This window comes from Quercus robur, chromosome 2 (genome assembly GCF_932294415.1).
Source record: "Quercus robur chromosome 2, dhQueRobu3.1, whole genome shotgun sequence".
In the NCBI taxonomy this organism is placed as follows: domain Eukaryota; kingdom Viridiplantae; phylum Streptophyta; class Magnoliopsida; order Fagales; family Fagaceae; genus Quercus; species Quercus robur.
This window is the reverse complement of record NC_065535.1, coordinates 96,688,863-96,754,861: the sequence shown is the minus strand read 5'-3', so window position 1 is coordinate 96,754,861 and position 65,999 is coordinate 96,688,863. Positions and strand designations below refer to the sequence as shown.

General features: G+C 33.6%; 7 protein-coding genes across 13 annotated transcripts in view; 5 read left to right on the top strand and 2 right to left on the bottom strand.

The window, feature by feature from the left end:
- The window catches only part of LOC126716075 (glycosyltransferase BC10), a 4,586-nt gene extending 2,491 nt beyond the window's left edge, over positions 1–2,095 (top strand). The window contains exon 2 of the mRNA XM_050417035.1: positions 1,180–2,095. Within this exon, the coding sequence (XP_050272992.1) occupies positions 1,180–1,821 (642 nt within the window). The 3' untranslated portion in view covers positions 1,822–2,095. The remainder of the gene's footprint in view (positions 1–1,179) is intronic.
- A 3,499-nt stretch (positions 2,096–5,594) lies between these two features.
- On the bottom strand, positions 5,595–9,458 carry LOC126716074 (pentatricopeptide repeat-containing protein At1g10270). The gene is made up of 2 exons (XM_050417034.1): positions 8,900–9,458; positions 5,595–7,856 (listed from the first exon to the last, which is right to left on the bottom strand). The coding sequence occupies exons 1-2, from the start codon at positions 9,331–9,333 to the stop codon at positions 5,900–5,902; spliced, it is 2,391 nt and encodes a 796-aa protein (XP_050272991.1). The 5' UTR covers positions 9,334–9,458; the 3' UTR covers positions 5,595–5,899.
- An 11,511-nt stretch (positions 9,459–20,969) lies between these two features.
- Positions 20,970–21,737, top strand: LOC126706091 (B3 domain-containing protein At2g33720-like). The gene has a single exon (XM_050405363.1). It carries the CDS (start codon positions 20,970–20,972, stop codon positions 21,735–21,737), a length of 768 nt encoding a protein of 255 aa, XP_050261320.1.
- A 9,566-nt stretch (positions 21,738–31,303) lies between these two features.
- On the top strand, positions 31,304–32,023 carry LOC126706084 (B3 domain-containing protein At2g33720-like). The gene has a single exon (XM_050405350.1). The coding sequence runs from the start codon at positions 31,304–31,306 to the stop codon at positions 32,021–32,023; it is 720 nt and encodes a 239-aa protein (XP_050261307.1).
- A 2,536-nt stretch (positions 32,024–34,559) lies between these two features.
- Positions 34,560–41,899, bottom strand: LOC126716073 (uncharacterized). Of its 5 annotated transcripts, none has more exons than XM_050417028.1 (15): positions 41,678–41,899; positions 39,763–39,882; positions 39,256–39,324; positions 39,040–39,141; positions 38,186–38,269; positions 37,982–38,100; positions 37,768–37,869; positions 37,128–37,244; positions 36,729–36,794; positions 36,568–36,634; positions 35,807–35,860; positions 35,658–35,735; positions 35,439–35,495; positions 35,321–35,359; positions 34,560–35,035 (listed from the first exon to the last, which is right to left on the bottom strand). In XM_050417028.1, exons 1-15 carry the CDS (start codon positions 41,696–41,698, stop codon positions 34,928–34,930), a joined length of 1,203 nt encoding a protein of 400 aa, XP_050272985.1. In that variant the 5' UTR covers positions 41,699–41,899; the 3' UTR covers positions 34,560–34,927. The 5 variants fall into 5 exon arrangements, with proteins under 5 accessions (XP_050272985.1, XP_050272989.1, XP_050272990.1 ...); XM_050417032.1 differs by having other exon boundaries at positions 39,763–39,935; positions 41,678–41,897; XM_050417033.1 differs by lacking the exon at positions 41,678–41,899 and adding an exon at positions 40,006–40,401.
- An 8,985-nt stretch (positions 41,900–50,884) lies between these two features.
- LOC126716072 (protein FAR1-RELATED SEQUENCE 11) lies at positions 50,885–57,152 on the top strand. 3 transcript variants are annotated; one of them, XM_050417025.1, is made up of 4 exons: positions 50,885–51,022; positions 52,954–53,966; positions 54,575–55,018; positions 56,042–57,152. In XM_050417025.1, exons 2-4 carry the CDS (start codon positions 52,989–52,991, stop codon positions 56,678–56,680), a joined length of 2,061 nt encoding a protein of 686 aa, XP_050272982.1. In that variant the 5' UTR covers positions 50,885–51,022; positions 52,954–52,988; the 3' UTR covers positions 56,681–57,152. The 3 variants fall into 3 exon arrangements, with proteins under 3 accessions (XP_050272982.1, XP_050272983.1, XP_050272984.1); XM_050417026.1 differs by having other exon boundaries at positions 50,886–51,022; positions 52,960–53,966; XM_050417027.1 differs by lacking the exon at positions 50,885–51,022 and adding an exon at positions 51,071–52,405.
- A 3,379-nt stretch (positions 57,153–60,531) lies between these two features.
- On the top strand, positions 60,532–63,270 carry LOC126716071 (uncharacterized). The gene is made up of 4 exons (XM_050417024.1): positions 60,532–60,682; positions 61,245–61,339; positions 62,571–62,675; positions 62,764–63,270. The coding sequence occupies exons 2-4, from the start codon at positions 61,295–61,297 to the stop codon at positions 62,869–62,871; spliced, it is 258 nt and encodes an 85-aa protein (XP_050272981.1). The 5' UTR covers positions 60,532–60,682; positions 61,245–61,294; the 3' UTR covers positions 62,872–63,270.
- Positions 63,271–65,999: the final 2,729 nt, after the last annotated feature.

The following is a 65,999-nucleotide window of genomic DNA, read 5'->3' as shown; positions in this document are numbered from 1 at the left end:
GACAGCTTGATTTTAATGTAGCATGAACTAGGGGTGCTAGAAAAAGGTGGTGTCCCATTTTGACCGACCAATATTTACGGTGTTCAGACAAGTTTTATTCCGTGTATATGGTGTTCATACTAGTAGATCACCATTTACCACCACCACTCATGGCATCCAGACCATGAAGAAAAAGAAAAAGAAGGGATGGCCAACATGTGGCAAACATTGGCTCAAATACTTTGTGGATATGACAAGAAATGTTGATTTCCTGCAGTAAAGGATTTAAATTATAAAGAGCAAGATTTCATGAGAGCCTCAGTCTTCATTTAGCTTTCCATTGGACATTCCTTTATATGATACTACTTTGGAAGTCCTTTTTAGATCGCAAGGGTTTAAGTTAGCAAAGAGTACCAAAAGATTTGAAATTATCTACATTCTACTGTGTGTGTGCGTGTGTATCATTATGCGTAGGACTTCACATTTTATTGAGATGCTAATTATCTAGGAATGGCTATTGTTGCTTCATTCATAGACACTCTTCCTTGCAACCTCTCTCTCTCTCTCTCACACACACACATACACACACACTTTTCTTAAACACATAATATGCATGAGTTTTTTATGCACTATTGGAATCATGGATAGTAATAGAAGAGGCCCCTTTGTGTTGTTACAAATTAACCTGTAACATGCATTTTTTATCTAATACTTTTGCTTTGGAATTACAGAACTCAATGGTTTCTTGTAATAGTTCAAAAGAAAGGTCCTTTTGCCAAAATTCATGACAACTGCATGGTACATTTTTATCTATGCATCATAAAACCGTTGATAGGCAGAAGTTTCAGAATTTATATTGTCATCTGTAAAATAAATTGTACGCAGTTTTAATAAATTTTGTGCCTTTGGAGTGAAAACTTAGAAGTGATGTCTACCTATTTTCTCTAGGCAGAAGCATCTCTCTCTGAGAAACACACCCACACCCACATCCACACCAACACACAGGAAATATGATTTTTTTCTACTGCGTGATGAGATAATATATAAGGCCTCTTGTATTTTTGTTTTTGTTTTTTCATATCAGTAAAAAGCAGTTTCCAGATTATTCTCTAATGCAATTTAGAATTTACCTTTACTTTAAAAATTAAGTATTTAATTGCATGTATTATCCACATGAACCGTTTCTTTTTTCTTCTTCAGAGTGTTTCATGGGGATCCGTGAAACTGTCTGATGCTGAGAGGCGCCTTCTAGCCAATGCTCTGCTTGACTTTTCAAATGAGCGATTTGTACTTCTTTCTGAGAGCTGCATCCCAGTCTATAACTTCCGAAAAGTTTACAAATATCTCACTGATTCTACCTACAGTTTTGTTGAGTCATATGATGACCCCTCTCGATATGGACGTGGCCGCTACAGCCGCCATATGCATCCTCATATAAAGCTCTATCATTGGCGGAAAGGGTCCCAGTGGTTTGAAGTTAACCGTGAACTAGCTGTTTATATAGTTGGTGACACCCAGTACTACACCCTCTTCAGGAAATATTGCACGCCTGCTTGCTACCCAGATGAACATTACATTCCAACTTTCCTGAACATGTTCCATGGTTCACAGAATTCAAATCGGACTGTGACTTGGGTTGACTGGTCGCTGGGAGGTCCACACCCGGCAATGTATGGAGAAGCTAATATTACCAAGGATTTTATCCAGTCTATAAGGAATAACCACACACTTTGTCAATATAATTCTGAGATGACATCTGTTTGTTACCTCTTTGCCCGGAAGTTTGCTCCAAGTGCACTGGGGCCTTTGCTTGACCTTAGCTCAACAGTAATGGAATTTTGAAAATTTTGATTCAGCAGAGACGAGATTCTTTTAGAAATTTTGACATTTTTTTTACATTTTGTTAGGACATTATTCTTAGTTTGCCAATTGTAGTACTGTTTGGCTCATTGATTTTTATTCTGGTACAGATGTACAGGTAGTTTTGTTAGAGAAATTGGGTTCTCTACCATTGAGAGATTATTGTTGCACATATTTTGAGAGGAGAATTATCAGGTCCATTTTGGAAAGAAAGCATTAATTTTACAAATTAATGTTAGCATTTATTTATTTTTTATGTTCATTGGGCATGAAATTAGTTTTGTTATTAGCGTGCGTTTGGATTGCAATTAAAATTATAAATTATTTCATTATTTAGTTTATTTTTACTATTATTTATGGGTTCCATTGCACTTTTTGGTACTATTCATGAGTTTCACTGTATTATTTCAACTATTTTTTACCTTTATTTACAGTACTTTTAGTAATAAGTTTTTCAGTTTCAACAAAATAAGTGGTATCTAAACATACCCTTAATTACTAATTATAGGTGAAATTTGTTAGGTGTTAAGGGTATGGTACCTTGCTCAAAAAAGAAAAAAAAAAAAAAAGAAAAAAAGAAAAAGAAAAAAGAGAGGGTATGGTACCCTTATCTGAAGTCCAAACAAGCATTAAATGCTCGAACTTCATGATGTTGTGAGAAGTGGCTTTCAAGTTTATTTTAGCTTTCCATTTCAACTTGCTTGCGCCTTAGTCCACTCTATATTTTATTCTTTGTAGAGGTGGCAACTGGCAAGTAAGCTGGTCGGTTTGGGTGGGCAAAAAATACAGGTTGGGCTAAAAGGCCCCACTTGACCATCACGAAAGCTGACCATTTCTTGGTTAGTTGCTCTGGGCGGACTCGCTAACATAATCTTTTCTTTTTTGGTTAGAGGGAAGTTGCATAACAAAGCTAACTAGCCAAAACAGAGGGCATTGCTGAAGAAAGCCTATGAAAGAACAAAATAGAAGCATCAAAGCTTAAAAAATTAGAGAGATCGACAAAGGGGGTTTCTCAAAAAAAAAAAAAAAACTAGAAGCATCAAAGCTTTAAAAATTAGAGAGAGCATCAAAGAGGAGGAAGAGAAGGGGGTGGGGGGGGGGGGGGGGTGGCTTAAAAAATTACAGTCTTCCTATTAAGCACAACCCCTTTTTGCTAGAACAAAAGATTATGTTAGATGGTATGAACATTGCTTGTCTCCTTGAAAAATGAGAAATTATTCGATGGCCGAGTAAGGTTTAGTAGTCCTCCCATCCAATATAAAATGTCATATTTCAATCTTATGTGCTTTTCTCCCGTCATGACAAATGTTACTAGAGAGACGCATTGCAATGCATTGCAACACATCACAAACTATGATGAGAATGTCGGGGATTTAAGTGAGAAAAGTTGTAGTAACTCAAATTGTTTGGATTTCATTAGATTCTATGAGCGTGTAGTTATTTTTTGCATAAACATTTGTTGAGTCACATGTCGGATATGTGCTTGGTCAAATAAGATTGTGAATCATTACAATAAGCTTTAATTGTAACTTCATTTTTTTTTTTTTTTCCTTTTGAGGTGTAGTACATGACTAGCACTTTTTTTGGGTTGTAACAACCATTGACCGGCCATTGACTTTTTTCAAAATGACATTTTTCTACCCAAACCATTTGCTTTCCCACTTAATTTTTCACCTAACTCCAAATTTGAGGCACTAAATGACTCAAAAAAAAAATCCCTATAAGCCGAACAAAGAATTTTTTGGAGCACATTTTTAGGATAACACACACGCACACTCATTTTTACTTAAACCAATTGCTTTTCCACTTAATCTAAATTAAAGATGTTTTATTTATTTATATATTTGAGGCTTCTAATGGCCAAAAAATGGATTTTCTTTTTAATGATTCATATGCATAATATTTTTAGGGTCGCAACTAAACACAAAAAAAGAGTCAATTTTCTTACACTTCCTAAAACAAGTCATTTTTTAAAAAGTATTTTCCATCGAAACAGCCAAAGCATTAATATTAATATTAATGAGATGTCAATTTTATTTTCAATCTTTATGGAGATATTAATTTTGAACAAAGACCATGAATAAGAATTATGCAGTAGGAGTGTAGGACAAACTCAAGCGCTAAAATGGAGGATTCGAATATAATTGCAAAATTGGAGAGAGAGAGAGAGAGAGAGAGAGAGAGAGTATTGGAAAGGAAACAGTACTTGACTATTTTTCCCTCCCTACTGGCAGCATACTGCTACTAACATCAGAACAAACATAACCACATCAAACAAAGTTACCAAGGCAGTCAAAATCATGTTTTAATTTAGCACATTCTGCGTCGAAAGATCAAACATCAAAACAAATTGACTTCAGGATTCAGACAAACATGCACAAACGTTGAAATTAGGTATAAGCAAAATATCCTCTTCAATGCAGATTTATTGCAATCATGAGTAATGTATCCAAAATTTCACAAGCTTTATGGGATGCATTACAATTATTAGTGGAAACTCATGTCTAGGTATCCTGAACTCTAAGCATTGATACAAAAGTTTCCTGCATATCTTACATAAACCTATATGCATGGATCCAAAGCAAAAAACTAAGAGAATCTAATGAACTAACCTGACATAAAAATAATCCTGACAAACCTAGATTATCCCAAAACAAACCACTGACAGCAGGGCATGATAAAAACTAGCATGCATATGATTCCAAAAGATGTTCCTATTCGTAAAATTATGCCAAAAAGAGAAAAGGCCAGAAGTTATACTCATCTCAGACGTCTATGATGTAGCATCCACACCTCGTGAAAGACTTGTATGAAAACCACACAATAAATACAAACACACACGACCGCTCTTCAAAGTGGTGAGAAGTGTCACAACACCCCCCCCCCCCCCCTCCCCTTTTTTGATAAAATATTTATCCACTGCTGCTACTTTTTTTTTTTGTCCTAGGGTGCACAAATATATTATTTAATTAAAGAAACATAATTAAAATGTATCAAAGCAAAATCTTTTTTCTTTCTTGATTGTTTCCTCACATTTGTGGTGTGCAACACACACAGACACACACAACAACACCTTCATGCAAAAACTGTAAATTTATAAATCTACATAAAGGAAAACCACCTTGTAAAACCGCAAAATAAAATATCAAGTTGATGGTGGGCATGAAAAGCACTTTGATTTTACAATCAAAGGCATGGGGTCCATAGCGCATGGAAATTTTCTAGAAACTGTGTACTTATTCAAGACAAATGCAGCATATATATTGTTAAACCAACAGTCACTTCAGACAGTTTTTTTTTTTGATAGGTAATCAAAAATTTATTGCATAAAAAAAGGACATCATGTTTACAATGGTGAACACTCTAAACTTAAAACGGATACAATTTATAAAAGTCTTTCGTTAAGCTAACATTATAAATCTTCGTGTATCCTTTACACAGTACCACGTTATCAAAACTCAGACTGAGACCTACAAGAAAAAGGTTAGCAAATTCAATAGTAGATATGAGTTCTTTTTAATTTGTTTCTCACTCTTATGTCACCTCCAAGTTGCTTTTGGACCTCTATTATTTTGAACTTATATTGCAGGTAAAGAACCTGCATAATCATACAAAATCTAAAACACCATGCAACCTAAGTAATATATTATATATAATCAATGCTATGTGGCTTCTTTGAAAGCTACTTTTTCCAAAAATATCTGCATCGGATGTGCCCTCTAGATTTTTCACGTAAGTTTCTAACACAAGCAATATGAGCGTCAAGATTATTCAGATTAAAAATGTCTTGAATAAATATGTATATGTCTGAATACAAAATTAATTGGCTCATCATATCAGCTAACACATTGAGGGTAACAACAGTTCCGTATAATATTAAGACACCCCTACCAAAAACTACGTCATTATTATACTCAAGTGAAACTAACCAATACAGAGACTTGTAGCACAAAGAGACACTCAGCGTATAAGAATGAGGTAGCACTCTCCTTGCCCAATTCAAAATCAGAACAAGAGAGAACCAGCATCTCTATCAATGACCTGGTATCAAAGAATCAAACTAACCCGTTGCTACCTGTTCCGTTGTTTGAGGAAGTGCTGAGGGTGAGTTATGTGATTCATTTGTTTGAGATCCTGGTGGTGGGTGCTGCAGCCCTTCTGTTTGAGATGGGCCAGATGGTGGGTGATGGAATCCTGTCATTGGAGGGGGAGATGGTGGTTGCGGTGGTCTGGCCATTTGAGCAAGTCCAGATGGCGTGTGCTGCTGCCATGACATTTGAGAGGATCCAGATGATGGGTAATGTGGTCCAGCAATTTGAGGGGATCCAGATGGTGGGTACTGTGGTCCGGACATTTGAGAGGGTCCAGATGGTGGGTGCTGTTGCCATCCCATTTGTGTGGGCCCCGATGGTGTCTGCTGGGGTCCGGTCATTTGAGACTCTGGGTTGATTCCTGATGGTGGCTGTGGTGGTCTGGCAAATTGAGCAAGTCCAGATGGTGTGTGCTGCTGCCATGCCACTTGAGGGGATCCAGACGGTGGGTAATGTGGTCCAACCATTTGAGGGGATCCAGATGGTGGGTACTGTGGTCCGGACATTTGAGAGGGTCCAGATGGTGGGTACTGCTGCCAACCCATTTGTGTGGGCCCTGATGGTGTCTGCTGGGGTCTGGCCATTTGAGGGTATCCAGATGGTGGGTATTGTGGCCTTACCATTTGAGGGGGTCCGGATGGTGGGTGAGAAGGTCCTGCCATTCGAGGAGGTGGTCTTGATGGCATGTGTGCATATCCCCACCTATTCATGCCCAACAGTCTTTCAATCTCTTCACCCCGACCAGCTTTTGTAAATGCCTCATTTACAGTTTCCTGCAATGCAGGAGTAACACCAACACCATACCTCATCACCTCGCCCATTAGATCCCAGCTCCTGTCCAATGCACCTTCATTGCAAAGTCCCTTAATCACAACCTCATAACAAGTAGGGTCTGGTTTAGGTTCTTTTTCTCCCATTTTAGACAAAATCTGGGCACAGTCTGCTGCCTTGCCATTCTTGATCAATTCATCGAACACCCTATTACCAAAACTAGCAACCACCCTCAAACCAGCATCCACCATTTTGTTCAACACCTTCAATGCATCATCAATCCTGTTCGCTTTCAAAAATGCATCAATCAAAGTCCTATGAGTAGTGACATCAGGGGACAATGACTTTGAGGATAATTCTGTAAACAGCATCTCTGCCTCTGATAACATCTCATTCTCACAAAACCGAGCAATGATATTATTATAACCTGCAACATCCATTTGAAAAGCCTTTGAATTTGATTTTGTCCCAACTTTCTTAAATGTGGGAATTACCTCCTCAAACTTGCCAAGCTTAAAGCATTCATTAACCATTATGTTAAATGTTTCTGAATTCACTGCTTGGAAAGTTGGCGGGGTGTGATTATCCAACATCGAATCAAACAATGCCAAAGCTTCCTTCTTCTTCCCGTGCTTAAGCAATACCTCCAAAAGAACATTGCAAGTCGCAGGCACCATCTTAAACTGGCGATCAAGCAAGGACTTATATGACTCCATTGCCTCCTTATCTTTCCCCTGATTAAAAAACCAGTTCATAAATGTCGCATTCACAACCCCATCATACACCAGACACCGCTCCTTCAGCTCAACAAAAAGCTCATTAGCCTTCTCCAAATTTTCCAAATCTAGAAACCCCTTGATCACATTGTTATAAACCAATGAGTCTGCACCGTGCCCCTTATTCAACATTTCCCTCAAGAGATCCACCGCCTCTTGAATCCGCCCTGCATCAATCAACCCTTTTGTCAAATGCCGGTATGTAACCGACGATGGACTAAATGGTGCACTCGCAATAATATGGCGATACACTTCCAACCCCTGATCAACCCTCCCCTCATCACAATGAGTATTAATCAAATTATTATAAGATACAACATTAGGAACAATATTTGATTGGTTGAAGAAGAAGTGGAAGAGGGCAACAGCATCATTGTACCTGTATCAATCATATCATCAGAAACAAAACAGTGTTTCAAATTTCCCTAAAACTAATTGGGTTATTAAATAAAACTTAAGAATCGGCTAATAGAAAACAGATGTAATTGAATCTAAAACAGTGACTCGTTTTGCAATATGCTGGATTGGTTAAACAAGAATTAGAAGAGAAAAATAGCATCAAAAACCAAACTTTTTCTAAGTTCCAACATTAGGGTGTTCCATTAAAATCTACAAAGAACCAAATTTGGGTCTTTCATCAAAATCTACAATCAGAGCATGTGAGCACACACACACAATCTGTACCTTATCTAATCAAGCTATAGAAAGAAATGATCTTGGATCTTTTGATAACATCTACAATGAACAAGCATGTATGCCCCATCTCTCTCTCTCTCTCTCTCAGACACAACATTAAGAAGGAGAAACCCTCTCTCTCTCTTGCATGTGCACACACGCACTCACTGCACTGTATCCTAGGATGCACGGACATGGGTACAGTACAACATGGTGGCACAAGAAATTTTCCTTAAAAAATAACATAACACAGCAGGTATAACACCTGTATGACACAGGTATGACACCCTAAATAAAGTGTCTATGCTTCCTAGGCCATATCTAATCAAGATACTGTAAGAAACAATCCTGGTCTTTTTGTTAAAATCTACAATCAGAGTGCACGTGTACCCACACACTCTCTCCCTCACACAAAAACTCCAAACTTTAAAATTTACAGTATCCAATTAAGAAACAATCATGGGTCTTTTGTTAGAATCTACAATCAATGTTCCCTCTCTCACACACACACACACACACATTTACCTTAATTAACCAAGCTATTCTAAGAAACCAATATTGGGTATTTCGTTAAAATCTACAATCAGAACACACACACACAAACATTTATGTTTCAAAAAAACATCAAAGTAAACAATATAGTAATCAGCTAAAAAAACCCAGAAGAGCCAGTGGCAGAATCATAAAAACACGAAAACACGAAGGGCAAAAAGGGAAGAAGAAACTGAAAAAAGAGTAAACTTCAACCTCTTGGCACGGTACATGGCGGCGATGATAGCATTGCAAGTGAAGACAGTAGGCCTCGTATTCGAAAACACAGAGTGTCTCGCCACCGCAGAAGCAGCATCGAGGTCACCGGCTCTGATCAGAGACTGCACCCTATTGTGGAGGTTCAGCCTGGGACCCACCAGAGCTGAGGTGGAGTCCGGAAGCCGAGGAGCGTTCGGGTCTCTCTGTGGTGGCGGTTGGGAGGGGTCACGGCGGAGTGCATGGAGAGGCGGCTCGATGCGGAGGCGGCGCTTGCGACGGCGTCGTTCGGCAGCGGCTTCTTCGGCGGAGGAGAAGGCGAAGCCACGGCGGGTGGGTTGGTTGGTTTGGAGGAGGAGGAGTGGGGTTAGAGTTTGGGAGGTGGTGGTGGAAGGGCGGCGGAGAGAACGGAGGAGGAGACGATAGAGAGACATGGTGGTCTCTGTGTGTGAAGCAGAGAGAAATGAAATGTGGGCTTAAACCCTAGTAGACAGGGGATGGGAGGTTTGGGAATTGGGACTTAGGACAACAGCGAAACAAATAGACTTTGAAGAGTGAACTGGCTGAAGTGAACACTCATGAACCTTTTTTTTTTTTTTTTTTTCTTTCTTTGGTCTTGTTTTTTGTTTTTTTATTATTATTTATATTTGGTAGTTTTCTTCTTCTTTTGTTTAACCCAAAAAAAAAAAAAATTTAATATATATATATATGTGTATGGGAAATGTTACCCAGCGCAATGCGGTGTTTGTTAAGATTTCTCTTAATGGGTTGTGTTAATAAAAAGGACAAAAAGTTATTAAAAATGTTACCAAAAAAGATAAAAAAATATTAAAAAATTATCAAAAAGAATAAAAAGCTGTAAAAAGTAAATTAATGCTATAAAAATATGCAAAAGGTTGTTGTTGACAAGCACTTTACCCATTAACACAACCTCTATATATATATATATATATATATAACTGAAGCCTTTAACTTAACTTTTGACCTTTTTTAGAATTCCCACATTTTTACATATCAACATTATTTAAATAAGATTCTAAAAAAAAAAAAAAATTAAAACTAAGTTAGTATAGGACTCGAATTCCCAGATCCTAATAAACTCAAATTTTAAAAAAAAAATATGTAGTAGTAGTAGTATGATAGAACTCTTTTAACCTAAGTCAATATAAATGATTAGTGTGTTCTATGATTCTATCAAAATATTTATTCAATTTGGGTTTGGAGTTTACACTCTTTTTATATATCAAGGTTATGGCTTCTCTTATGTTTGGTAAACAATTTTTAGTTATTTTGATGGTTAACAACTTAACATATATATATATATATATATCTTATTTAAAAAATAATGAAAACATTGGTGGCTAATATATATATATTTCAAGAACCAAGACTAATATTCTTTTTAGGATTTGAAGCATTCGCTCCAACTGGTAAGGTTTTGTTAATGTCAGTCTGTCTTGAATCTTCAAGATGGCTGTGTATAGAGCTGTAAATATGTAATTTTTTTTGTTTGATGGTTATATATATATATATATATACATATATGTATGTATGTATAATTTTTATTTTATTTCAAGCTAGTTGTTAAAGCAAGACTTAGAGGAGTGAATCATCTTCGTTGGTAAGACTAAGTGATGCTTCTTTGAATAATTAGGTCTCAATTTTAGAGTTATTGCATGTGTTGCCAATCTATATTTAAATAGAAAGATTTATTTATTTATTTTTATCTAAACTAAATTGATCTATTTTTCATTATGTAAATTAATGTTTCAAATATTTCATATCAAGGATAGAAAATTATAAGACTGGAATCCTAATATATAATCAAAGAGGAAGAGAAAAAAAAAAAGTTTACATCTTCATACACAATAGCTTTCCCATGCATTGCACGGGTTAGCAACTAGTATATTATTTAATAAAAGTTGGGTAAAAGTTAGGCTTAAAAACTATGGTTATATCAAGTGGCTTCACCAAATTGCAATTTTTTTTTAAATTAAATAAATATATATTTATATATGTAGGGATGAAATTCCCAAAATCAACAAATGGGCCTGTGAACCCACACAAAGCCCAACCATGACCCAACGGGGAATAGGGGCCCGAGCGACTTCCGGCCCAACCCTGTTGAGCCCGGTTTGATCCAAAAGACGTCCGAGGAGGAATGCCTCCTCGGACACGCGAACTTGGGCCCAATGTGTGTCCCCTCAACAATGAAGAACCCATCCAGGTGAACGTGGGTAGGAGGGTGAGCCTCACACAGCAGGAAAGAAGAAAATGTAAGGCATTAGGGGGAAGCCACAACTGCCGCATTAAATGCAAGAAAGCTACTTTTTCAGCCGCATTAATGTGGAGAAGACAGGCGAACAGTATTACATTGGCCAGTGCAATTCATAGAAAGATAAGGAAGGTGTCCGATGGGACAGACACTCAAGTGAAGGTTTGGATAGCTAACAAGTGTAAGACTCTTATCAATTCAAGGAGGCTATATAAGAGAAGAAGATCCCCTTGAAGAGGGGATCGGAGAAAAAAAAAGAGAAAAAGAAAAAGGAAAGGAGAAAGGACTCCGTAGTCTGTAAACAGAGCAAGAAGTGCACTTATACGTCTCTTCAGACCGATATCCTATCAAACGTAAATGGAATATTCTCACGTTTAGCGTGGTGCATGGCATACATCTAACTGACGTTCACTTCGTCTTGTCCTAGCTCTGTAACCCATTCTCTACAAATTCATTGTTTGGGGACTTTTGGGCCAGAACCTCTTACTTGCTGGGCCTGGGCCTCAAAAACCGCCCCTACAATATATAATTGGTTGTGCCAAGTAGTTCCACCCAATTGCAGTAAGTTTTTAGGTAAAAACCAAAAAAAAAAAAAAAAAAAAATGATCTTATCAACTTCTTTAGATAAAGTGACAATTAGTGTTTGTATTAGCTTCTTCTTCTTCTTTTTTAATTTTATAAAGTAACAATTTTACTCTTAGCTTATGTTAGTATTTTTTTTTTTTGGGATAAACATTTATCCTACACCATCTATTTCCCAATAATAAAGTAAAAGTATTATTTTTTCTTCAAAAATAAAAGCTTTTTTTAATATATAAAGTAAAAAAAAAAATAGTTCCCATAAAAAAAATAGTTAATATGTATTAGGACTCTTAGGGCATGTTTGATAGACTGTAATAGACGTTGTAATGTAATAGTTATTCATATGGTTTAATTATTCTTTAGTTTGGTTATGTTTTTATTATAAGGAATAGTCATTTCGTATGAATAGTTATTCTACAAAATGAGGAATAACTATTCCTCTTTAAAAGGTGGTATTAGTTATTCCTTAGTAAGTGCAATAAGTTCAAATTTTAATATATTTCCAAATAAACAAATTTTCCATATACATCTAACAATTATAAAAATAATAAATAATAAATAATAACAAATATCTCTCTTAAATTTAAAAATAACAATTTTTAAGGAGATATAATTATATAAGTAAGATATTTCCTAAAATAAATGTTAAGTTTCATTCTAATGTTATAACTCACAGTCAAACTAATGAATATATTTAGTTACTACATTACAACACACTTTATTACTAGTAATAAAGAGTACAATTCCTATTGTACCAAATGTATCCTTAGTATTTTGTACTCATTAACTCATTTTGTACAAATATTAAATTTAAGTGGACACATAACACAAAATTAGCCCATAATTAAAATCTAATTTGAAAAAGTTTACTATATTTTTGACACAAAGAGAAAAACTCATATCTCGTAAATCTATTCCCCACGTTCTCGCTAATGCCAGCACATGCATAAAATTAGGTACGTTTCCTATATAAAGGATTGGAAACAAGAAAGGTACACATAAAAAATGAGTAAGTGGCTCATTCCAGTAAATGGGTGTTTCCCATGTTAAGAATCATTATAAGAAATAATAAATATTAAATGAAATTTACAAGAGTATAATATGGGTCATCATTATTTAATTGTGGTTGATTTAGATGGTGATGTGAAAATGAAATGACACAAGAGATATGGTTCAGCTAGCCTAAGCAAAGCCACAGTGCCAACGTAAAATTGATATATACATAGACTAGCCTATTCACACACTCGAATGTGCTAAGACTAAGAGTCATTTAAAAAAAAAAAAACATAGGCATCACAAAAAAGTGGCTTCAATTACTCACACATCTACATATTAATATTGTTAGTCCATGATCTTTATCATGTGTAGGCCCATAATTATTGAAATTTCATGAACTAAATATGTAGATTTCAATTAGCTCAATTAATAGTTTCTTCATTGTTTTTCCTCTGATCATCGTCCCATTAAACTGGTTTTTGATCCTAACAGTGAGTCACAAAGGTGGTTTCGACGTCCCTTTCGTTTTGAAGAAATGTGGCTAGCAGATAGGGGCTGTAGTGATACGGTTCTAAGAGCTTGGGAGATTTCACAAGAAGGCAAACTCATGTTTAAAGTGTCCAAAAAACTCAAGAGGTGTAAAAAGATGCTTAGGTCTTAGAGCAAAGATCATTTTGGTAACGTTAAGAAACAAATTGCTAATAAAAAGGAGAGGCTGTGGAAAGCTAAAGAGGAAGCAGCCAAGGGTGGGAGTTATGGGATGGTTGTTCAGTTGCGAAGGGAACTTAATGTCTTGCTGGATAGAGAAAGCAAAATGTGGAGGCAGAGAGCCAGAACACAGTGGGTGGCGAAGGGTGACAAAAATACAAGATATTTTCATGGGGTGGCTACTCAAAGGAAGAGGAAAAATTTTATTAAGGGTATCAAAGATGGTGAAGGAGTCTGGCAGAGAGATGAGGAAGTGGTTTCAGCAATCTTTGTGGAGTACTATACCAGATTGTTTACTCAATCACATTTCCATGATCTTGACCGAGTCCTTGAAGGTGTTAAAAGGGTAGTCACAGCAGATATGAATGCAGAATTGGTGAAACCATATAGTATGGAGGAAGTTGATATTGCTATCAAACAAATGGCTCCTTTGAAGGCACCAGGACCTGATGGAATGCCACCCCTATTTTACCAATCCTTTTGGCAACACATTGGCCCAGAAGTTACAGAAGCGGTGCTATCTTGCCTAAATTCTGGTACTCTCCTCAAATCCATCAATCACACTTTCATTACTTTGATTCCAAAAGTTAATAATCCTGAATTTGTTTCGGAATTTAGACCCATCAGTTTATGCAACGTGATTTATAAAATTATTAGCAAAGTTATTGCTAATCGGTTAAAACCCTTCCTGAATTCTATAGTTTCAGAAGCTCAAAGTGCTTTCATTGCTGATAGACTTATTACAGATAATATCTTGATTGCCTTTGAATCCTTGCATTATATGAAAACTCAAAGCTCGGGAAGGGAAGGTTCTATGGCTTTGAAATTAGATATGAGCAAGGCCTATGATAGAGTGGAGTGGAGTTTTCTAGAAAAAATCATGTTAAAGATGGGGTTTCAGGATTCATGGGTGGCTATGATTATGCAGTGTGTTTCTACAGTGACTTATTCCATACTCTTAAATGGTGAACCAAGAGGGTTTATACAACCATCCAGAGGGTTGAGGCAAGGTGACCCCCTTTCCCTCTTTCTCTTCTTGTTTTGTGCGGAAGGTCTAAATGCTCTTCTTAACAAAGCAGTGGACAATGGGGAGATAAGGGGTTTATCTCTATGTCGGCAAGGGCCAAAGATTACTCATCTCTTTTTTGCAGATGATTGCCTTTTGTTTTGCAGGGCCAACAAAAATGAATGTCAAAAAATCCAGCAACTACTTCATTGGTATGAAGGTGCATCTGGCCAATTGGTGAATAAGGACAAAACAACCCTTTTCTTTAACAGAAACACATCGGAGGAGGTTCAACAAGAAATCAAGGTATTGCTAGGGGTGCCAGCTATCAAGCACTATGAGAAATACTTGGGCTTGCCGTCATTTGTGGGGAGACAAAAAAAAAGCTTGCTTCATTCAGATCAAGGAACGGATTTGGGCAAAAATGCAAGGGTGGAAGGAAAAGTTACTCTCTCAAGCAGGAAAGGAAGTCATGATAAAGGCGGTTATTCAATCTATTCCCACTTATTCGATGAGTGTGTTTCGGTTACCAATTGGTTTAATCAAGGATATTGAGACGATGATCCGAAAATTTTGGTGGGGAAATCAAGATAATACAAGAAGAATGCAGTGGGTGAAGTGGAGTACTTTATGCTCTCCAAAGTCTCTTGGGGGTATGGGATTTCGTGATCTTTGACAATTTAATGATGCACTTCTTAGTAAACAGGTTTGGAGACTTTACCATGAGAAGGATACGTTACTGTATAAAGTCTTTAAACCGAAATATTTTCCAGTGGGGAGTATCTTGGATGCTGATTTCAACCCACGAAGTTCCTTTGCTTGGAAAAGTATTTTACAGGCTAGGGAGGTTATCTGCAAGGGAGCACGGTGGAGAATAGGAGATGGTTCAGGGATCAACATATGGAAGCACCGTTGGCTGGAGTCTTCAGGGGGAGGCCAGATTGTATCTCCTCAACTTGACCCTTCTCTGATCACAGTAAAGGATCTCTTCATCCCTGACACAAGAGTTTGGAACAGGGAGATCATTGAACAAAATTTCTTATCGTGGGAAGCCGAGAGCATTCAAGGAATTCCTGTCAGTCATTATCCGATGGAGGACTTGCTTATATGGCCACACACCACGGATGGAAGCTACACTGTTAGAAGTGCTTATCAGTTGATGGCCGCTGATACCAGAGCTGCTTTGCCCAGTCCGTCCGCTACAGGGGGTTGCAAATCCTTTTGGAATAGAATTTGGGATATGCAAGTTCTAAATAAAGTTAAGCACTTTATATGGAGAGCCTCAAATGAGTCTTTACCCACCAAGCTCAATCTATTTACACGGCACATTCTCCTTGAGAACATTTGCAGCCTCTGTGAAGAACACACCGAAGATACTATTCACTGTCTTTGGCTGTGTGATCGGGTTAAATGTATTTGGCTTTCGGAGCCATCTTTCTATCCATTCCGACCAAAGATTTTTAGAAATTTTGGTGATCTTGTTTCAGCGGTTTTAGCTAATGCAAGCCCAGCCATAGCTGCTCTATTTTCGATGGTTGCTTGGAGCATTTGGATGAGGCGGAATAAACTGAGGGAGAAGCAAAGTGTTTGGGGAGTAGGGGAGACGGTGCAGCGAGCTCGTGAGCTGTTACAGGAATTTTGGGACGTTCAGGATCGGCCATTTCGGTCTAGGGTGTCTCGCATAAGACCGCCATGGACGCCGCTAAGTGCTGGTTTTTATAAGCTGAATTTCGACGGTGCCGTCTTTGAGAGTTCTGGTAGAGCAGGTCTGGGGGTGGTAGTTAGGGATGTGGAAGGAATGATAATCGTAGCTCTAAGTCAGAATATTCCGCTCCCCAGCTCTGTAGAATCGGTGGAAGCCATGGCTGCCCGACGTGCTATCCTCTTAGCGCAGGAGATAAGTCTCACACAAGTGGTAGTGGAGGGTGACTCACTGAAGGTTATTGAAGCCATCAATAGAAGATATTAAAATAGCTAGTCTTTATTTGCAAGCTTGTAGTTTCTGCCATGTTAGTAGGGGGGGGCAACAATTTAGCCCTCCCTGGCAAGAAGAGCAGTTTTAACTGCTGATACTGATGTGTGGTTAGAAGAACTACCACAAGATTTGGATGATGTTTTCCAGTCTGATTTGCCGAAATAAAATTGACTTACCTTATTCTAAAAAAAAAAAAAAAAAAAAAATAGTTTCTCAAAAAAAAAAAAATCAACTATTAAGTAGTAAAGTCTCTTACTCTTTTGTCATTTCACCACAAATTAATTAGTATCTTTATCTGATGATAAAGAGTAATCATCATGGAGTCTGTGGACGCCACATGTTTAAATTCTATTGTATCTATCAAAAAAATAAACTATATTTAATATTTCATAAACAAAATGTAAATTATATTTTTCACACGTCTAGCTAATTTATGCAAGAAATAATTGTATTCCAACTAAGAGCTTAAACACAGATATTCATGTAAAAAAATAACAAAAGACTTATATTGTTCTTGAAAGCAAACCAAATAAATCCAAAATATAAAGTACTTGGTGTCTTCTCTAATCCTTATTTAATAACATGGTAAAATCTAATGAGAAACTTTACATAAATTTTTATTGTTTAGATTAATTTAATTATTATTAGGTAAAAAAGTAAAAGTGGAAAGAAAAATGTGTTCATTGGAAAATTGAAGTGTTTAGTTTAATAACGAAGAAATTTTTCAAAAACCCTACTCAAATATGTTACAAAAACATGAAATTGTGTAATATTTTAATGTAGGGATGAGTTTTGCAAATACACCAACAGATCATATCAATCATCAATGAGAGAGAACACCGACAAAAACAACATGGGCTGTATGCGCAACTTAGAAGAGAAAGAGAAGGAAATGATCAGAAAGAAGAACGCTTGGCAAGACATCGTGCCAATTATGCAAGACAAAGACAAAAAATTGAGCAAGGCAAAAATATTTTAGTGGGAAATCAAGCAAATTTAAATGAATATACTTTGCATTCTAATGCTACAACAAAACATGCCCATTACTAATGCAACCAAATGGCGAGGTTCATCATTTGGCTCGAAATACGTCAATTAAGCAAAAGGCTATACAACATAGTAATGGTGAGAATATAGTTTCATATCTTTAACTAGTCTTCATTGGTTGGAATTTTATTGAATCAAAAAATTTTGTTTGTATCATTTGAATCCATTTAAAACATGTTTGGAAAAACAAAAACATATTCACATTTATTCTGGACAAAATGGACTTTTGCCCTTTTCGGGCAAATTAATTAGCTTTATACCCCATTTCCCAAACTAAGTAGGGAAATGCGCCTCTTTTAAAACTCGATTTATGATAAATCGAGTTAGAAAAAAAAAATTCCTGAAGCCCTATAGTGGCGTTTTAATGAGCCTATAATGACGTTTTTAAGACCTATTGTGACGTTTTTTAACTCGACTTCAATGAAATCGAGTTATAGGCAATTTTTTTACCTATAACTCGATTTCATTGAGGTTGAGTTAAAAAACATCACTATAAATCTTAAAAAATGTCACTATAGGTTCCTTAAAATGCCACTATAGGGCCTAATTCGATTTATCATAAATTGAGTTTTAAAAGAGGGGCATTTTCCTACTTAGTTTAGGAAAGGGGGTATAAAACTAATTAATTTGCCCGAAAAGGGCAAAGCCCATTTTGTCCCATTTATTCCAAATTTTAACTGTTACAAATCACATTGACAGGTGAATCGACTGAATCAATTAACATTGAGGTAGCATCAAGACTTTGACTAACCAATATCCGTCGAATTGCCAGAAATATTTTGTCTTCAAACAATGTAATGGGACAATTTATTGGTATACTAATATATTAAACCATCCATCATCTTTATGCTACATAGCAATTTTGTTCATGCTTTCTTCTAACTTTTTCAAATATAATGTTAAAAAATATTGTGAGGCATGTGATATAAATCATGACACTAATGACAATAAGTTATATACAATAACATATTTCTAAATGCTCAACATCATGTTTTGTTATAAAACAAATAGAAATATTTTATCCAATTCCATTATTGCAGTCAAACAAAGAAGACAAAGAGTTGAAAACACAAATGATGTTGAAGCAAGGGGATGATCATAATCAACAAGGTTTGTTACTCAATATCATTTTGTTTGTTTGTGTTCATTTTTAAACCATATAATTTAATTACTTTGTGCAAACTCTTATTTTGCATGCATGTATTTAGTCATTCCTCCAAATTATTGTTAGATTTCAATCATTTCACATTATCATATTTTTTCGGAAATTGTTAAAATTTTTTGTACTATTATTTACACCATCTGTCACAAATACAACAACAATATCAATAAAACCTTATACTCTGTTTGGTTGAAGAATAGAAAAGTGGAAGGATGGAAATTGGTGGGATAAAAATAAAATATACTATATTTATTTTTCCTTCATGTGTGTTTGGTTTGGAGAATGAATGGAAAACTTTTTTATTTAGTTGAGAAGAAAAATTGAAAAATATAATATATAATTTATATAAATTTACTTTCATACTCTTATTAAATAAAACAAAATTTTAAATAGTTTATAAGAAGAAATTTTTAAAAATTATTATAAACTTACATACTGTAGGGGTATTGGGCCCAGGAGCTCATTATCAGTGTTTATATTGGGTCTGAGGCCCAAGCCGAGGATAAGGGGTCGTCCGAGTAGGGGTAAACATTGTCAAGAAAGCTGGTGCTAGTAAATGAAGAAATTAGTTTTGATCATAATGGCCCAGGAGGTTGGGTTAAGGATGAATGCCTCCTCAGCCAACCAAAGCTGAGGGTAGTAGAGGTGGTCTGCTGTCTGAGGGAATGTCCTAAGAAGTTTTGTTGGCATGGATAAGTATTGCAGAAACAAAGGACAGAGGGGAGTCCTAAAATATCTAACGAGAAAGCTGCTACCATCACATTAAACGTTCTATAGCTAACTCTCTGGCCGCATTAATGTGAAAGTGATACCTGAACAGTAGTTTTCAGCCTTACAGTTACTACCTAAAGACTTTAGGAAGGTACTGATAAAACAAGTATCAAGCACTAACCATTTGGTCTGCACGTGGAAGGTAAGGATGAAAGAGGAAGAGAGTATAAAAGGGGAAGTAAGCAGTGAGAGAGAGGTTTCAGAATGAAGAGAAAAATACTGTAGCAATCAAGAAACAAACTTGTAATCAAATTTAAGAGAAATACATAAGAACTGATCTCCTCGGACTGTGCCGAGGACGATTTTGTTTAGTTGAATCAATCTGTCTTATTGTTCTTGTCATTAGAACCCACTTTATTTGTCATCCAACTTGCTCAAGCCTAGTTTTTCAACCCACTCTCTACAAATTCATTGTTTTGGGCTTGAGTCCATATATAATTTGGGCTAAGAGCCGAATCTGGTCCCTACACATACTAATACAACTAATAAAACATGTAAAAAAAAAAAAAAAAAAAAAAAAAAAAAAAAAAAAAAAAAAAAAAAAAACCAACCAACTTACATAGTATATAGTAGGATTGTAAGAAAAAACCATTTAGACCTCACTGGACCAAAAATCTTGTCTTTGTTCTGGTTTTCAAGGGATTCCGTAAGTCTTGGTCCAACACTTCAAAAAACAAAATCCAATTTTTAGTCCTGGTCCCGATTTTTCAAAAAGGAAAAAAAGACAAGACCAGACCAATTTTATAGGTTTTGCTGAGGCCGAAACAATATATCTACAATCATTCAGCCCATCACTAGTGGTCCACCATTGAACTTAGGCCCCGGGTCCGGGCCCGGCCCACAATACTCCCAACCAAGTCTCTTCTTGCCCCAAAACGGCACCGTCCATAGTCCACAACATGCACAGGTGCGTAACGCTGTCGTTTCTATCAGAAAAACGTAATTAGGAGTGCGTTTGGATTGCACTGAAAGTTGCTGAATTTGTGGCTGCGTTTTCCAGTTTTTTTTTTTTTTTTTTTTTTTTTTTTTTTTTCTCTCAGCCGCACTATTTGACCAAGTCCACTGTGAACAGTGCATTCGTGCACTGTTCATGGACCCACAAATTCCACTTTTTATCAACTTTTTCATTAAAAATGGGTCCCACGATATTATTTACACATTTAAAAATTATTTTACTACAGTGTTTTCAGTTTCAGTTTTCAGTTTCAGCAAAAATAAGCTCAATCCAAACGGACCCTAGGTGTTAAGAAGAGAAAGTTGAGGTTGCGTTTTCCTTAGCAATTCGGACTACTTTCTCAAACAAGATTTACGTAAAAACAAAATAAAAAGAAAACCGAGTCCGACGAGGTTTAGAAATTCTATTTTTTCTATATATACAATCTTTCCCTTTCTTTTCTTTTTTCGCACTACACCAATTAAAGAGTGCTCTTTGTTTTCTGTTTTAAGATTTTCTTCTATCTCTATCGTCTTTTTATTCATTCATTGATTTTTTTTTTCTCTAAACCCAAGACCGCACGACCACTAGCAGAAGAAGAAGAAGAAGCAGCCATGATACCCATCACTCAGAATCTGCTGCAAACTCTGGAAAACCAGAACACTCAGAATTCCACCGACTTAACGCTTTCTTCTGAGCTTCACACCGAACTCAACGCCAACAAGTGCAACGAAGAAGAAGAAGCCATGATACCTGACGACGACGGCACTCAGAATCTGCTACAAACTCTCGAAAACCAAAACACCCAAACGCTCTCTTGTGAGTTTCGCACCAAACGAGAACAAAAAGAGGTTTCGACGGCACTGACGCTGTTTGATAAATCATGGGTTTCTTCCAATAATAAGAGGAAAAGCACGCAAAAAGACGAATACGCTACTGCTACTGCTACTTCCGTTTCTCACAATTCCATGGTGGCCTCCAACGCACAAGAAGAGGAGGGTACGTCGTCCATGATGACGCTGAGCGCTGTTTCTCCCTGGAAAATCACGAAGACGCTCACGAAGAGTGATATTGGTAGTTCCAGCCGGCTCTTGCTGCATCAAAGTCTTGTCCACACCCATATTATGGCATTCTTTAGTGCAGACTCGGTTAGGAAGATCGAGAGTAACGGATTGAGTGTAACAGTTTTCGATCAAGATTCAAAGTCCGATTACGAGTTGGTTTTCAAGAAGTGGCCTTCATCTAAGAGCTATGTTTTCAATGGAAAGTGGCACGAGGATTTTGTGGCTAGGAGGAAATTGAAGGTAGGAGATATCATTGGGCTTTACTGGGATCCATGCCATTCGAAGTTCAATTTTTGTGTTCTGCAAACTGCACATTAATCTTGCCAGGAAAAAAATATATTTGATTCATCTTTTCTTTCCTTAACTATTGGACGATTTTTTGTTATTCCTATTGTAATATACATCGTTAACTGAAAATATCTTTTGTTTTGTTTTTGTTTTTTTAACACTAGTTTTTTTAAGCAATTAATCTTGTATATATTGTGGTTTGGTCAGGTTTTAGTCTTTGGAATAATCGTTGTTGTTGGCTTGATAAAATTCGATAAGCATTCTTTTCTATACTTGTTAGGGTGCCCCTGTTTATCAATTTTGGCCTTCTTGTTCTGTATGTATTAATGTATTATGGATATTCATTCTTTCTTCAGCAGTAGTTTACGTCCCAATCCTCAAAAGTGAAACTTTCTATAAGAACCTTATCAAAATCCAAGTATGTTTTATAAGAGAACCTTTGGGCGTATTGGCCTCTTGGTACAAACATGTCTTAGAGAATCAACTGCAGAGAAATTCAATAGCTGAACATAATAAATAATTTCCTTTGAAGTATCTATCCAAACCGATATAGATGTCAAAGAGAATTGGGGTACAAAAGGAGACAACTGCAAATTAGAACAAGACCTTGTAACAAAATGGAAGTGAGACCAATTCCATCTATTCCTTAATTAATGCCCTCTGCTGTAGAAGAAGCTGAGAACTCTGGGTCATATATATATCCAGACAAATTATAATTGATTTTGGTTTCTTGAGTAAGATATACAATGCCGTAATTACAGAAATCAATTTGTGGATTATCTCACCGATTGACGACCATCTACATGATAGCCATTAATTTTTTTCTGGGTGTAGTTGTATAGATGATTTGTTTGCATCACATGGATAGTATCACTAGGTAATGAGTTGGTGTTTTTTAAATGACTTTAAAATAAATTTGGGTTCACATTTGTAAACTTACAAAGGTTTGGGAATGATTTTGTATCTTAGATACCTGAATCTAGCCCGCTTATTAATTTAAATTTTAAATGACCAGAATAGCTCCATTTATAATTTTCTTTACACTAAAAAGTAGGGTACCTTTAATAGAAGTAAGTGTGCCTTTGTTTCTCTCTTATAATATAACTTAATTAAGTGGGGGGAAAAAACGGTCGAGTTAATGATATAAATCGAGCTTGGGATTGGAAAGACTTTTTTCTTCCCCAACCTAAACTGTTACCAACTTAGAGCATCTACAAAAGTGGAGCTAAATTTTTAGCTTTTTAACTACACAAAAAATCACTTTATCTATTTTACCTTCTCATATCCTACAGTAGTGGAGCTATTTTAGTTTTTAACACAATAAAATAATATAAACACTATAATAAAATAATATTTTATTCAACCACCAACACACAACTACAACCACCATCAAACCCATTAAAATCATTGCATAGCCACAACCCCACCGTGCCCATCAAAACCAATGAAGAAGAACAAAACAAAAACCCAAAAAAATCAATACAGCCAAACAGAAACCCATGCCCGATACTCTGTCTAATTCGGTACTGGCTGACGAGACTTGCGCCGATCATCGATCAGTGATCATAGACATTGATGATGAGTGCAAAGCGAAAATGAATGCTTTGATTTAAGGTGAGTCGGGTAATGTGGGACCTGATCAGAGCTAAAAACGGAGAGAGAGAGAGAGAGAGAGAGAGAGAGAGAGAGAGAGAGAGAGAGAGAGAGAGAGAGAGAGAGAGAAAACGAGACGTATCGGAAATGACATAGAGAGAGAGAGTGTGTGAGAAAAGGACGAAACAGGGGTCTAAGGCGGATGGCGGCGTGGGTTTGAGGCTAATGGCGGCGTGGGTCTAAGGTTGATTGGCGGCGTGGGTCTAAGGTTGATTGGTGGCTTGGAACGGCTAGTGGGTCGGTGACGTCAAGCTTCGATGGCGGCAACGTTGAGGATGAGTTGGGCCGGTGGCGGTGAAAGAGTGAGCTTGATAGAGTTTTGGGAGATGAGAGCTTCAGATGAGATGAGGGTGACTAAGAGAGAGAGGCACGGTGTGTAAGTGACTGAGAGAGAGAGATGAACCAACTTGTATTATTTTAATTTGGGCTGGGATTAAAAAATTAATTTCTTTTTAGTTCTTAGATACAGTGCACAACCATAGATAACTAGATCCGGATCCTCTCCATTTCCCTTTGAAATGGAGAGGCTCCAGTACACGGTGAGGATTTTCCATGGAAAGCATCAATGGTCAAAAACGTGCCACGTAATTTAAAACCCAAACCACACACTTAACTGCACACTTAACTGGAGTTAGACACTTAACCCATATGAATATTTCAAACTTAACCCATCTGAGACCAAACCTATGTTTAACTCAACCGGACAAATTGTACTGGAAAACAAAAAAAAAAAACCTTTTAAGAGGGAAAACTGAAACAAAGGTTATCCATGCAAGTTCTTCGGAAAACAAAAAAGACCTTTTAGGAGGGAAAAGTGAGACAGAGGTTGCTGAGTTCGTGGCTTCACAGATTTTAACCAAAAAAAGAAAAAAAGGCTTCACAGAAGGTTCCAAGTTCAACTTTAGAGCATCTCTGTTTCTGTCTTGCCAAAACAGAGGTTTATATCTTGCCAAAACAGAGGTTTATATTGTTTATGCTTATCTTATTTGATGTTTGATCATTTTTCTGCATTTATATTGTTGTCTTGGTGAGTTTATATTGCTGTTTTGGTGGCTGGATGCAAGTTAGAGTCTATCTGAATTTTTATTTTTAATTTTTTTAGACAAAGATTGAATCTTTATAAAGATTGGCTCCCTCTCCAGCTTTAGTAATATATCTTGAGGAGGAGATTTTACCTATGGTCTGCAGAAACAGAATGACTCACTTAATATAAGCTCAATAGATTTGATAAAGATAACCCATATTGTAGAAAGGAGAGAAGCAGAACAGAAAAAACACCATACAAGTTGTGAAATCAACCTAGGAAATCCTTTTAACTTACAATACTGTTTCTACAAATGCCCCTTCAACATGGTGCATTTCAGGCACATCATCTAAAGAACCATCTCCCTCAATCCGTAACTTATTGACCTGCCTGTGTGGTGAGCGAGGAACTGAGCGAGGAGCTGAGTTAAAAGCTTGATCAAATCATAGATATCCTCACCGTGACGGCGAGGCAAGAGAGAAGTGGGTTTGAAATATTGAGAAGAGAGTGAGAAAGAGAGTTTGAAATATTGAGATGGGTTTGGTCTCAGATGGGTTAAGTTTGAAATGTCTAACCCCAGTTATAAAAAAAACATACCTTTAGCTCTGCTGTTGTATGCTTTAGTGTTTTGGTAGGGCTAAAATAGCTATATAGCTATTTATCATTCATATTTAAGGCATATGGTATATCCTAACAATAAAGTCCACCTCCATAAATATAAACGTGAGGCAATTTAAGAAGTACCGCTAAACTATTATGTTGTAGCGTTATGGATGAAATTCAATTCCAAATCAACATTAGTAAAATTTCAAATAGAAGCGATCCTAATAAGAAATTGCCTTATTCTATCAAAAAAAAAGAAAAAGAAAAAAAGAAATTGCCTTATCATAATTCTTTTTATTTGTTTATTTCTTATAATCTCATGAGTCAGTAAGATTTGACCTTTTGTTTGTCAAAAAAATATAAAAAAAAGTTGTCTTTTCCTAAATTCATTTAATACGTGAGATTCTCCCTTCAAGCCTTTTAGACAACATATAAGTTGCCAAGTCATTTTGTAAGGCAGTAGTAAAATAAATAGTACTTCTATTATTTTCCATTTAAGCATTATATTCAGTTCATTCTGTTATCTTCCATGTAAGAGTATTAAGAAGGACTTGATCTAGGAGATGAATTCTACCACATTAATCTTAGAAAGAAGCTACCATGCCATAGTTTATCCCACTAATTGGTAACCAACATCTCAACATTCAATATTATTAAGCGGATTATAAATATCTAAGATAATAATTAGTATTTAGATTATAGATTGTGGAGTGATTTATCTTTATTTAGATTGTAAACTGTGGAGTGATTTATTTTTATTATTTTTTTTTGTATGATACTTTACTTTTAAGAAATCAAGTACTAGATATTTTTTTTCATTTTTTTTCTTTTGTAAATTTTATATTATTAAGTGGATTATAAATATTTAAGATAGTAATTAGTATTTAGAGTGTAAACTATGAAGTGATTTATCTTTATCTTCTTTTTTTTTTTTTTCCTTTTTGTATGGTACTTTACTTTCAAGAAATCAAATACAGTGTAATTTTTTTTTACTTTTTTTTTTTTTTGTAAATTTTATATTATTAAGTGGATTATAAATATTTAAGATAGTAATTAGTATTTAGATTGTAGACTATGGAGTATGGAGTGATTTATCTTTATCTTTATCTTTTTCTTTTAATATGGTACTTTACTTTCAAGAAATCAAGTACTGGGTATATTTTTCAATTTTTTTTATTTATAAATTTTATATTATTAAGTGGATTATAAATATTTAGAATATTAATTAGTATTTAAAGTGTGGACTGTGGAGTGATTTATTTTTATCTTTTTCTTTTCTTTTTGTATGGTACTTTACTTTCAAGAAATCAAGTACTGTGTAATTTTTTTTTCACTTTTTTTTTTTTGTAAATTTTATATTATTAAGTGAATTATAAATATTTAAGATAGTAATTAGTATTTAGATTGTGGATTGTGAAGTGTGGAGTAATTTATTTGTATCTTTTTTTTTTTTTTGTATAGTACTTTACTTTTAAGAAATCAAGTACTGGGTATTTTTTTCACATTTTTTTTTCTTTTGTAACTTTTATGTTATTAAGTGAATTATAAATATTTAAGATAGTAATTAGTATTTAGAGTGTGGACTATGGAGTGATTTACCTTTATCTTCTTCTTTTTTTCCCTTTTTGTATGGTACTTTACTGTCAAGAATTCAAGTACTATGTAATTTTTTTCACTTTTTTTTTTCTTTTGAAAATTTTATATTATTAAGTGGATTATAAATATTTAAGATAGTAATTAATATTTAGAGTGTGGACTGTGTAGTGATTTATCTTTATTTTCTTTTTTTCTTTTTGTATGGTACTTTACTTTCAAGAAATCAAGTACTGTGTAATTTTTTTCACTTTTTTTTTCTTTTGTAAATTTTATGTTATTAAGTGGATTATAAATATTCAATATAGAAATTAGTATTTAGATTGTGGAGTGATTTACCTTTATCTTTTTTTTTCTTTTCTTTTTTTTCTCCTTTTTTTTTTGTACTTTACTTTCAAGAAATCAAGTACTAGATTTTTTTTTCACTTTTTTTTTTCTTTTGTAAATTTTATATTATTAAGTGAATTATAAATATTTAAGATAGTAATTAGTATTTAGATTGTGGACTGTGGAGTGATTTATCTTTATCTTTAATTTTTTCTTTTTGTATGATACTTTACTTTCAAGAAATCAAGTATTGGGTCATTTTTTTTCTTTTGTAAATTTTATATTATTAAGTGGATTATCTATCTATACTATTATTTAAGGGGCTTCTCTTGTTTGGACCAGATTTGGTTTTCCAAAATACCCATATTTTCCTAGATTTAAGTAGAGACAGAATTAAAGGACAACAAAGTAAAAATACATCTTTAACTCCCACTAAAACATTGCCTACAAAATAGAATCACTCTCCCACTAATCCACTTATTTGGAAACAAACTTCACGTATAAACTTTTCTCTTTCTTTATTTTTTTTAATTGGCCATATTTTTTTTAGACACATGTTAAAAAGTTTTTTTTTTAATTATTTATTTTAGAAACCCACGTTAAAAAGTTACTATTTTTTGGGTAAAATTTAATAATTTGCATCAATTTTAATTTGAGATTACTACATAGAAGAACCTTTGAGCACGTGCGTGAGCGCATGCTTAGAGGCCAGTAAATATTTAAGATAGTAATTAATATTTAGAGTGTAGACTGTGAAATGATATATCTTTATCTTTTTTTTTTTTTTTTTGTATGGTACTTTACTTTCAAGAAATCAAGTACTGAGTAAATTTTTTTTTTTTTCATTTCTAGCAACTATATTTTTCAAATTCTAAACCACTATATTTTTTAAATCTCCCAAGGTTGTCATTTTTGGTAACATTTTAATTTGAAATTGATCATATCTATATAATTTGGAATGAAATTATTCATTACTTTTTCTCTACAAAGTTCATTAATTTTTTTTGCATAGTTTTATTTTTTAGGTTACGATTATTATTCATTAACTTATCATTATCCCTTTCTAATTTTTCTTGTAAAAAACCTATCAAATTTTAATTTAAGGGATTATTATTATTTATTAAAACATCTCAGATCATAATCCAGTAATCTTCAATAGTGCAATCTCATTTTTATGGATTTATCATTAAAATAAAATTATATTATATGCCTCTTCATCTTTAAAAAATTAAAAATTAAAAATTATTGTATACCAAATGCGTGTACAAATATGAATAAAAAAAAAAAAATCACTCAAAAAGCAATAGCTCTGGGAACGGATGAATTCATCCATTCCCATCCTTCAACGTGAACAAATCCAAAACATCCCACAAAAACACATCTCACCATCCTTACCAACATCTCTTTTCCTTCTTCAAATTTTTAAAACGACAGAGATAGATACATTTTGGAGTTTCAGTTTCACTACTTTGCATTCTAATGCTACAACAACATGCCCATTACTAATACCACCAACATGCCCATCATTTGGCTCGAAATACGTCAATTGAGCAAAAGGCTATACAACATAGTAATGGTAAGAATATATAGTTTCATATCTTTAACTAGACTTCATTAATTGGTTGGAATTTATTGAATCAAAAAATTTTGTTTACATCATTTGAATCCATTTAAAACATGTTTGGAAAAACAAAAACATATTCACATTTATTCCAAATTTTAATTGTTACAAATCATATTGACAAGTGAATCGACTGAATCAATTAACATTGAGGTACGTAGCACAAAGACTTCAACCAACCAATATCCGTCGAATTGCCAGAAATATTGTCTTCAAACAATGTGATGGGGTACAGTTTATTGGTCTCAATGTCAAGAATATTACTAACTGTTTATGATAAGTTCATGCTTTCTTCTAACTTTTCCAAATATATGTTAAAAAAATTTGAGGTTGAAGCATGTGATATAAATCTTGACACTAATGACAATAAGTTATATACAATAACATATTTCTAAATGCTCAACATCATGTTTTGTTATCAATGGCGGCACCACCTTTAGTTCAGAGGTTCAAATGAACCCCTAAGATGGCCACATTTTTTTTTTATATATAATATATATATTTTTAAAAAATTTGTTTTGAGTGACTTTTGACTTTCTAAAATAAAATTTTGAACACGTTGACTCTAATTTTTTTTAGGCTCAACTGATATAAGCTTGAAAATAACCCTATTAATGATCTATTCTTGCAAATAGCGTTATAATTCATTTGAGAAATTCTATATTCACAACATTTTCACAGCACATTTACAACAAAAAGTGACATGTTGTTACTAGCTATTACTATTGGGTAAAAAAGTAATTTTAGTGGTGGTTCAAATTATAATCAGTAACAACTTAGCACCTAGGATTTATTATAAAAATGTTGTGGACATAACAATTCTCAGGTAATTTATACTTTTGACCAAATATGTAACTAGAGTGGCTGAATTTGAATGTACTTTTAATTTGTTATTTCTTGAGTGGGGACTAGGGGCATGAGTCAATCAGTTAGTAGGTAACAAATGTTAACACTAAAAGAGAATCAAACAATTAGATAGATGGTGATTCTTTAAATAAATAAATTAAAAAAAAAATAGACAAGGGGTATGGGATAGGAGTTGATTGGGTGAAAATAAAAGCAAATGTTAACACAACAAAAATTTTCTTAATACAATTACAATGACCAATTGTTATCAATGTGAAGTTGAGTTGTTAAATAAAATAATTGTAAGAGTATAGACATAAACTAATAAATAAAAACATTCTAAGTTTTAATAATTAAAATTTACTTAACAACAATACTTAACATGTTTATTGTATTTAGAAACATTAGATGATTTCCAATATTTAATCTTAGAAGTAATAATTAGTATGTTCATTGTACTAAGAAACAATATGCCTAGAGAACTTATAGTTTATCCTACCCAAGTAGACCACAAGATAGATCTCCTACCCAAGATACATCTTCTTATTGACCCCTCTAAAAAAATTATAGAGCTGCCACTATTTGTTATAAAACAAATAGAAATATTTTATCCAATTCCATTATTGCAGTCAAACAAAGAAGACAAAGAGTTGAAAGCACAAATGAGTTGAAGCAAGGGGATGATCATAATCAACAAGCTTTGTTACTCAGTATCATTATTATTTTTTGTGTTCATTTTTAAACCATTTAATTTAATTACTTTGTACAAACTCTTATTTTGCATGCATGTATTTAGTCATTCCTCCAAATTATTGTTATATTTCAATCATTTCACCTTATCATATTTTTTTCGGAAATTGTTAAATTTTTTAGTACTATCATTTACACCATCTATCACAAACACAACAACAATATCAACAAAACCTTATACTCTGTTTGGTTGAAGGATAGAACAGTGGAAGGATGGAAATTGCTAAGATAAAAATAAAATAAAATATATTTAGTTTTCCTTCATGTGTGTCTGGTTGGGAGAATGGAAAAATGAATAAATTGTAAACTCTTTTGTTTAGTTGAAAAGAAAAATTAAAGGATAGAATATGTAATTTATATAAATTTACTTTCATACTCTTATTACATAAAACAATTTTTTAAATAGTTTATAAGAAGTAATTTTTAAAAATTATTATAAACTTACATACTAATACAACTAATAAAACATCTAGCAAAAGAAAAAGCTATAAAAAAATAAATAAAAAAATAAAAACCTGTCATTCAATAAAAAAAAAAAAAAAAAAAAAACTTACATAGTATATGGTAGGATTGTAAGAAAAAACTATTTAGACTTCACTGGACCAAAAATCTTTTCTTTGTTCTGGTTTTCAAGGGATTCGGTTAGTCTTTTTATTTTTATTTTTTGTGAAAACGATTCGGTTAGCCTTGGTCCAACACTTTAAAAAAACAAAATCCAAGTTTTAGTTTTCAGTTGGTCCACCATTGAACTTAGGCCCACAATATTCCCAACCCAGTCTCTTCTTGCCCCAAAACGGCACCGTACTACGCTCCACAGTCCACAACACACACGCGCGCGCGCGCACACACACACAGAGGTGCGTAACGCTGTCGTTCCGATTCAAAAAAACACGTAATTAGCTGTTGAGAAAACAAAGTTCAGGTTGCGTTTTCCTTTAGCAATTCGGACTGGGACTACTCTCTCAAAACAAAGATTTACGTAAAAATAAACCGAGTCCGACGAGGTTTAGGAATTCTATTTTTTCTATATATACAATCTTTCCCTTCTTTTCTTTTTTCTCACTACACCAATTAAGATTGCTCTTTGCTTTCTGTTCATCTTTCATTCATTCATTGGTTTTTTTTTCTTCTCCAAACCCAAGACCGCACGACCACTAGCAGAAGAAGAAGCTAGCAGCCATGATACCCATCACTCAAAATCTGCTGCAAACTCTGGAAAACCAGAACACTCAGAATTCCACCGACTTGACGCTTTCTTGTGAGCTTCACAAGTGCAACGAAGAAGAAGAAGCCATGATACTTGACGGCGACGGCACTCAGAATCTGCTACAAACTCTCGAAAACCAAAACACCCAAACGCTTTCTTGTGAGTTTCGCATCAAACAAGAACAAAAGGAGGTTTCAACAGCACTGACGCTGTTTGATAAATCATGGGTTTCTTCCAATAATATGAGAGCTACTGCTACTTCCGTTTCTCACAATTCCATAGTGGCCTCCAACGCACAAGAAGAGGAGGGCACGTCGTCCATGACGACGCTGAGCGCTGTTTCTCCCTGGAAAATCACGAAGACGCTCACGAAGAGTGATATTGGTAGTTCGAGCCGGCTCTTGCTGCATCAAAGTCTTGTCCTCACCCATATAATGGCATTCTTTAGTGCAGACTCGGTTAGGAAGATCGAGAGTAACGGATTGAGTGTAACAGTTTTCGATCGAGATTCAAAGTCCGATTATGAGTTGGTTTTCAAGAAGTGGCCTTCGTCTAAGAGCTATGTTTTCAATGGAAAGTGGCACGAGGATTTTGTGGCTAGGAGGAAATTGAAGGTAGGAGATATCATTGGGCTTTACTGGGATCCATGCCGTTCAAAGTTCAATTTTTGTGTTCTGCAAACGGCACATTAGATGTATTAACAAGTCTGCTCTTTCATACTTTTTAGGCTTACGTGATCTTTTATATGTGAATTAATCTTGCTAGGAAAAAAATATATTAGATTCATCTTTTCTTTCCTTAACTTTTGGAAGATTTTTTGTTTTTCCTATTGTAAGATACATCGTTAAATGAAAATATCTTTTGTTTTTTTTTTTTTTTTTAACACTAGCTTTTTTAAGCAATTAATCTTGTATATATTGTGGTTTGGTCAAATTTTAGTCTTTGGAATAATCATTGAAATTTTCTGTACTTGTTAGGGTGCCCCTGTTCACCTATTTTTGCCTTCTAGTTCTGTATATATTAATGTATTATGGATATTAATTCTGTCTTCAGCAGTAGTGTACACCCCAGCCCTCAAAAGTGAAACATTCTTTAAGAATCTTATCAAAATCCAAGTATGTTTTATAAGAGATCCTTTGGGCATATTGGCCTCTTGGTACAAACATGTCTTAGAATCAACAGAAAAATTCAATAGCTGAACATAATAAATAATTTCCTTTTAAGTATCTATCCAAAACGATATAGATGTCAAAGAGAATTGGGGTACAAAAGGAGACAACTGCAGACTAGAATAAGACCTTGTTGAAGGGAATTAACATGAAATTCCCCACATGTGAAAAACAAAAATAGAGAAAACACACGTAAAAAAAAAATAATCACATGCACAAGATAATATTTATATAGTTTGGCAATTTGTTTACGTTCACGGAGTTGCAGAAATTTCACTATTATCAGAGATTTTATTATTATCAGGGAAAAAATACCAAGTATGGCAATACTGTTTTTCAGTCTCTCAAAAACTATAACGACAAACCCTAATTACCAAAATTGCGTTTTCTACATCCTGCGTATAGGATTCACAATAGGCTACAAAACCGGCCAAAAATTTTTCGCCCAAGCTTTTACTCCATGGACTAAGCCTCAAAAAATCTTCCATTAAAAACCACGCAACATTATTTCGGGTTGGGTCATCATCCAGATCAAACATAACTAGGCTTCATAAAGCCTAACACTAGTAACAAAATGGAAGTGAGACCAATTCCATCAATTCCTTAATTAATGTCCTCTGCTGGAGAAGATGCTGAGAACTCTGAGCCTGGGTCATATATATATCCAGACAAATTATAGTTTAATTTTGGTTTCTTGTGTAAGATATACAATGCCATAATTACAGAAATCAATGATGTGGATTACCTCACCGATTGACTACCGTTAAAATTTTTCTGGGTGTAGTTGTATAGATGATTTGTTTGCATCAGATGGATAGTATCACTAGGTAAGTTAGTAGAGCTGAACTCGCCAATAGAAATATTTTGTAAGTCAAAGAAAGCAAATAATAATTTCAAGAGTAATATGCTTATATATATATATATATATATATATATTCCCATTTGATTAATTCAAAGCAAAGCATGCCTATAATTTTTCTTATGCAAAATGCTCCTTAAATAACTGAGACATCAGGTTAAGCATACCCAAAGACAGCTAATACAATTCTGTCTTTCAAATTTAAAGATGTGTTAATGATTAATCTTGTGTTTAGTGAAATATCAAATAACAAGTAAACTAGAGTACATCTTGAGTGAAAGAATAGCAGTACTGTATTGTGCTCAATTCATAGCTAATAGGAAACAAAGATCTCGTAGACTTGATCGAATTGGTCTAGTTTAATTTTATGTAAGAAGACAAGAAGTATTAAATTTTAGTTTATTTGCTTGTCTCAATTTTTTTTAATTATTTTAAAATACATCAAAATTAGTTTTAATTTTATTTTATTTTAAATAAGCTATTTTTTAACTTTTTGCCACACATTCATCCTAAAAACTATATATTTTTTATTTATAAAAAGAGTAAAAATAAACCATCGAAAACTATGGATACCCAAATACTCACTTTGAAGTTTGTGAGTTCGCCGGCCAGTTCAAATATTTGTATATTTCTTATAATCTCATCAGTTAGTGAGGTTTGACCTTTTGTTTGTCAAAAAAATATATAAAATCAAAGCCGTCTAATAATTCCTAAATTCATTTAATCCGTGAGATTCTCCCTTCAAGCCTTTTAAACAACATATAAGTTGCCAAGTCATTTTGTAAGGCAGTAGTAAAATAAATAGTACTTGATCTAGGAGATGAATGCTACTATATAAATCCAGTTCATTCTGTTCTCTTCCATGTAAGAGTATGAAGAAGGACTTGATCTAGGAGATGAATGCTACTATATAAATCTCAGAAAGAAGCCACCAGGCCATAGTTTATCCCACTCATTGGTTACCCACATCTTAACATTTTTAACCTCTAAGCAAGCCAAAATAGCAGATATGCAATTTAAATACTTTTAATATTGGATTATAATCTTAATATCAGACTAAAGACAGGAAAAGGGGATTCTTGGAGAACTTTCTTTTGGTGTTTTGATTGGCATAAGCTAACATCAACAGCTAAGAAGAATGAATTACCCGCCTATAAAACAGGTTTCAGCCACCAAGGCAAGAGAAAAAAGACACTGAAATTGAGGGGGAAAAATATTTACTTTTTATTAGAAAAAATTATCAACAACCTTTACAAAAAATGTTCCAAGTGTCAGGGATCTCCCATGTTGTAAGGGAAAATTATTTTCTATAACTTTTTGCTAAATAAATAATACAAAAAACCTGGCCAGGGAAAAATCTATGTGATACAAAAGCCGGCTATACTGCATCACAAGCTCCTTGTGTAAGACCAAAAAAAGAGTATTAAGACATCAGCTATTTCTTTTGCATCGTGGCAAAATTGTATGCATGGTAATCTGTATAACTTCTATGGCTTTGTATTAGAATGGCTGTCAACCTTGCACTTTGCTTGGATGAAGGTTCTCTATAAATCAAATCAATGGGTACTTTAGTTCACTGATCGTTGATATGGATCAATCCAACAATTGTCCTCCTTCGATGCATTAGTCCACCTTTTCTCGAAGATCCGCATTTCAGCATAGGATAGCAACCTGACCTGAATAAAATCATCGCTCACTAATTACTTTTTAGATAATTGGTTTGGGTGAAATACAATGGAAGATGTACATTCTCAGCCCATACAGACACCAACATACAGTAGAAGGTGTCTTAGTATCATATATGCATTTTTCCTCTCACAGCGGGTGGATCACATATAGTTATGAGACCCACACACTGTAAGATGGACAATGCACAAGATAATTATTTCACATAGATAGAGAACTTCACAGAATTGACATATTAGCAACCACTAGCATAGGAATGAATTATTAAGACTTACTTGAGATCTAGGATCAGCTTTATTGGAATCAGGTGGCACCTACAAAATTTAAAAGAGAACACATTATACATCAGTGAAGAATCTAGTACAACTCAATCTAAGCTTTAGAAAATTGTACCAGTGCTTCTGAGTTTGAGTTTTCTTTTAAAATTAGAGCCAGGGAATCATTGCTTACCTACATGAGTAAACAGGTAGTTGAAAGTGAGAGACAACCCAAACATTCAACATAAATACCACAGATCAAGACAAGAAACTATTAAGACAGCCACTCATATAAGTATTTCTAAACAACTAAGTCCCAAAATAGTGCCATATAAAAATTAGGAAGATGTCCTGCCTTATTGCCACCAAGTGTGGGAAGACCCAGATGAACTATGTACTCAGAGTCAACAACACCAACATTTTTCATTCGATCCTGAAAAAAGTCCAAACATCAAAAAGATCCTCAAGAGAGTTGAAAAACGAAGCTGTAAGACAGAATATTACCTGGGCACAATAGCCAAGCTTTCTATCAAGGCCCCATGCATGGATCAAGTCATTCTGAATGGATGGGGAAAAACATTATAGAACAATTATCAGAAAGGAAGATGCAATGCAAAGCTGAACAAAGCAATCAGATGCAGATTGAATTTAAGGTTAGTCTTATAAACTTTACCAACCAGATTCTGTTGCCTAGTATTTAAATTTACAGAAGCACTCATCCTTCTCTCAAAAAATTAAAAAATAAATACAGATTCTTCAAAGACAAATACATATTTTTAAAAGCGTGTTTCCATTGCCATTAAGTTTTCAGTGTGGATTCAGGTTGACCTGTAACACATGGTTCATGCTGATTGAATCTTTTAATTCAATTATAAAAGGTCAGTTTCAATCCAGGTCCACATGGTGCCCAACTGCCCATAGAAAGAGAATTGTTTGATGCAAGACCCTGATATCAGTTGGATAGAAAAAATCTTATCCTATTTCAAAATTAACATTCTTAAATCTTTAAAACAAATATGGTTGACCTATTCAGGCTAACACAGCTGGGGGAAAAATTGCAATCAACATAATGTAGGTGGAAAATAATCCATGATGCTCACTTAAGCGATTCAATTTGATAAGGTTAATTACATGAGAATGAAATCCTTTTGATACCTTAATTCATTTAGTGTTAATTTGTAAAATTCCTCTTTATGCAATTCAATATTGTTAAGCACCGGCGGTGACCATTATTTTTATGCAGTGATGGTTTGAGTATTCTATACCTGGATCATATACCATGCACATCGCCAAGCCACCTTTGAAAACACAGGTGCCATCATTTCCACCCAACTGTATAACAGGTTTTATCCAATATTAAAATTGATGAGGATGAGAAAGTAAATGATATAACAATGAAACAGTTACAGAGCAGGAGATCGTATACCCTCCACATGGAGGACCAGTGCTCTGGGCATCACACCGTCCACCGCCTTTGAACTTATAATACCTTCTGTTATTAAAAATTAAAAAAAAGTGAAAATGTGTCAAACACAATTGTACTGCATGCCTTCCATTACAATTATAAGAAACTGATAATAATCTGAATCTGCATAAGCCAATGACTCACAGACTGCAAAAGATGTGGCATGTGTTCAAAAAGATACTACTACTAAGCAAGTGAGCACAAAACAGACATTATTCCATTGAAGAAAGGCTGTATTACTTATCCAAGAAAAGGGGCAGTAAGTATTCTATAAGAGTTCTCAAATCTATTGTTGAATAACTGGAGTAAACATCTATTAATGCAGTATCCAATTAGTTCTGGAAAAGATTTTACACTGACCTATGTACCCTTGATCTTTTTTTGCGTACAGTAATTGGATGATGCAACTCTGACTTATAAGGATCAAGTGCTGGCTGTGATATTTCAAGTTGCTCCTCTTGAACAATAGATAGATATCTGCAACAGATTCACCCTAGTTAGGATTGGAATTTAAATCTGAGCTCATTAAAGAGGGGGGGAGGGGGGGGGGGGGGGGGGGAGGAATTATATAATGCTGTTAATATCTCCAAGGTCTACAGCTAGGAACTATTTCTCCTATTATTATCGGTTATGCTTGATTTTCTTTTCAATACAATATATTTTCCTCTATGATCTCCTACAGAAGCACCTCTTCTTATGGAATAAGGACTACATTTTTCAATACAAAAAAAGGGATTTATGCATACTACCAAAAATGTTCTATTGTAAAAGAGAGATGATATAAACGTTATTATTCCCACAGCATGAGAATGGTCATTAGTTTTACATTTCTAAGGATCCTATCATTTGCCTATTACACACCAGATTTTTATTTCAACATTTAGATTAACATGTTTTGTCAAAAGCATTGATGCAGTGAGAGCCGGTGGTGGACTTTGAGAGTAAACAGTATATGACGGTCAAGAATATTCCGATAAAGCAACTGCAAATCCATACTTACCGTATTGGGTCAAAATTCTCAACTCCAAGGTCCTCATCCCAAAGAAATATATAATCATATCCAGCAACTATATCTGGATGCATGAATCGTTTGGCAAACCACCTACATCAAGACATGGTATTGTTTCATATTAACCTTATGCATTGAGACTTGGACTAGTCCACCTCCCATTATTACTTAAATGGAAACAAAATCTAGGAAGAATCAAAATTACCATTTCGTTTGATTCTCTGCAGACACATGTGTGGCACGTTTACTCCATGAAAAATTCCTCCATTCATCCACAACACCATCATAGTGAAAAAGCATTATAACGAAATTACTTAAAGGAAACTGCAAAAAGATGAAAAGACATTACAAAAAAATATGAGGAAAAAAAAAATCATGAATACAAGGGAATTAGGCGAGCAAGACCCACCTTTTTCACAATTTGGTTCACTAAATCTTTTTGCTTGATTCCAACTGCAATGGCTAACAAGTTAAGTGAAGGCTTTGCATTGTTCTGACATTGAAAAACATTGAAATGTACACCTTATATGTGTTAAAAACAATGGGGAAGATTAAAAAAAAAAAAAGGAAAAAGCCAAGAAGATCAACACGTTAGTGCAAAAGTGTATGGTTTAATGTACGTCTCTTAACTATGAAATATTCGGAATATCTTTTTCTCAGGAAATTTCAATTTGGCAAAATCACTATATAAGCATAGGCATCCACAGGGCATCTCAATGGGTTTAGCATGTAGTGGCAAGATGACAAAATTATTCAAGCAACTTTTGCTGCATATCCTATAGATTTTGGAAAATCAGTATAATTCTTTTGTCTGGTCACCCTACCTGCTAATATTGAGATATATAGTTAAATAATGCCATCTTTTCAGCTTTTGCTTGTCATGGAACAAAGAATGGTTTACTTTGAAAAATATGATCTCCCTTGGTGATGCTACCATCATGGGCATCCCCAAAACAATTCATGCATCAGAGACAAATATAATTGATTGCCTATAATTCAAAAAGGATTTTGGAAAATTTTAATTTATTTTCAAAGATACAAGGAACTTGATGCAACAAAAAAGAACATCAATTTTGTCAGTCATACACTGGTCCTGAATCACAACTAAAGGAAAGCTTGGATGAATCTTTAGCAATTTGTAATACCAAATTTTAATTCTCATGTAATTTAACAAAATCACAACTAAAATGTAGTGAAATACTATAAAATATCTGATGATTTTGCCATCCAACCATTGAGAATCTGATCAGTGGCTTCACTTACATTTTCTGGAATGGAACCCCATAATGGCCGCATTTCCAAGTTAGATGTCTTGACAACAATTCCTTCTGGTAATGACTCACTCCCAACAGGCCTGCATCGACTCTACGGTATTTTGGGGGACAAGAAAAAGAGAGAAAAAGATAAATTAGGGAAAAAAATTCAACTTAATGTGCCAATATAGAAAGGAATTCCTTTTATTATTTTAATAAGACACACCTTGCACATATTAGAGTCATTAGACTTTGTATTCTGCATAGTAGGAGTTTCTCCCCATCTTGTGAATCTCTGCATGTGTGATTTCAAGAGTTATGATTTATGTAATCTAGTAAAGTATAATCATCACACAAATCTTTTCCATATATCAATGTGAATTTTAAGTTAAATGACAGATTTTGAAACGATATGAAGGCCAGGAAACTCAAACAATATGACAGATTTTGTTCTGACACTTTAAACCAATAAAGAAGAAGAAGAAGAACTAAAATAATCATTTGGTGTAAAGGAACAATTTTCTAAATTAAATGTAAAAAGTGAGGCACAAAATATTTTCTAAATTAAATAGTTAGCATCAGCTCAATATACATCCCATCAAAACATACAAACTCCATCCTCAATAATTCAAAGAATATTCTCTCTAAGGAACATCAATTGCCCTCACAAACTAAAATTTATATGACCAGTAAGTAATATTTAAAAAGAGCCTATTCCGTCTGACATACATACTTCTTTGTATTCCTTTGCAACAAATGCATTACCAATGAAGTAAGCACCACAAATCAAAGTAACTGTGACAAAGAAACCGCAGACACATGGCCTACTCTTTAGATTTGAGAGTACAGGAGCCTGACAACAAAAACAAATGAGCAATAGAATGAGGAGTTTTCATCAAAATCCATCTGCACAACAAATCAAGTAATAAAGGATGTCAAACGACAGGTACACCAAAATTAAATAAATAAAACAAACCCAGTTGTAGTATCATAAGCGTTCTCCCCAATTTCTGCGCACTAAACCAGCACTGGCTTTTCGGTTGAAGAGAATCACATTAATGCAAAATTCTTACTCAATTAAATTTCCAAGTGTCAATTATTATCCATGAACATGTCCTCCTTTCTATGTATCTACTAACCCGTGTTGTATTCGTATCACTATGTCAGTATGCCATCTTATGCTACCTCATTAAGTTAGCATTTTACCACATAGTTCATCACAGAATATTTCAAATGCACAGTTTTGCATTCTTTCCATTAGTTCAATAGACATATTTGCGAGAGTATCTAGTATAGTGGCCGAAAAATTGTGTTTTACGTAAAACTGTATGTAGCAAAAACAACATGAAAAATCATTTATTTGTTTGGTTTAGTTACATAAGAAATTGAAAGGGTATAACTTTGAATAATAGATTATTTTTATCATTTTTTTGGTTTAAAATATTAAAATTTCCAGAAAGTAGTTACATAAGAAATTGAAAGGTTAAAACTTTTAATAATAAATCATTTTCATTATTTGTGATCCATGGAAACAAGAATATCTACCAAATTGATTAAAAAATAATACTCAATATATTATTTTTCTTTTCTTTTCATTAGGCTTTGCAAACTATTACAAGGAGTAAAAAAAAATGCAAAAATATGAGTATTTATTTATTTTATTATGATAGATAAGATAAGCTCAACATCTAATTTGAAGAGTTTAAATTTTAGATTCAACCAAACTAAAAGGAGGAATAAAAAGATAAAGAAGACAAAAGGAGGGATTGAGAAAAGTAAATAAGCTAATCAGGATTAAGATCCTCTAGAGTTCTTCACTTAATAACTCCACCATGGAGTTTATAGAATCTTATCAATCCATTTTGAAATGAGTGGGCTGATTTTTTCCATGTCATAAAAAATTCAAATAAATACCAAATTAGTGATAGTCAACTTTTGTTCAAATTTTGAAGACATGGTAAAATCCAATTCAATGGATGGATAGGATTTTAGGAACTCTACGATGGAGTTACCTTAAAAACTCTTAACAGATTCTAATCCAGCCAAACAGAAGCATTAACTCCGTTCAAATACTACTCATATTAAAATAACTAACTTAAATTATACGAAACAGCAAGACCTTCCTTTTGCCTAAACTGAAAAGAATTGTATAATTGAACCCAAATCAACCAAACACACCCTTCTATGTATCCTCTGTTTTCTCAGCAACCAAACGGGACACCAAGAAAATAGAAACTCAAACTCCCCACAAAAACAAGACTAATGGAAAAAAAAAAAAAAAAAAAAAAAAAGAAGAAGAAGAAGAGAGAAAATCAATGAAAAAAACAACCGCTTCCAGATTCCAAATACACCCCTTCTCTGTTTCCTCTGTTTTCTCAGAAACCAAACGGGCCTCCGAGAGAGAAACCCAAACAAAAAAGGAAACCCAAAATAGAAAATTACCACCAATCATGCCCAACACAGCCTAAAACAGTTTAAATATCATTTTCTAGAAACCCCACGAAGAAGAAATATAAAAAGCTCATCTCTAAAAAAGAAAAAGAAAAACTGCACAGAAAGAAGTAGTAGAGCTATGAATTCGAACACATAAGGTATACATACATACACATACACATGTAGAGGGAGAGAAAAAGAAAAGGAAAGCTTACAGGGTTGAAAGTCTTCTTCATTTCCTCCTTTTGCTGTTTTGCTTTCTGGGAAAACCAAAAGCATGCACAGAAAGTGTTTATACGAATAATAAGAGAGAGAGAGAGAGAGAGAAAGAGTCCGCCTTTTGAAATTACAAAAGGGAAGGAAAGGAAAGGAAGGGAAGTTTGAAAGTAAAGAAAGGAATGGAAACTATAAAGTAATGAAAACCATTGAGAATAATAACAGAGAAGAATAAGTACTAGCTTTTAGTATTAATTAAGAAAAACCATATTTTTATATTACTTAAACTAAAACCCATTTTAGCTAAGCAAATAGAAAATGCAGAGGATGTTCAACAAGTTGGTTCAGTGGTGTAACGTCAACATGGTGCCGTATTCAATAAGGATAAAAATAAAGCAAATCAACCGTGTCCTAAGTAAATGTCAAGAAAACCAGTAAAAGACAGAGACAGATACAGATACAGAAAGAGACAGAAACACTATCTTGGTTGGTGTTTAATTTGTGTTCCAAGTTAGAGTCTTTACTTTGATTTATGGGTCTTAAGAGAGAGAGAGAGAGTTAGATAAGAATAAGATAAGAAAGTGATACTGTTGTCTTTTAGTACTGTGTTCCAAATAAAAAAAAAGTGTTTCTTTTTTAAGAGTTACTGTTTTTTTTCTTACTTGTTTGTTGTGTTTACTTCGGGTTAAGAGAACTTGACTTGAAACGCATTAACTAATGTTCCCAGTTACACGCGAAATGTTAGGAACTAGGATTATGGGGGCAGTGTAAAATTTGCGAGAGATTCGAGAGTGTTTTAAAGTTTTTTGGTACTCGCTTTGCTTGGCCAACATTTGTGTCTTCTATTTATTAATTATTAAAAGTTACAATACCCTTTAATTTAAATTTGATTTCGTTTCTATAAATACATAAATTTGATTTCAAATTGGTCCTTTAAGTTCTATTTAAAAAAAAATTTAAGTACTTTGTTTGGTAGGAGGGTTTTTGTTTTTATGAAAATAATTTTCAAAAATTGAATGTGAAGCTAGTTTTTAGAGAATAATTTTTATATTATGTGTGTTTGGTTTCCACTTTTAAGAACAATTTTCAATATATTGGAAAAAAAATAATAATGCAGGTACATTACAAGATTGGAAGGAGGGAGTATTCGTCTAAAATATGACTATTTTAAGAAAAGGTATCTCGTGAGGCATTTCTCTCACAACAATATAAAATCCACACATGTTGTGAGAGGGATGTTTAATGCCATCTCATAATATAATTTTTTTGCCTTTTAACATTTAAAAGGCAGGAGAGAAATCTAAGAGGATGATTTAAAATGAATTTCAATGCAACATAACTAGCTTAAAATATTATTAATTTTTAAATTTATTTTTACTTAACGTATGCTTCACATAAGGCATAATTATAATATTCAATAGCTCGAGAGTAATTTTCAGTCATCTCACGTAATTGTAGATGAACTGAATCCATGGTATTGCTCAAATTTATGTGGAAATATTACTATGAGAACAGTGACGGCTTCAGAAATTCTTTTCATGGTGGTCATTAAAAACAATTAAATTAAAAAAATTTAATAATAATAAAACTTGAATATATTAACATCACAAAATAAAAACATATGCAAATACATAAAATTTTACAATTTCTTTTCACAAGTTTTCGTATTTTGAAATCATTGTATGATATGATAATTTCAATATCAATGTTATCAGCTAGATTTTTTTCAATGTACACAACTAAGAAATTACTGATCTCTCATTCAATTACTAATGTATTTTCTAAATAAGTACTAATATAAACAAAATGCATTATTTTTTTGAAAAAATATATTACATAAATTCAACAAATTCGGCTCAAGACTATAACAAACACTAACATACTAGCTATTTAAAAAGTATGCATTTTTTATATAAAAAAAAATAGTGATTTTAAAATATGTCATTTGAAAACACAATTTAAAAAATCACAATTAAACGTTTGATTTGATATTTTAGGCTAATTTGTTTGTTTGGGCAATTTTTGAGAAGTGGTCCACAATATTTTTGCAACACTTTTACAATAAAACCTAAATGGTAAGTTTTTACTGGTTCTATTTTGAACTTACCATTGAAATTATTTTTTTGTTTACCAGTAACAACCTACTATTTAGGATTGTTATGAAAATATTGCAAAAAATATTATAAACATTGCATTTCTTGTAGTAATTTTTTTGTTTAACATTCAATGGACCAAAATTTTGAAGAGGTTTAATTTTATTTTTAAAGGGCTCAATTGTTATTAAGGGTGTTTAAGTTTTTTTAGGGTGGTCAAAAGACCTATATTAAGTTAAAACTCAAAATTTTTTTAAGGTATATTAAAAAAAAAATTTCTAGGCCTCATTAGTACTTGGCATCGCCCCTGTATGAGTGTATTAAATAAATGTACAATTATAATACTACACACGTTAGTAGGAACATGACCACAAGTAATACTTGATACTTGAAATTTTATTTGTGTAAGCATTTTGCATTAATGTGATTTTTTTTTTTTTTGATACAAGAGAGAATTTCTACTCTAACTTAATCTAAGTGCATATGTGTGTGAAACTTCCTCCTGAAAACTTGAATCTTGGTCCTTACCCACCATACCCCACAAACATTTTTATCTTGTGATTATTTTCAATTAAGAAGTTACTCTAAAAGTATTAAGTTAGCTCAAAAGCTTAAATTTACCCCTTAAAAAAAAACTTAAAATTACAAAAATAAAATTATAAAAGTATATTATACTAGACCAAGCTTTTTATCAAAGCCAAAAATTATAGCAAATTATTAAATCTAAACAAATAATAAAATTATTTTCAAATCCTGTAACTTTTGATAATTGGATCACTCAAAACATACTATAATATATATATCCAAGGGCAATAAATAATAAAATTTTGATATGGTAGGAGTGTATATATGATTATCGACAAGATTAACCACACGTGTATTATTCGTACCAACTAGGTTGAAATTTGAAAATGAGCATTGAGGAGGTAGTTGTTTGTTTATATGCATGATTAGTAAATGTCAAAAGGTGTTTCATGATGTGAGTTTCACTTTAACGTAAAGTCATCATCATATTAATTTGTATATATTTTTTATTCAATTTTTCCGTCTATATAACATGGCTCTTTGATATTACTCCCTCGTCTCAATTTATTTGTCCTGTTTGAAAAGTAAGAGAATATCATTTATTATCATGTCTACCTTATAAAAATGTATAGATTTACAAAACTACTCTTAAATAAATTTATCAGTTTTTTTTTTAAAGTTATTTTTAATGAGGCAACTAAAAAAGTGCCCCAATTAGATTGATTTTTAAAAAAATATTTATTAGTTTTCTTTTCAAATAGTTTTGAAAATAAAGTAAGAGTATAATAGAAACATTAGTAAACTAATAACTTTTATTTTGAGAAACAGGACAATATTTTGGGACATTTCAAAATGGAATAGAGAACAAACAAATTGGAATGGAGGGAATATATGTTTTTGAGTGTATCCTATATTACACAAATTGATATCATGTATTTGGCATAAAAAGGATGAGAAATCACTGAAATTTTAGTTTTATTAGTTCTTAAAATCAAGAAAATAAAAGAAAAATATTTTAACATTAAAAAATGGATATGTAGAGTTCAATTTTAATAATAGAAGATATATGGATCAGGTCATAAGGTGTGCAAAGTGTATGGTTAGAATATGTGTTAACATGGATGAAGATAAAAGCAGAGAAAAATTGGGGAAAAATGAAGAGAAAAGCAGAGAAAAACGAAGGGGAGAGGCAGAGAAAGACGAGAGTCAGAAAAAAAAGAAAAAAGAGAGAGAGAGAGAGAGAGAGAGAGAGAGAAAAGTTTTATGACATTGGGTCAGTGTGTGGTTCCAATTTTTTTAGTTTTATGATTGAAAACATAACTAAGTGATGGGTGCCAAATGTGTGGGGTTTAGGGAATTTGAGTATTTTAAGTGATGAGTAATGAGTGATGAAAATTGAGCGAGGAGTGATGAGTGACGGTTTTCAAAAAACCAAATAGCCCCTAGATTTCACTATTGAGCAAGATAATGTGTAGGGATATTATAATAAATTAAAGCTAATTATAAAATTAATGTTATCATAGAGTCAGGCATGAATCGTATGATCAAATACAATATAATAAATAAATAATGCCTACTAGAGTCTCTATCCTTATCTATTTATTTTATATGCAGAAGACTTTATGGCATTATTGAGGAAGATAAAATCATATATTTATTAATTCAATAAAATTCGCAGGTTCACTAAAACAATAAAATAAATAAATAATCAACCAAACTTGTACGCTGAAGACAAGGCAACAGATTTTATTTATAACCCACGTCAGAGCCATATGATTCAATTATTCTCCATGAAAGCTTCTTTTGTTTTGTTAGGCTACACTCTTTCGGGCTTGAAGAATTTGACGTGGTCAAAAATCGATTTTGGCCTCATAATTTTAAATCCTAAACCAATAATAGATGATTACTTGTTATATCAAACTTATCACAAAATATGTATGACACCCCATGATTACTTGTTAGATCAAACATATCACAAAATACATATAACATCCCATGATTACTTGTTAGATCAAACATATCACAAAATGTATATAACACCCATGATTATTATGGCAAACTTGTCAAGTCACCTTATTTTAATTATCTGAATTATGACATTCCTCCTTCTCTCTTGCTTTTGAAATTTCAACACAAAATGAGCTCTTCTTCAGCAAAAATAAATAAATTCTTTGCTATATACTACTGATATTTACGTTTGGATAATTAAATTTCCTGACTTATTCGACTTACATGAGTACAACTTCTTAAAACTTTCATTTTTTCTTTTTTTTTAAATAGAATTTAGATTTTAGATAAAATAAGCAAATGAAAATAACCCCATTCAAACACATATTTAAATTGGTTAGGGATGGTATTAAACTTAGAGAATGTTATTTAATTTTATCCCCTATTTTACAAACCTGATATTATTTATGACTCATAGAATAGAACTAAACACAAAATATAACTTTCATCTTAGCAATCTTACCCATTTACTTCCAACAACTACAAGTATGTGCCTTCTTTAATTTTCATTTTAGGCTGAGCATGACATAAATATGAAACACCAATATGAATAAAGAAGCATTATTGCTTTCGGTTAGAACTTAGAGGTATACCTTCTTATATGCAATACGTTAAGTTCTCTAATATAATTTAAACATACGATTGCATTGATAAATAAAATATAAACATTTTTTTTTCTAATAATAATTAATTTCATTGCAATTATGTGTGTGAATTTAATTAGAAAATCGAATATACTATACCTAAAAGATTGCTTAGTTTACCCATTATCTTTCCTATCAAATCAATGGATCTAGTAAACTATCCTAAGAACATACTCTTCAACAAATATTATGATAGTAGTCAAGGAATACTAGTATTAGTTGTTAATGACAGGGCACCCATAATCGCATTTTAGTTGGAACCATCATGACACACTAACGGAGGGTCCAAGTCAAAATGCCAAACACAATTTTTCACAGTTTGATATGATGATCGAATTAGACTTGTGACCGTGATTGCGGTATCAAGAGGCATATACGTCAAATAGTTTATTTACTTATAATGCCAATGATATAGCCAACCAAACCAGGCTGGTACCATGTTGAAGCCACTAGAGCAACTCAATTTGTTTCCTTTTGTTATAGAAAAGGGCATCTCCAAAATTTTCTACCTTTTAATAGATATTAGGGAAAAATACAATTTTTTATGCACACTATATTGAATTTTCAATTAAATTCAAACATATAATATATTGAATTTAATTATTTTTGAAAAATATAACATTATTTATTCTTCATTGATTAATACAATCTTTTTTTTTTGAGAAATAACCATATATTTAAACTTTTTTTTTGTTGAGAAAGAAGACTATGAATATCATTAAAACCAGCTATAGTCAGCGAACAATATAGAATGGAGATGTGGAGGAACAGAAACTATACGTAAATTTTGTTATATTTATAAACCACTACAAAGAAATCTTTGAAATTTCAAGATTATGACACTTTGTTCTATTCTTCAGTGTCAAACTAAAAGGAAAAAAATATGTGCTTATCTGATTTGATCTTTTGTTGGAATACTTTTTTTTTTTTTTGTTACTTTCCCACTATCTTCTACTTCACGACGTGTTGAAAGTTTAGAAAGTTATATGAAAAGTGGTTTTTGTACAAGTTGTAAAAGAACTTACATAAAGTAAGAAGAGGACAAGAATTTTCTAATAACAAAGTGTCATACTTAGATTGTGTTTTGATTGCTTATTTTTTTTCAATTTATTTTACTATTCAACTTATTTTTACTATTATTTATAGGTCTTATTACATTTTTTTGTATTATTTATAAGTCTTACTGTACTATTTCAGTTAAATTTTACTTTTATTTATAATACTTTTAGTAAAAAATTTTCAGTTTTAACAAAATAAGCAGATTCCAGACACTTATATTCAGAATAAAATTTTAGTCATATTTTGTAATTTCAAATAATAATTCTTGATAATTTTTTTTTAAATTTTTTTTTGGGCATATGAGTGTTGAGTCTGTTTACTGTTGACAAGTATGTTTGTGTATTTATATATATTTATAATTTGTTGATAAGTATGTTTGTGTATTTATATATATTTATTAACAAAGAAGAAGAAGAAGAAGAAGAAGAAGCATGTAAACAATATTGGAAAAGTATTTGTTTGGGCCTGAATTTTTGTGTGACATGGCTCCCGTTCTACAAAGATCTAACGGGCGGGCATATAACAAGCAAATCCCACTTCTAACTCCAAGGCCCAAAAAACTCCACACAAAATAATCTTTTTATTTTTCTTATTTTTTATTTTAGAAAATGATCGTTCCTATTTAAATGGAATTCATTTTACGATTTAGAATGAATTTTATAGATTTTTTTTAATGATATGATGTCTTTTTGGCCACAAATTTTTAGTTTATTTAGTCTTTTTTTTTTTTTTTGTCTCAAGTTCTAATTTTTTTTAAAAAAATTTTATAAATAGCCTTCAATAAATAAACTAACTTTTAAATTTTTGTTATATATATATATATATATATATCTTGCTAATACGTTACCAAAAACTATGGGCTCTCAAGACATATCAAACTATTTCTATTGTTAAATATAATAAAAAAAATATAAATTACATCACCCTTAAGAGGACTTATGAAATGGCACTCCCCTGGAGGTCTTTATATATAAATGCAGAAATTAATTAATTGTTATCTTAGGGAGTGTTCAAACTTGTCTCTTAGCCTATATTAAACTCCAAACACAACCCGTGGTTTATTTTGCAATAAAGTTGGGGATAAAAAAAAATCACAATCTTACAATATATATTCCCAAATTAACCTACCCACTCTCACATGAGCTCACCATAATCTTTTATTTATTTATTTTTAATAGCTCACGTGTCACGTGTGAGGTAGTAGACTAATTTGAGAATATCGTAATTTTTTGTTATGGCTTAGAAAAACTCTTAAATTGTTAAGTTTTGAAAAAAAAAATTCATAGTTTAATACTTTAATTTAATATTTTTTGGAAATTTCAAAATTTAATTTGTTACATCTCTAAGTTATAGGTTTAAAATGTAATTATTCTAAGATATAAAAACAAAAAAAGTGTTTACTAGGACTCTTGTAACTCAATTGATACCTCTTAATTTATGGTTTAGATCCCCTCATTCTATTGTAACCATTAAATTATAAAAAAAAAAAAAAAAAAATGCAAAGCTTAAATACAGCACTACATGACTACAGTTGGTTAAATACAACACTATAGTTGGTTAAGTTATCCACCTTAGCCTAAATTACATTAAACTCATTCGTAATTATTATTATTTTTTGTTTGAGAAGTGCTACAATTACAATATTTTTACAACAAATTTTAGATGGTAATAACTTACTACTTAGCATTTGTTGTAAAAATTATAGATATAACATTTATCTTTTTTTTTTTTTTTTTTTTTGTATAAATACAAAACAAAACTTTTTTTTTTTGATGAATAATACAAAACAAAACTAAGCAGTCACAATTCTCTCAAGATAAATGCTATGTCCATAATATTTTTGATAGATAGTTACTGATTGATTAGAACCAATAATAATGTACTACTTATGATTTTTTTATGACATTATAAATGTGGGGGTCTGTCAATCAACAGACCCATTAAGGTCAGGATTGTTGGGCCTGTGGCCCATCTGAGGATGCATATCCGTCCGAGGAGGCCATGTCAAGTCACAAGGCAATTGCAGAAGGGGGGTGGTAGTCAATATCACGAAGGTAGAGTTCTGTATCCGTTCGAGGATGCCATACTCCTCGGCAGTATGCGTCCGAGGCCAATCAGGACGCGGTCTTGTTGCAACCAGACCTCAGAATTATGTAACCACTAAAGATAGGATAACAGACCAAGGGTAAAAGAAATAAGGCAAACAAATATCTATAACTACAGCTGCCTCCGCATTAATTATCTCTCAACCAACTCTCTGGTCGCATTAATGTGGAGGTGATACCTGAACAGTAAGGAGGCAGCCTTACAGCTACCCATAGGAAGTTCCAAGAGGTGCTAGATGGGACAGAAAGAAATCCTCTGAACCCAACCTACACGTGTGCGGTGAGGATGGAACACAAAGGGTAGTATATAAACTGAAAGAAGAACATGCAAGAGGGGATCGGGACAGAAAAGGAAAGAAAGAAAAACACATACAAAAGAAAAAGAACAAAAAGAGAGAAAAAGAACTATATCAATTACCAAAGAAAACGATTGTTGTGCCACCTCTAGGCCTTCAATATACGTAAGGGTGAATCTTTTTATTATACAAAAGTTAGCCTAGTTCTTTACACCCACGCTCTATAAATCATATTGTTTGGGTCTATTTACGTGCGAACCCAGTATCGTGTTGAGTCGTTACAAATCGTGTCGGGTCGTTACAAATCGTGTCCTTACAATAAAATATTGAGGATGTAACGTCTTTTTTTTGAAACCTCAACCAAACCTTTGTGAAAAAAAAAAAAAAAAAAAAAAAAAAAAAAAAAAAAAAAAAAAAACCTAGGAAAAGTGTTTGGACATGCGTATTATAGAGTCCTAAAAAGTGGGGGAAGATGTTTGGGAACAAAGGAAGGAGGCGTCAGATAGTAAAGTGCGCAGGGAGTATAAAAAGGCTTTCATCACCTCCCAGCGCATTTTAGGGCAACTCCCAATTTCCCAATCCACCTCACCTGGATTGCTCCCATGAATTCAATTGGTACCATTCTCTTATCTTTCTTTAATATTTTCCTCCTCTTAAAACAGTCTCTCTTTCTCTCTCTTTATGTATATGTGTGTGAATAGACATGGTTATTATATCTATAAAAGTAATGTTTGTCTCTGTTTCTAATTTGGAGCAATATATGCAGCCAGAGGCTCTTAAAAATGAAGTCTTCATGTGAATTTCTGTGTGAAACACAAATCCCATTTTGGATTTTCCATTTCTGATAATGGGTTGTCCTCAATTTTGCAGAATGTGTTAGTAATTTGATTGAACTGAGTTTTATATTGTATATGTTTGTGTGTGTTTATGTACATTATGTGCAGACAAAGTCTGTTAAAAATGAAGTGCTCATCTGAAATTTTTGTGAGAAACACAAAGCCCATTTTGGAGTATTACATTTCTCATAATGGGTTATCCTCAATTTTGTGGAATGTGATTGACTTGAGTTGTATGTATATATGATATGTGCAGTTAGAGTCTCTTAAAAATAATTTTCATTTTGAATTTTGTGATAAAAACAAAAACCATTTTGGCTTTTCCATTTTGGTAATGGGTTGTCCTCAAATTTGCAGAATGTGTTAGGAATATGATTGATTGAGCTGAATGTGTATATGTTTTTGTGTGTCTGTATCCAATATTTACAGTCAGAGTCTATTAGAAATAAAGTGTTTACGTAATTTTGTTTGTAAGTAAACACAAATCCCATTTTGGGTTTCCCATTATTGATAATAATTATCCTCTCGCATAATGCATCAGATATGTGATTGAATTGAGCTGTACATGTACATAATGCATGTGAAAAAGAGCTAGAGTGGCAATCTAATTCTGAGGTAAAATGGAAAAGTCTGACAGGATTGCACAGAAATCAATAGATGGAAATTTCATTACAAACGATTGGTGTTTTTTGGTCTTTCTTCAGGAACTCAAAGATGTAACTATAAGATAAGAGTTTAGCTTGAATGAAACCTGAACTGCGAAGTAACATTTGCGGATATGTTTTTGAAAGTTGATCAACAAGCAATGAACTCAGCTTACTTTTTAAATTATAATTATTATAAAACCTCGTTGCCCTCTGAATAGGTCCAACATAAATATTGAGTCTGTTCAAATAAGAACTTGACTCATATTTGGAATTTGTGAGGGCATATGACATAATCAACTTCCAAGTTCTTGCATTTGTTTACCCGATCTCTCAATACAATTGTGTGAATAGGAAGATTACAACTTGTGCCTTTAGGGCTACCAGTTTCAATTTGCTAGCTTTGACAATCACTGAGATTGTAATTCCAAACAAACAAAGCAGTGAGTGTATTGAATTACAATGGAAAAGTGGATGGTCGGTGGATGCTTGAAATGTGAAGCGCCTCTAAACTTCTGGTACATATGAGAAATCCTCTACTTTGCTGAGGTTATAGCCTTTAATTACTTAAAAGTCCATATTCCTCACTTTTGTAGGATTTGAGGAAGCATGTTAACGTTTAAAACCTGAAAAAGAATAGTGTGATACTAAATTGGTGACTTAACTATCTGAGAAATCTCAAGAATTATTATTTTTGTATAATGAGTGTTGTTATTTTAACCAACAACATGCCTTTTATTATTTATTTATTTCCAATGAAAATCTGGAATTTATGTGTAGGAAAACTGTTTTGGGTTGATTATTTAATCATCAGCATCATCATTACTGGTTTTTTTCTATTATTTTCCCTTTTTTCTTGGTTGTTGACCAGCATTTAGATTAGTTGCCAGTTACTGTGAATACATGTGTTCATATGTTGTTATGCCCCTTATATTTGGTGTGGCTCAATTTTTTATTTTCTTCTCTGTTCTATGATGCATCTTTCCATCTGTTGGGACTGGTTTGGCTAATCAAGGCTTTTGGTTTTTTGTTTTGTCTTGTTTTTTATATTTCCTTTTTTAAAAAGACATAGGGTATTGAGTGGTTTAATGAGAAAGTATAATGTCTGAAGAGGCTGGACCGTTGTTGGTGGTTTATGATGATCCCTCAGATCAACGATCTTTGTCCTTGGACGATACCAGTAGCACTGAGGAATCACCTGATGAAACTAGGCTCTCCCTAGAAACCACTAATGATGCAATTCCATATATGGGGCAAAGATTTGCTACTCATGATGCTGCTTATGAATTTTATAGTGAATTTGCAAAGCGATGTGGCTTCTCAATCCGGCGTCACCGCACAGAGGGGAAGGATGGGGTTGGTAAAGGACTCACTAGACGCTACTTTGTCTGTCACCGTGCTGGCAACACCCCCATCAAAGCCTCAAATGAAAGTAAACCTCAAAGAAACCGAAAATCATCTCGTTGTGGATGTCAAGCGTACATGCGAATAAGCAAGTCAACAGAATTAGGGGCTTCAGAATGGCGTATCACAGGTTTTCTAAACCACCATAATCATGAGCTCTTAGAACCAAATCAAGTTCGTTTCCTTCCTGCATACCGGACCATTTCAGACACAGACAAGAGCAGAATCCTTATGTTTGCCAAAACAGGAATTTCTGTGCACCAGATGATAAAACTTATGGAGCTTGAGAAGTGTGTGGAGCCAGGATATTTGCCTTTCACTGAAAAGGATGTTAGGAATTTGCTCCAATCATTTAGGAAATTAGATCCAGAAGAGGAGAGCATAGACTTATTAAGAATGTGCAGAAACATTAAGGAGAGAGACCCCAACTTCAAGTTTGAGTATACACTTGATTCAAACAATAGGTTAGAGAACATCACCTGGTCATATGCCTCATCTGTCCAGTCATATGAGATCTTTGGTGATGCAGTTGTGTTTGATACAACACATCGCTTGACTGCATTTGACATGCCGCTTGGGATATGGGTTGGAATGAATAATTATGGTATGCCTTGCTTCTTTGGCTGCGTCCTTTTGCGTGAGGAAAATTTGAGGTCGTTTTCATGGGCATTGAAGGTAATAACTGAAAGTAATTATGGGTTTTCCCCCCTAATCTGTCACCTTATATTGCACATGTGACTGCTGTAAATCTTAATTGAACTATTCAATCAATTGCTTTTCTCGTATGAGGCATAACCAATCAAAGGGCTAATTGAAGGATAGAACATAGAATTTGAATTTTGAAGCTGGATGTTTAGGATAGCCAGTTAGGTTTTGGACCATGCACAAAATAATGCTGGTCGATTGAGTTTTCACATGAGGGAATTCTGTAATTGGGACTTGATATTCTTTATGTTACAATTATAAATGATGGGGACCAGTCCAAATGGTCACTGAGCATCTACTTGTCTGATTGGTAGTGGACAATTTGTATGAAATTGGGACTCTCTTTTTTCCCCAATAAATGCTCAGTGAGCACCTCCTGGTATTGTTCAATGCCTATTGGTCTGTTGTTCCTGTCATCCTAATTGGACAAGGCATTATATTTAGTATGAAAATTTCTCTTCACTGTTGGGTAATATATTGCACATGCTCACATGCATTTCCTTTTTTTAAATAGCTTCACTGATCCCAATTTGACATTGGTGTTTATGTGTTGTATTGTATATATGGAACTTTGGAAGGCATTCTTGGGGTTTATGAACGGGAAGGCTCCGCAAACAATTCTAACTGATCAAAATATGTGTCTCAAAGAAGCAGTAGCCCTTGAATTGCCTATGACGAAACACGCACTTTGCATATGGATGATTGTAGGGAAATTTCCGTCCTGGTTTAATGCTGTACTGGGAGAACGTTACAATGAGTGGAAGACAGAGTTTTTTCGAATCTATAATCTGGAGTCAATTGAGGATTTTGAACTTGGTTGGATGGAGATGGTAAATTCCTTTGGGTTGCATGCTAATAGGCATATAGCCAACTTGTATGGGTTGCGCTTACTTTGGGCACTACCATTCTTGAGAACCCATTTCTTTGCGGGAATGACAACGAATGGCCAGTCAAAGTCAATTAACGCTTTCATTCAAAGATTTTTGAGTGCACAGACCCGGCTTGCACACTTTGTTGAACAAGTATGCTATCTCTTTTACTATTGGCCTATTGCTATTTATTTAGATTAAGATATTAATATTTTGCTGTTGTTTTTTATTGTATTCTCAAGTCATGGTCATGATTCAGAGTGCGTAGTGAGTACAATGTTCCACATTTTACTTGGTCTCACTTAAAGATTTTGAAGTGCTGTTAATTCAGGAGTAACTTTACAAGAGTATTAGCATATGAAGGTCCTATAATTGATTATACTTTTTGTGTAGGCTCTTATGAAATTTATCTAGGCAAGCCCCAGTGTTCTGTCCCTTTTACCTAGATGCTGGTGAAACAGAAATGCTTGGAGATTTTCCAGCACTTTACTTATTATGTTCACAAGGTTTTGGCCTGTTGTTTTTTTCTCCACAAAACCTTATCAAAGAAAAGTAAAAAGAAAGATAGTAACAACTACAAAGAAAGGAAGGAACAGTTATTAATGTTCCTAATTAAGCTCTAAAAAATTATATTGAACCTGTTAGCCCCTGCCTTATTGTGGTGAACGCACGTGTAACCTAGTGAATCTGAAGATGCCAAAACGTAGGGCCCTTCAGAAACTGAATCATGTCAAACAGACAAGTTGTATTGAAGGCTGTATGGTGAGCAAAAAGAACTACTCTTTTGCCATTCACCAAAGGTAGTATTGGCTGAATTGATGTGCAATTTATCCTAATCCCTCTAAATAGTGCCTACTTGTCCTTACCCTGAAGTATTTGTCATACCAAGACTATCATATTAAATAAAGTCTTAATTGCCACATTATTGAAAAGTTGATTTTAATATTGATCTCCATGATTTGGGTTACTTTGCTCCCCTTTTTGATGCGGTTATGGGCTATTCATTATGTATGAAATTCGCAACTTGTTTCTGGTTTGTTAGATTGATGAAAAACCGTCTAAACAGTAAAAATGATTCAAAATTATTGGTTGGAAAAAATTTTCTTTCCTTATTAATTGGGATTTGGGCTTAGTTAAGTTTTTTCCTTCTTATTAAATTAAAACTTGCACAAGCAGGCAGCAGTTGCTGTGGATTTCAGAGATCAAGCTGGAGAACAACAAACAATGCAACAGAATCTCCAAAATATTTGCTTGAAGACAGGGGCCCCCATGGAATCCCATGCTGCCACTATCCTCACTCCTTTTGCCTTCTCTAAGCTACAAGAACAACTTGTTCTGGCTGCCCACTATGCATCCTTTCAGATGGATGATGGTTTTCTTGTAAGACACCACACAAAAGCTGAGGGAGGCCGGAAAGTCTATTGGGCTCCTAGGGAAGGCATCATCAGTTGCAGCTGCCATCATTTTGAGTTTTCTGGAATTCTCTGCCGGCATGCTCTTCGAGTTTTCTCAACAGGAAACTGCTTTCAGATACCAGATAGGTATCTTCCTATCCGTTGGCGCAGGATCAGTACACCTTCTGCAAAGCTTTTTCAGAGTACTCCAAGTGATCATGCAGAAAGAATTCAGATATTGCAAAGTATGGTATCCACTCTTGTAACAGAATCCGCCAAGTCCAAGGAGAGGCTAGATATTGCAAATGAGCAAATTTCCATCCTTTTATCTCGTATAAAAGAGCAGCCAGTTTCATTACAAGGTATGAGAGATGTGTCGTCCGTTCATGAAGTTTTTGATTCAAGAATATACCAAAAATAGTTAGCATAGTGTTGAATTCTCGTGGAAAGCAGAGGGAAACACGGTGGAAATTATCACAGAAAGCAAGTTTGGGGATTTGTATAGCAAGATTTGAGAGGAAAGCTTCTTTTGTTGAAGGCTTGGGGCTGAGGTTCTTTGTATGGCATTTTGAGAGTTTTGGTACATACATATAATTGATACAAGTTGTCTTTTGTAGACACCATATAAAAAGCCTCTCCTTTGCATGGTGTTTTCACGAGGGTTCCAATATGTACAAAATATATAGAAATATCTTTGTGTCTGTATGTATATTGCTGTTTTTGTGGTTAAAAAGATTAGCTCATTTTGGCATTTAGAATTATGATACAAGAAAACCATATGTTTAGAGGACGTGGTGTGTAATTCATCCCAAAATATGTAGTGTGTCTTGATGCAACTGAAGGATTGAAAGAACTTTGTGTCTGTATGAACATTGTTGTGTTTTTGGTTAAAAGATTAGCTCATTTTGGAATTTATTAGTATACAAGAAAAATATATTATTAGAGGAAGTGGTGTGTAATTCATCCAAAAAAAAGTAGTGTGTTTTGAAGCAACTAAAGGATTGAGTTGAAGATGGTTCTTTTCTTCTTAGAGTGCAAGCATTCGTTTATTTATTTTATCCATCTTTTTGTTGTCTTGGAGTAGGTTGATAGTTGACAGTGCTGGCTTAGTTTTCCATTAACTTGGCTAGGGGTGTTCAAAAATTGCACCAAAACCACCCGCAAAATGACATAACCACACCGCACTATATGTAACAATGCATTGTACCACACCTTCTCTATATATTAATAATTTAATAACACTGGTTTTCAAAAAAAAAAAGGTTTAATAATCCAAGTAAGTGTTGATTGGGAAAGCCAACCCAAAATAAAAAAAAAACTAGTTTAATAGTTTAAAACTTGGCCCAAAACAAAAGGAAAAATCAGTTTTGGGCTGGGTAGGAAAAGCTTAAAATTTGAAAAATATACTGATTTCAAACTGATCAAATTGCATCTTATACATCTCACCATACATGTGATCGCAAAAATGAGGTGTAGTGTGGGGGTTTTTTTAAAAATTAACCATAAAACACATACTATATCATAAGTTAGACCACGTTTGAAACATATTGCATTTCTAACAATTCGAGCTCAGTAGACTCGATTTACCTAGGAAGCTGACGTGGAGAAACTAGAAAATCGAGTTTACTGAACTCGATTTCTATACATAGAAATCGAGTTTAGTGAACTCAATTTCTGTGTACAGAAACCAAGTTTAACAAACTCGGTTTCTGTACATAGAAACCGAGTTTATTAAAATCGATTTCTATGTATAGAAATCCAGAGAGCTCATCTTCTGCTCAAAAAATCCAGAGAACGCAGGCGATGAAACCCAGGCGCCGATTCTGACCAAACCCAGGCGCCTGAAGCTTCATCGTTCGCGGCGGCGATTCTGACCAAACCCAGGCGCCTGAAGCTTCAGGCGGTGCAAAACGCAGAGATCGGACGTGTCTCGCCGCCGCGAACACGTCCGATCTCTGCGTTTTGCATCGCCTGAAGCTTCAGGCGCCTGGGTTTGGTCAGAATCGCCGCCGCGAACGATGAAGCTTCAGGCGCCTGGGTTTGGTCAGAATCGGCGCCTGGGTTTTCATTCGTTGCTTCTTTCTTCTTCATTTTGAACTCTCCGTTGCTTCTTTCTTCTTCGTTCTTTGGATTTTTTGAGCAGAAGATGAGCGTTCCCTGGATTTTCTATACATAGAAATCGATTTTAATAAACTCGGTTTCTATGTACAGAAACCGAGTTTGTTAAACTTGGTTTCTGTACACAGAAATTGAGTTCACTAAACTCGATTTCTATGTATAGAAATCGAGTTCAGTAAACTCGATTTTCTAGTTTCTCCACGTCAGCTTCCTGGGTAAATCGAGTCTACTGAGCTCGAATTGTTAGAAATGCAATATGTTTCAAACGTGGTCTAACTTATGATATAGTATGTGTTTTATGGTTAATTTTTTAAAAAACCCGTAGTGTGGTTATGGTTTTGGCTAAACTCTAAACCACACCGTAAAGTATGGTTCTAAAAATGGCCCAAATTCGCACTGTACCACGAACACCCCTAAACTTGGCTATACAATAGATGGAAAAGAAAGGCAAAGAGCAGTAGGAGTTTTGATTGCATAGCATTAGAGTTTTGCAACATATTTTTCTGAGGAGAATTTGGTTTTCTTCTACAAAATCCCTTTCATTTGCCAGAGGTTTTGTTTTTTCTTTGCTTTTGAGTATCGGATATACAATTAACTCTTTTTATGAGTTTTTTTATTTGGCTTTCTAATGTTCTCACGTACTTAAGAAAGTCAAAAGACATGTTTCAAAGTTTTTCTTCCAATCGAGTAAGTTTAATATGAATGGATCTAATGGTTTGACTATGACATTTTCTTCTACTTGATGCTGTTTCACACGAATTATCCAACTTCCAAAATCATTGGTATGCCATATGTGGCCTAGATTCAGGCTCTTTCTTGGCCTTATAGAAGATCCAACATTTACTAGCTACTTGTTTGATCTGGAATTAATTGAGACTCCTATTATCAATCTTTTCAATCCAAAATGAAAATGGAAGAAAAGTTTATATTAATGCACCAGAGATATAATCTAAATTCCCCATTAATAATTTGTAGTAGATGCAAATGATATGGTGTGTGTTCTTTCCATATGTTAGAAATTGAATTGCACTTCTTTATTGAGCATGCAAATGATATGCTTTGAGCGAAACCAATTCTTGGCGTATGATGGGCAGTGTGTGCATGACCTGAGTACATCTTCATTGAGGCATGCTAATGAATCTGCTATCATTAACAAATCCATCTATGACTCAGTGTTTATGAGTTACAGAGAACAATCCAAATAAAGGCAATCTTTATGAGTAATAACCTTCTCATTGTAATTACCACTGTCATATGCATGACCAAGCCCATAAGGGCCACTATGTCCCTATTTGATCCCTTTGAATTTTTCTTCCCTCAAAGAAGTATGATTTATTTTAAAAAAAACACATTTCGGTCCTTCAAAATTTTCATTTTTTAAAAATGGATCTTTAGATAAAATTAAACTTCCAAAATTTTTAGAGAAGGTAAATCAGGGTTCTTTTTCATTCAACATTAAGAAAATACACCAATTTTCTTTTCTCTTGCTTATAAAATATTATTTTGGTGCTTAAAATTTGTATGAATTTTGATTTTCATTCCTAAAGTTTAAAAAATTTGTTTTTTTTTTTAATCTCTAAACTATTGAAAATATTTCACTTTCTGTCATTAAACTAAAAATAAAAAAGGTTCTTTTCTCATTCATAAAATATTGATTTTTGTCCCTATTATTATCTCTAAACTATTGATAAAAAGCATTTTACAAAGTTTAATAACAAAAAACGAACTTTTTGACAAGGTTTAGGAAAGAAGATAATATTTTAGCCTATAAATTATAATTACACAAACATCATAGATGAACTTAAGAGCATTTGCATTAACTTGTGTAAAAATTTCTATCTATTTTAATATAAAAACCTACTTTTTCTATTTTACATAAGCATTTTTCTAAACACCTCATATTATATTATTTATTTTACTCAACATTTCATTAAAATATATTTTTTTATTTGTTTCTCTTCCTTCACATGCAATTACCATCATCTACTCGCTTCCTTTATCATTTCATAAATAAACTAAATGCAAATAAAATTAAATACAAAATAAATAACATAAATGTAAATTTACACCGGTAATAAATTTATAAATTTATCCAATTATAAATTCAAATATTTTAAGCAAAAAATTGTAAATTTATTATTCCTTTCAAACATAGACTAACACAAAAAAAAAAAAAAAAAAAAACTCTCTCATTCATTCTCTCTCTCTCTCTCTCTCTTTCTGCTCGTTTCTGACGTCTCTCATTGTCTAGCTCCTCAGACTCTCTCACCATTTCCTTCTCTCTCACCGTACCTCCATTTGCCAGGTATACACTCTTCTCTCTCACAGCTTTGGCTCGTCAATAACATCTTATATTGCCTGAAACTTTGTGTGTTGCTCGATGATGCAACAAATCTTTTTTACTCCTCACAATTGCTTTTTTTTTTTTTTTTTTTTTTTCCTTATTGGGTTTTGGTGTATGATGTATCCTTTTCCATTTCTATTGTTTATGTGTGTGTGTATGTTCTTAAAAAATCTGGGCTTTGTTCATATTTGTGTGTTTGCTTTCTCATTGGGTTTTGATGAATAATTGACCTTTCCATTTCTATTGCTTCTATATGTATTAACAAATAAATAAATTGGGCTTTGCTTTCTTTGTGTGTGTGTGTGTGTTTTTTTCTCCCAATTTTTTATGTGCACTTCCAGATTTTCTATTGTTAATTTGTGCTATGTGAAAAAAATGGAGTATATTACCTTTTTATTTTTTTTATGCTTTTAATTTTCTTAGGAAGAAAATGGAGGCGGAATGTGATGTATATGGTTTGTTTTCATTTGGTGAAAGTTGCATTTGAATGTTGAAATATTTTTGTTGGTGGTTGCTGTTGCAGGGGGCTACAGGTTGAATTTGATTTTAATTGAAAGATAAAAAGAAGGGAGAATGCATCCCCCGTTAACGCTACACAAGCACCCAATGTGCACTGAAGTGAGTCCATCTTCGCCTACTAGCTTTACTTGTTACTTGTTATTCACAACTAAGTATATGTTATGCTTATAAGTTTCTTGTTTTTAATATTTATTTTCGTGGGTTTAACTTGAATGACTGGATGCATATATGCATTTGTGCATTTTCTTGGTTATTATTATTATTATTTTGGATGAATAGTTAACTTTTCATTTAACCAAAGCAGCCCGGCTGCACTACAGTTAAACCAAACAAAACAGCCATTAACAAAAAGAAAACAGACAAGCTAAATTCAAATCATTGAATAATGCAAGGCAGCCTCCACACACAACACAAATCCCATTTTGGATTGAATTCTTCATTCTTGTTTTTGTCACTGCTCTGCCCCTCACATCAGCACGGATTTCTTTCAGCAGCATCTCTTCACTGTTAACTTGACCATTGTGAAACTCTTTCATTTCTATCCTTCCAAATGTGATATATTGTAGCTTGCCATGCTTTGCAGATAGTCTGTCTTAAACCATTTTCTTTCAACTTGTTAACTGCCCAATCTAGCTCATCATTCCATCCGCTTATTGGTCTGTCAATGAGGCTTTTTTTAAGAATCTGCTTCCGAATTCTCTGGATTACAGAACATTCATAAAACAGATGGTCCCTTGATTCAATAATTCTTCTTCAGAATTATCATAGAATGGATACATTATAACCCCATTTTAATGCCTCTCTTTAGTCCCTATCCTGTCTAGAATCACTGGAAAAGTTGAAAGGACGTTTTGGGAACAAACCTGGAAACCACATAATCCTCCACCACCATACAGTAGGCTAAATTTGCTTGGTTGAAAAATATATATATATATTTATAGGGAGGCACTCAGCAAACAGGATGGCTTGGAATGGGAATTCTACTTCAATGGGGTTTCCAAAGCCCGGGCAAGGTGGTGGTGTCCACCTCTGAGGGCTATATATATATGAATGGTTGGGATATGGCTAGAGTTCAATAAGGGGGAATGTGATTTTGTGATGAACACCTTATCATCAACTGTGAGCAGGAGAAGTCAAAATAATTTGCATGGGAACATTTTTAAAGTGACCTGTCTTTTGCATCACTAACCATGAAAGTTTGTGTTATAATTTTGATTATCATGTTTGGTTCATTAGAAACTTTCCATTCTTTCAAATCAAGTGGTGTTGGAAGATGGCAAAGAAGCGGATAAGTGTTTGGTCTGACTGATATATCATCTGATTTGTGCAGATTATTGAAGAGTTCCAGAAGTGCCATATAGACCATCCTATTGGAAAATTCTTTGGCGAATGTACAAATCTCAAAATAAAGCTTGATCGTTGTTTCAGGGAGGAAGTGAGTTTTTTATGGATCTCAGTTTCTCTTTGGTTTAGGTCTTTATTTTGTAATTCCTTTGTATTAAGATCTTTCAAAATTTTGACAGAAAGCTATAAAGCGGAAAACAAACTTTGAACAGAGTAAGATATTGAAAGAGAGGCTACAAGCTCTTAGGAAGGAAGCTTCTGAGGAGAATAATTTTGTGCAATCGTAATGGCCAAGTGAGAGAAATTGTCTTCATTACCAAATCGAGGTTTGACATGATGCCTTCTAGAAAAATCCTGCAAGAATATAATGATGCAGGAACAAACTATAGTTTGCTGGCATCGTGCAATTTGGTTGATATTTTGTTGCATGTGATGTTGTCAAGATGTTTACTCATTCCGTTGAACTATGAGGAAAATAAGATATTATTTTGTATAAGAATTATTAATTTAGACCTTGGATGCTTAACATGGAAAGGTTCTTGAAAATCTTAATTTTGTTCCTCCAAAGAATTGTTAATTTAAACACTTGTATTCCGAATAAGATCAATAACTTATGGGAAACTCCTCTTGGGTTTTCTAGTTGTCTTGGCCTCCTCCTGGATAATGTAGATGTATTATTTGTGTTCTGTTGGCACATTACGATATTTAGTGAGGTTTTCTGTCTATTAAAAGGCATCATCAATACAATATGGTATCAGAAAGATATATTGAGAACGAAATCAATATGAAAATTATGTATTTCCTGCTTTGAACTGTTTACATTTGTTGTAAAAAAGAATTTGATCTTATTGCGTAATAGGAACATTTGATAATTATGCATGAATGACTTTCACTCAGTTCTGTTTTTGCAACAAGATTATCACCAGACAACATTTCAATTCCCTGATTTACTTGCATCTCAGGAGACAAAAATGCTCCTTTTGACCTGTTCAGTAAATGGATTCCCTGGTAAACAAACAACACTTTGGAAATTTAAGAAGCATTGATGTTCAGAAAAGTCACTGAAAATACGGTAGGACACTTTGATCAGAACACTAGGAGGTATCAAAGAAACGAAAGGGCTGATTGCTAAATAGATACAGATATGTATAGGATATATTTATCTAATACACTCTTAAATGAAAAGTAATAGTTTTTATTTTATTTTAAATAAAAGTAATAGTTCCATTTTTTTATTTTTTATTATATGATCAGTGAACCTACTTCGGTAAACTGCTTAATGTAAAGTTTAGATTTGGTGCATAATCGTTATGAATGGCTCGAGAACGCAGGTCTTTACTATTAACATTTCCATTATCTTAAATTATGACAATTTATATTTAGTTCCAGAAAAGCCTGCTCTAGACCTTGCTTCAAGCAGCAATGAGTAAATCTAACTGCACTCGAATTTATACTCTCGCCCAATCATTTTTACAACTAACATTTTGTCGCTTGCCATCAACATAATTAGTTAATTACAGCATTGGGAAGTTGAACTCGAGCAATTAATTACCTCATGCATTTGGCAGATGCATTATCTGTCTCACAACACGTGAGCATCACAATTGTGTAAGACTCACATGATGTGCGAGAGATGATATATACATAGACATCTAGTCTCCTAAACCATCGCATAAGCCAACTTTTCTTCCCACATTGACTCACCATGTAAACAAACTAAACACACTCATTTTGCCAATTTGTTCATTCAGAAAAAAAAGTACTCAAGGAACCTTTGAATTACTCATTTGAGTTATTGGCATCTTGCAAGTCACGGAATTGATCCTTTCAACATCTTTATTTTGGGCTAACACTTGGTTTAAGATGGGGAAAAAATTAAACTTTCCACAAGAAATAACAGAAACAAGTAAAAAAAAAAATTTAATTAAGTGATAAATTGCTAGAACTAATTAACATCCATATAATATCTATTGTCATGTACATCCCATTGCAAATTCCAGCAGTAGTGACCTTGATATTCAGATCAGAACATCTATTCAATCTAAAGGATTCTTTCTGAGTATGTTTACATTCTAGTTCCATGTGAACACACTTGATGCAATTAAACAAGTTCATATGTAGTTGATGGGCTCTCTCTTCTTTACTCTATAAACTTCAAATATAAAGACATCATAGTAACAAAAACCTTAACCTTTTGTATTGAAAAGAATTCTGGCAAAGAGCTTCAGTCAAAGAGATTGCATCTTTTTCACTCAGATCTCTCCTCCAAACCTTGATGTTTGATGCATAAGACCTAGTATAGCTCCAACGTTTGAGTGATCACATCGCTAAGGGACCGCTTTTTACACCATGTACCATATAGAGCATTCACTGTTCTCAAATGCTTGCTTTCTAGGTGCATGATTCAGATTATGTTCATCATCATCACTTAACTCGATAAACTCAGGTGCTTTGCTTTTTCTCATTTGTTTGTTCTTGACTGATTTTTTGAGACACAACATCACAATGGCCTTCAAGAGCAAAAGTACGTTAGTTCGTGGCAATTCTTCAAGAAGTGATGACTTTGAATAGTGCTGCTTTACTTCAGGAGGAAAAGTGAGATTCTCGAGGCAGTTCTACAGGATGCCTTGGAATGGTGCTGCTCACTTTGAAGAATGTCATCACCTTTAACATCAGGGGGAAATATTTTAAATTATTCAGTTGATTTTTTGAAAAGAGGTCCTTCAGACTGCTGCCTCACTTCTTCTAGAATAGTTACACAGAATTGGTCTCCGTTTACTGGAGCAACTAAAGTTAAATCATGGAAATGAACACACAACATAGAGGGTTAAACTTTCTACTTTATCAAAAAAAATATATAGAGACTGAATCCAAAGCTAAATTGAAATTACAGAGCATTTAATTATATCTAAATTGGAGCCAAATCAAAAATAGAACTGGACAGTGTTTGCTGCAAAACCCCCCACAGCTCCCATACAGGCAATCAATATTGCATGCAGTTTCTGCAGTAAATGCAGTAACTCCCCTAAATGGAGTATGCCATACGTAGGCCAAAATCAATTGGATGCTAGATTGGTACCACTAGTCCAATCTTATATAAAGATCAATGAGGGTATGAAGCCCTGATGGTAAACTATACCTCCAATTAGTGTGGTTCATGATTTCTCAACGGTTTCGTGTATGCTGTGTGTTTGTGGGCATAGACCAAAGCCATTTGCTTGTTTTTGCTTCACTAGTTTATATACAGGACGTTGACATTGTGGAGTTTGGTAGAAAAATGGTTTAGAGTTCAACAACAGCCGATTCTTGCCAAAAAGAAGCTAAGAGACAGTAACAAAGCTAGTCAATGTATTTGATAGTTATTGTTATACTCAATACAAAGATGTTGAAAATTATATAGACAAACCAGTTGAGA

Excerpts from the sequence above, each read along its gene's own strand:
- LOC126716074 (XM_050417034.1), bottom strand. The coding sequence starts at position 9,333 with ATGTCTCTCTATCGTCTCCTCCTCCGTTCTCTCCGCCGCCCTTCCACC. Across the intron at positions 7,857-8,899 it reads GCCATGTACCGTGCCAAGAG|GTACAATGATGCTGTTGCCC; the intron begins GTTGAAGTTTAC and ends TGATTGATACAG.
- LOC126706091 (XM_050405363.1), top strand. The coding sequence starts at position 20,970 with ATGATACCCATCACTCAGAATCTGCTGCAAACTCTGGAAAACCAGAAC.
- LOC126706084 (XM_050405350.1), top strand. The coding sequence starts at position 31,304 with ATGATACCCATCACTCAAAATCTGCTGCAAACTCTGGAAAACCAGAAC.
- LOC126716073 (XM_050417028.1), bottom strand. The coding sequence starts at position 41,698 with ATGAAGAAGACTTTCAACCCT. Across the intron at positions 37,245-37,767 it reads GAGAATTTTGACCCAATACG|ATATCTATCTATTGTTCAAG; the intron begins GTAAGTATGGAT and ends AATCTGTTGCAG. Across the intron at positions 35,736-35,806 it reads AGCTTGGCTATTGTGCCCAG|GATCGAATGAAAAATGTTGG; the intron begins GTAATATTCTGT and ends GACTTTTTTCAG.
- LOC126716072 (XM_050417025.1), top strand. The coding sequence starts at position 52,989 with ATGTCTGAAGAGGCTGGACCGTTGTTGGTGGTTTATGATGATCCCTCA. Across the intron at positions 53,967-54,574 it reads CGTTTTCATGGGCATTGAAG|GCATTCTTGGGGTTTATGAA; the intron begins GTAATAACTGAA and ends GAACTTTGGAAG. Across the intron at positions 55,019-56,041 it reads TTGCACACTTTGTTGAACAA|GCAGCAGTTGCTGTGGATTT; the intron begins GTATGCTATCTC and ends TTGCACAAGCAG.
- LOC126716071 (XM_050417024.1), top strand. The coding sequence starts at position 61,295 with ATGCATCCCCCGTTAACGCTACACAAGCACCCAATGTGCACTGAA. Across the intron at positions 61,340-62,570 it reads AGCACCCAATGTGCACTGAA|ATTATTGAAGAGTTCCAGAA; the intron begins GTGAGTCCATCT and ends TGATTTGTGCAG. Across the intron at positions 62,676-62,763 it reads ATCGTTGTTTCAGGGAGGAA|AAAGCTATAAAGCGGAAAAC; the intron begins GTGAGTTTTTTA and ends AAATTTTGACAG.